Source organism: Pimephales promelas, chromosome 2, assembly GCF_988280905.1.
Source record: "Pimephales promelas chromosome 2, fPimPro1.hap1.1, whole genome shotgun sequence".
NCBI lineage: Eukaryota > Metazoa > Chordata > Actinopteri > Cypriniformes > Leuciscidae > Pimephales > Pimephales promelas.
This window is the reverse complement of record NC_142770.1, coordinates 18,332,971-18,405,059: the sequence shown is the minus strand read 5'-3', so window position 1 is coordinate 18,405,059 and position 72,089 is coordinate 18,332,971. Positions and strand designations below refer to the sequence as shown.

The window sequence follows — 72,089 nt, the reverse complement described above, 5'->3', positions numbered from 1 at the left end:
AGTAATATCACTGACATTACTTAAACACTCAGAACTGTTGAAAGCTCATGAATCGTATTTAACGGCTCTTTAACTCCTAGATAGCAATGAGAGACATCTGAGACTTGACAGCAAACACCATCAGTCAAATGTAGCTGTCCATTTCTCACAGCAGAAAGATCTTATCATGACTTCTCAAGGCTGTTGAAGTGACACATTCTTGTGGAAGTGTATTGAAATGATGAGATGATTGTCAATATAACGCTGCTGAAAGATAAGCGTCGCGTCAGCACACGACTCTCCCGCTATCAGTGGCCGGCAGCCGTTCACCGCTGTCCAAAGAAAAGCAGCTTTCCTTTATTTTTCACTCTGCCTTCTTGAAATTTCATTAACACCTGATAGTGAGAGTGCTTTATCTTTGTTGAGTTGCTGCGTTGAATGTTTGCTTTTAAAACCAAACTTGTCTGTTTTTTTAATGTGTTTTTGTAGATAAATGTTCTGTTATTCTCAATGACATAATGAAATTAACATAATGTAATTAGAAAACTTTATGGATGGATGGATAGATGGATAGATGGATAGATAGATAGATAGATAGATAGATAGATAGATAGATAGATAGATAGATAGATAGATAGATAGATAGATAGATAGATAGATAGATAGATAGATAGATAGATAGATAGATAGATAGATAGATAGATAGATAGATAGATAGATAGATAAGACAGAAGGTCTCAGACATCTGTGCTGGGTTGTCCTCCAGTCAGTGACAGTAATGCACAGGATCTGGGGAAGGAGGCTTCACAGGGTTTCATTTGTGTCGGAACAAGCCAAATGCAGATCTGGCACCAATGGATATAGAACAGGAACTCTTTTCTTTTTAGATGCCCTGCTTAATTCACCATTAAGAAAAAAAAATAATAATGCTATGATTTGTACATATTTTTGATGAAACATCAAGTAGGCTATATTGACATCAAGAGGACAACACTCCTAATTGCGCACATAATCATAATAAGGGTATAGGCTTATATTTTGACTATATCTGACTCAGTGATCTGACTTAATTTTATAGAGAGAGAAAAAATCACATTTACTGATGTTCCGCGGATTTTTGCGAGCAAAATCCAGTCATTTAAATAGAAATCAACGTGATTATAAACTTCATTCAGCGTGTTCCCATTCAGATTTTGCTCATGTTTAAATTGGTCACATGAATTTTCTGCATTGAGCAACAGAAAGCTGCATGGATTGAAAGTGACTTCTATGTGAGCTGTGCTTTATACACTCACCTAAAGGATTATTAGGAACACCATAATACTGTGTTTGACCCGCTTTTGCCTTCAGAACTGCCTTAATTCTACATGGCATTGATTCAACAAGGTGCTGAAAGCATTCTTTAGAAATGTTGGCCCATATTGATAGGATAGCGTCTTGCAGTTGATGGAGATTTGTGGGATGCACATCCAGGGCACGAAGCTCCCGTTCCACCACATCCCAAAGATGCTCTATTGGGTTGAGATCTGGTGACTGTGGGGGCCATTTTAGTACAGTGAACTCATTGACATGTTCAAGAAACCATTTTGAAATGATTCGAGTTTTGTGACATGGTGCATTATCCTGCTGGAAGTAGCCATCTGAGGATGGGGACATGGTGGCCATAAAGGGTTGGACATGGTCAGAAACAATGCTCAGGTAGGCTGTGGCATTTAAACGATGCCCAATTGGCACTAAGGGGCCTAAAGTGTGCCAAGAAAACATCCCCCACACCATTACACCACCACCAGCAGCCTGCACAGTGGTAACAAGGCATGATGGATCATGTTCTCATTCTGTTTACGCCAAATTCGACTCTACCATCTGAATGTCTTAACAGAAATCGAGACTCATCAGACCAGGCAACATTTTTCCAGTCTTCATCTGTTCAATTTTGGTAAGCTTTTGCAAATTGTAGCCTCTTTTTCCTATTTGTAGTGGAAATGAGTGGTACCCGGTGGGGTCTTCTGCTGTTGTAGCCCATCCGCCTCAAGGTTGTGTGTGTTGTGGCTTCACAAATGCTTTGCTGCGTACCTCGGTTGTAACGAGTGGTTATTTCAGTCAAAGTTGCTCTTCTATCAGCTTGAATCAGTCGGCCCATTCTCCTCTGACCTCTAGCATCAACAAGGCATTTTCGCCCACAGGACTGCCGCATACTGGATGTTTTTCCCTTCTCACACCATTCTTTGTAAACCCTAGAAATGGTTATGTGTGGAAATGCCAGTAACTGAGCAGATTGTGAAATACTCAGACTGGCCCCTCTGGCACCAACAACCATGCCACGCCAAAATTCACCTTTCTTTCCCATTCTGACATTCAGTTTGGAGTTCAGGAGATTGTCTTGACCAGGACCACACCCCTAAATTCATTGAAGCAACTGCCATGTGATTGGTTGATTAGATAATTGCATTAATGAGAAATTGAACAGGTGTTACTAATAATCCTTTATGTGAGTGTATATCACTACACTATTGACAACAGACAATGGACAGTTTTGGCCGCAAAATTTCACAAAATATCTCTCTAATGTGACTGCGCCAACAGAATATAACAGAGGCCATGCAGTAAGCAACCAATGAAAACACTCAAGCAACGCCCTAGCAACCACCCATAACATCCTAGCATTAAAGAGTTAGTTCACCCAAAAATAAAAATGATCCCATAATTTATTCACCCTCAACCCATGTGTATATGACTTTCTTCTTTCAGCCAAACAAAAGTTCTTGGCTCTTCCAAGCTTTTAAATGGGATTAAACGGTTCAAGAGATTTTGAAGCCCAAAAAAGCTCATCCATCCATCATAAAAGTGATCAATGCGACCATGCGGTTAATAAACGCCTTCTGAAGCGAAACAATGTGTTTTTTGTAATAAAATAAAAAAGAAATCCATATTTAAAACTTTGTAAACTATAATCACTGGATTCCAGCAACAGCCATAACCGAGTCTAGTTCTGGTGGAAGAGTGACCTGTTAATATAAGAAAGTCGGATACACCTAGAATGGCTTGAGGGTGAGTAAATGATGGGATCATTTTTGGGTGAACTAACACTTTTAACAACCATTAATAAAACTCTAGCATACTAGCACAGGCAATTTGCAGTTTTTGTCAGGAACAGTAAATTAATATTGTCTATAAAATGCCATATCACTGTAAAAAACAAATACTGTGTAAACAACAAATGTCAGTGCACTTGTTCACAAAAACACATTCCTTGTCCTCCCCTTTCCATAATCAACCTGACAGATCCGTCATTACTTGTTCTGCAACCTCGTAATTTACAAATGAAGCAGTGACTGGAAGAGCAGACGGATGAGGAGGCGGATCTCTGAAGGTCCGATTTAACACGCTATAGTTGTGACTGTCAGTGGCCTGAATAGTTCCCCGGCGTCAGTCATGCGTGTTTGCACAGCTGGGAGCCAGCGGGGTCGACATGGGCACCACTGGCGCCGAAGGTACCGCAGGGATGACGGAGAATAATGCCAATCAGGTCTGGTCCCAAAGGCAGGATGGTGGGAAACCTCTGCACTTACTGACCTCCTTTTATTGACTAAGCAAGCCTTGGGCTCCTTCGCTTTCGGCAGGTGTGTATCATATGTATAGCAACACTATGGAACGCACACATAAGCACCCATAAGCACTGGCATTTCTTCCATATATATATATATATATATATATATATAGCTAATCTATTTGACAGTACTAATAATAATTATCATCATTATTATTAATTAATTATAATATTTTAAATTAAAATGAAAAATATATATTAAAACATTGTTACATTGTATTATTGTATCTTTTATTTTATAAAAACAAATAAACATTAAAAACTATATGTTTTTATATGATTAATATAATACCATATTATATTTTCATACATATTTTATAAATAAATTTAGATTTTAGATTTATCATTTAAATACTTTCAAATTAATCTAAAATTATCTAAAAACATTTACAAAATACATCTAAATTGTCTAAAAATACATCTAGATATAAATTGAAATATGCAATGATATATATATATATATATATATATATATATATATATATATATATATATATATATATAAACTTTTAATCATGATACATTTATTTAACAGCACAAATATATATTGTTAGATGCTATCATACCTTTCATTTCTTTTATATTTATTATTTATATAACATGATATTATATTTAAAAAAATTATATTCAATTTATATTATAATTCATGGCAATATTTACATTTATTATTGTACTATTTACCAATAATTTATTTTTAATAGGCCAACTATGAATGCTCATTGATTTTAAATATTGCTTAATAGTGCTTTTTTTTTAGCTATAAGCAAATAATGTCATATTATAAGCCATACAATATATATATTTTTTTAAGTCCTTGTGCCAATCTACACACAGAGACAACAGTCTTACTATAGTCTATTTATTACATATAAAAAGAGCAACAACTCAAACAGCGAGAAGCAAATGCAGTGACCCACTGTGAAAAGTTTTTTGTTTACTGTTCAAGTTTATTGGTTTGTTCGTGCCGGGCTGAGGATATTGTAACTGTAGGGGTGGGAGACAAAAGCAACAAAAGGCATGAAGACCAAGTTTCACACAGCTAAGCCGTGAAGAGATAGTCAAGTAGCTTTTGTTGGCTGGGGCAAAAATAACAGACATAAAAGGAATATAATTCATGAAAGGCTCAAGTAAATCCAATCCTTTTTGTTTTGCAGTTAGACTCTATCCAAAGCGAAAATTGCTACTGGATAAAACTGTGAGGGGGACCGACGAGAGCTTTAATTGAGTATGATCGATGCCACGGTAAATATCTTCCTCAGACAGGCACTATTGATCACATAAAGAGCTGAATGATTCAAAGCAATCATCTGTCATCTTCTGTGGCTCTAATATGGCATTGCTGAGAGAAGCCAGTAACCATGGAACGTATAGAAAGGAGACTGTGTCACTATATAGTTATCACGGTTCGGTGCATGCAGTTGCACAACGAATACAGTACGATCCATTACGATCCACACTCCAGTCCTGAAGGGGGCGCACACAGCAGTGCAATGCTGTTTGTTAACAGTACCAGTTTTCTGTTTTGGATATATGTGATTATTGAATGCCTTTTTTCATATCACATATTTTAGTAATCATCATAGATAATTCGTAGGTCTCATTCGAAAGCTTTCGAACTCAAAATGAAAACCGTTTTGAAATTGGACGATTGAGAGGCGAGCAAGGTCTTTTCAACGAGCAGCTTCAGAGCTCTTTTGCTCCGCATCACACCACACAATAACGCTGGATAAAATAAATAAATAAAAACTTGCGTGCCATTGTAGTTTACACAGGACTGCCAGGACCATTATTCTGTTATGTGGTTTATTTTGATAGGCGAAACTGTCTTTGTAGAGTTAAGAAGAGAAGAGTCAAGTCAAGTCAAGTCACATTTATTTATATAGCGCTTTTCACAATACAGATTGTATCAAAGCAGCTTCACAGTGATAACATGTAAGTAGCACAACACAGATCAACAACATTGCTAAACACTAAATAAATAACCCCAACTGAGCAAGCTCAAAGCAAGCCAAAAGCAAGGCGACAGTGGCAAGGAACCAAACTCCATCAGATTGGATGGAGAAAAAACCTTGGGAGAACCCAGGCTCAGTCGGGGGCCAGTTCTCCTCTGGCTTACATTCATATTGTTTAAATATAAATATTAAATATAAATATATAAAAAAGAGCTTGCACGTCTTTTCAGCTTGCCACGATAAATCTGTATTTTTCTGCACTAATCTAGTAAATTTTCCCCAAGATGTATTCCGAGATGATAAACAACATGTTATAGAATAATAATTTATTGAAAACCCAAATTTGACAATAAACTGACATTCAATCTATTTTTAGACTTTACTGAAAATGTACAAGCGTGACATCCGACGGGTTTTCCCAGATGGCATCACATATATAAGACTGGCTGCGTCCCAATTCGCCAACTTATTAGAGCCAGACCGATATATATCGGCAGGCAGATATTATCGGCCGACATTAGGCATTTTCTAAAATATCGGTATCGGCAGTTATAATGGCCGATAAATTACTGAAAATGTACAAGCGTGACATCCGACGGGTTTTCCCAGATGGCATCACATATATAAGACTGGCTGCGTCCCAATTCGCCAACTTATTAGAGACAGACCGATATATATCGGCAGGCAGATATTATCGGCCGACATTAGGCATTTTCTAAAATATCGGTATCGGCAGTTATAATGGCCGATAAATTACTGAAAATGTACAAGCGTGACATCCGACGGGTTTTCCCAGATGGCATCACATATATAAGACTGGCTGCGTCCCAATTCGCCAACTTATTAGAGCCAGACCGATATATCGGCAGGCAGCTATAATCGGCCGACATTAGGCATTTTCTAAAATAGTATCGGCAGTTATAATGGCCGATAAATTAATATTTAAAAAGTAAAATAAAAACGGACGAATCACGCTTCAACCACGTCATGAGTGTTGTCAAAAAGTGCAGGTAAAGGGATAAGCAAGCTGACATTGTAATTATAAGGTAGCTTATAATTATAAGGCAATGTAGGGACTAATTATTATTTTATTTATCAGAACTTTAATATATTTTGATGTTCCTCCGTTCTGTTGTGACAATAGAAACAAGTTTCTTTTTAAAATGCATTATCATATTATTTTAATTAAAACTCATAAATAAATAACTAATATTAGGGAAATCTGTTAATATTTTGTTGCGCGTTTCTGAAATAAAAATAATATCGGCCAATATATCGGAATATCGGATTTTAAAACCAACAAATATTTGTATCGGTCTTCAAAATCCTTTATCGGCCTGGCTCTACTACTTATACTTCGTCCTAAAAGTCTGGACTCTTTTTGTGAAGTAAAAGTACATACTTTTGAGTGTGTAGTAAAAGAGTTGGCAAGCTTTGGGACTACTTCGTCATCTTTAACAGACAGATCTGTCGCACACATCCTGTCACTGTAAACTGACCTGTCAATCATCTCCTCACAGTTAAAATCCTCCATTCAATCTAATATAATTTCTTATGGTTTCGGAGAGAAATGTTGTCGCACGTTCATCTGCCAGTCGTGGGTCTTTCATGCCGAGACTCTCCGAATGTGTTTGCATATAATGATGCATTTAAAAGTTAATGTCTAACGTATCTTTACAAAAGTTTGCAATATAATGTTGTCAACATTGAATAAATACATTTGTCAGGTTAGATCCTGATAATTAATCACTTAAACCCCTTTATCTAAACCTCTACACAACCGCCGGACTCACGCGTCCTCCATGTCTGTAGTTTATTAACACTTTACACTCGTGTTTGTAGTTCTAACCGAATCCTCGTCCAACGCGCGATGGGTTGTGGGCAATATCACCCGCGTTAGAGTGCGCATCCGGATTCTGACCGGATATAGTAGACCATCCGGGTCTCTTTGTTACACTCATTTCAACATACTACGATTTGAGACGTACTAATTCTATTTTCGAATACTATTTAGGACGGTTTTAGGATACTATTTAGGATAGTTTGCGAATTGGGAGGCAACAACTGTTTTTGTTTCTCCACTCCTTCTTTGTGCGCATTGCACCCACATACGATTGTATACGTAATTTATCTACTGGCTGTCCAGCTGCGTTGCCTTGAGCAAAAGCCAATCTCTTAAGACCACACCTGCAGATTTCTACAACTCTAGCGTTTAACGTAGAGCCCGACCGATAAAGGATTTTGAAGGCCGATACCGATACAAATATTTTGGGGTTTTAAAATCCGATATATCGGCCGATATTTTTTTTTTTCAGAAACTCGCAAAAAAACATTAACAGATTTCCCTAACATTAGTTATTTGTAGTTATTTATGAGTTTTAACTAAAATAATATGATAATGTAAAAAGAAACTTGTTTCATTTATTGTCACAACAGAACAGACTGATGAGAGTTGCATTAGCTAGCTTTGTGGTTAGCTAGTCTATGATGAGCCATAATTTAGCAATGGATAATGTCATACTGCAAATTAATTGTACATTGTACATTTTCATAAAACACGCCAAGGAGAGATGATACGTCTCATTGCTATAACTGTCACATGCTATTAAAGAAATACTTCAGTCACACTGTCAAAAAATAAAAGGTCAGTCAGTCAACTACATTGTAACAACGTAACGTAATTATTACTAGCTAATTACGCATCACTCTCGGCTTATTTAACAGCAGCAAAACTGGACATGATAGTCACAAATTTTGTCATGCTTATTTGAGTTAAGAGAACTGAAGGGGATGATCGTTTAATTGTTATTCAAGCAATGTATGTATCGTGACCAACTCAACGAGTGTTGCCAACAGGGACTGTGTAGAGTGCCCTCTGGTGGACAAACTATACAACTCCAACTCTCATGACATGGTTCAAGCGTGTTTCGTGCGTTTTTATTTTATTTTTGACATATTCATTTATCGGCCATTATAACTGCCGATACCGATAGTTTGGATCGGCCTGCCGATATATCGGTCTGGCTCTAGTTTAACGCACTTCCCGGTTCACTCATGTTTGTTTTCATACAAACATGCACATGCCCTACTGAGTGTTAGGTTTAGGGGTGCAGGTTTGTGCTATTAATCACACACACACAAAAATATTTCTATGCAAAAATCTAAAAGAAAAACACTAATGCTAATGTTGTAACGCCCCTTGTGGTAACACTGAGAAATCGCTCAGTTGCATTGATTCAGTCTGACACAATTCGGAAAAAGCAACGGCGTACGAAAACGAGCTTGTGTGGTAAGAAGTGTCGCATTTCACAGAGTATGTTTACGTGGTACTCGCTAAAAGCTAATTTACTAGCATTTATGCATATTCATTTTGGACTGCAGCAAACAAAAATGTGCAGTCATCCTAAAAACTCATGTTTCTCTATCCCTAAATGCTCTATCATCTTTCAGAAAAGTATGTTGAAGCCTAGCGGTGCATTTCAGCTTAGATGAGAAAGCTACATCGCCAGAAAGATGCTTTTGCTGCAGTTTCTGCGGCCTCCTGCCAGTTTCACAGAACAGTGAATGGGGTTAGACGTTTGCCGTCTCAACACAAGCTTTCATCTTGGATTATATTCTTCATCTCAGGCGAGTGGAGAGTCTGCTACTCGTGCCCTAGAGCTCTCTTTAACGTCCGCCCACCATCGCTGGAAAAAAAACCCAAAAAGCTCCCCACAGACATCTCTTTTGAACATCATCACACCGATAATTCAGATTTATCATGTTCCGCTTGTGTGGCGTAAGGGCAAATCAGGAAACCGTGAGTGCTCACATGAGACAGATCTGCCAGTTTGAGTCAAAGGTTGAGAGGGAAAAGATCCTTTTGCACTCCACTGGGCCGCATGGAAGCTTTGCACCGATCATGAACTGTTACAATCACGAGTGCTGTGGTGTATTGCTGTGGTCGTCTGGGAACACACCTGCTCGGCCTCCTAATTTCATCAGAAATCACAACATGATCTCATTTACTATTGCGTACACATAACAGGTGTTTAAGAGAGTAACCACAACCAAAACGTAATACGGTATATAGCTATGTTTTTTGGACCATATTATTCAACTGTTAACAGTTTTGCTGGTTTCTTACATATGATGCCATGGTAATGCCATGATTTTGTTTGGTAGCCATGGTAATAACATGGTGTTGTGTGTCATGGTACTACTATGAGTTTTTGGGACATTGCACCATTGTACTACTACTACCGCCACAGGATTTGGGAAATTTACCATCAAGGTATTCTTGGAAGTATCATATGAAAACTATGAATTTCAATACATATAAAGTACTATAGTATCACCATCCATGGTACTTTTTTACATTTTATACCATGTTAGTATAGTGGGGTATTTTGGACAATGTGTTTCTGGACCTCTACTATGGTAGTATCATAGTCATTTAAAGGTATTTCCTAAAGTATCTTAAAATACCGTATAAATATGTTGTATATTGTGTATAAATGGTCAAATCAATTAAATAAAATGGACTGATAGCTCTGTATTATCATGCCAATAATTAAATTAGTTCACTTTAAAAAAAAAAAACTTCTGCTGATAATTTACTCACCCTCATGTCATCCAAGATGTCCATGTCTTTCTTTCTTCAGTCGAAGAGAAATTAAGGTTTTTGATGAAAACATTCCAGGATTTTTCTCCATATAATGGACTTCAATGGGAACCAAACGGTTCAAGGTCCAAATGAGAGTTTCAGTGTGGCTTTAAACGACACCAGACGATGAATAAGGGTCTTAATCTAGGACCCTTCAAGTCATGACTCGAAAAAAGATTCGTTCATTTTGATAAACGAGTTCGAACAGGAGAGTTACGAATGCTCATCACAGAACAGAGCAAGGTGAGCATTTGCGCTTATAAAACTTTTTTATTTATTTTTTTAAATGAGCGATCATTTCGCTAGATAAGACCCTTATTCGTCGTCTGGAATCGTTTAAAGCCCTTTGAAGCTGCACTGAAACTGTCATTTGGACCTTTAACCGTTTGGTTCCCATTGAAGTCCATTATATGGAGAAAAATCCTGGAATGTTTTCATCAAAAACCTTAATTTCTTTTCGACTGAAGAAAGAAAGACGTGGACATCTTGAATGACATGGGGGTGAGTAAATTATCAGCAAAAGGTTTTGTTTTGTTTTTTTTAAAGTGAACTACTCCTTTAATGCACAATTAGTTTTAAAACATTTTAGTGACTTTTCAGTTTTGCAAAATAAATACTAATCTAATTTCAATGATTTTGCATTTATATTATAAAATGTATTATATATTGTAGCATCATTGCACTTTCTGCTAGGGTATTGTTTATCTGAAGCATTAGATAACTTTGAGCAATATATATGACTGAAATATGACTATGACACACAGAACAGCCTTTGAGGGGCAGGTGGAAGACTTTGACTGTATGAAAACTGAAGAGATGGGAATAGGTTGAATGTTCCTTTAAATGTTACCCAAACCTTAAACTCAAAGCGACAGACCCCTGTAGCCAGAATGACAGAGTGCATCATGGTTCCCCTTCTTGATCTTGTATCTTGGAGCCACAAAGCAAGTCATCTAGAAAGGCAGAATTATGCTGAATAATGACCATTATGTAGGAAGTAAACAGCACAATAATGAGTGCTAAACGCAAACCACTGAATTGAAAACAGAAGTTAACCTCTCAGCCATTTAAATCAGGTTCACAGAAATATGCCTCTTAAAGGGGTCATGAACTGGCTTTTCAATTTTTTTTATATTGTTGTTTGAGGTCAACTTATGACGTTCGCTTGGTTTTTACATAAAAAACATCACAATGAATAAGTAATAGGCTATTTTCTACCCTAGTTTTGAGCGTAGCTCAAGAACGCTCGGTTTTTATGGGCGTCTCGCACTGAAGACTTGGAAGTAAACGCCCACTGCTGTGAGTGGATAACAGTTTTGCATATTATAATGAGTTTCGACTCACTCGCGTATTTGGCGACTGTCTTCTTCCACAACTAGTCACTGCACAATATTTCTGTATTGCTCGGTAGCTCGATCCGGTTTGTCATCACAAGGTAGGCATCTATGTTATTTAGCTATGCGTGTAAAGCACGAATCGATGGGCGGGGCTAAACCGGCCGTGATCATCTTCTGCGGCGGTGGTGTTTTATCCTCTTTGACGTCATAGTTCCCCACTTTGAAAAACAAGTCATTTGCTGAGGCTGGTGTCAATAAAAGCTTTTTTTGGACTTACAAGGACGTTTTCAGTTCTGAGACTTACAGGATATTCTTATATGGGTATAATATATAGGTACAGTATAATTACCGAAGTTTACGCTATTAAATCCCTTTAATTACCCAGTACTTTACAAAGTAATCTGTAATCTAATTGTAATCTCTGTAATCAATTTTTTGTTCCCACAAAGAAAACCTATAAACGGCAGCATTTCTTTTAAAATAACAACAAAAGATTAGCTTTGCCAAACTTTTCGCTTAATGCCAAAAAGGAAAAATCTTTTTACACAACAGTTGAATAAGTTAATGTGTAACTTACATTTTTAGACATAGTGTTGGCATTACGCTGTAAGTTTTGCTCCGCTGACGAAAACAGTTCCAGACGAAGCCACGACATCTTTCATCCGTTCCTGAGCGAATCATGAATGATTCAGATTCACTGACAGATTTATATGAATCAATTACTTATTCAATGATTCCAAGTCATTTGTTGTCACCTAATGGCGTAAGGATGTAACCTTGCAAATCAAATTTGCAGACCCGAAACTGTTGTATATCACACAATAAATAATGCTGTAGTGCAAATTACAGTGCAAAAAAGTTATTCGGCATAACTTTAAATCAGGAAGTCACATTAAAGCTAAAAGTGAAGTTTTCCAAAAAGAAAAAAAAAAAAGTGGAGGTTGTCGGTAATAACTAAGCTGAATAAATATAGTTCAGACCAATGCAGGATAGATAAAGAGTGGGTGGAAGATAGAGGAGATATAGCCTATCCATAAATTTAGTTTTGGAGACATTTATTGTCTGTGCCTGACATTGTTTTTGGTCATTGCAGACACTCACCCAGTTCTTTCATTTATCTCCAAAGATAAATTAACTGAGGGCAAATGTATTGAGCCATAGGAAGCGTCAAGCACTAGTATCTGTGTTGGCTATCGAACAGTTCCAAGTAATTAAAGATTATGTTATTGCAAGTCATTTGTTTGTGTGTGCGTGTGAGAGAGAGAGAGAGAGAGAGAGAGAGAGAGAGAGAGAGAGAGAGAGAGAGAGAGAGAGAAGAGAGTCCAGAAAATTGTGCTACTTGTACTTAAAGGGATAGTTCACTTTGAAATTAATTTTCGGTATGTTTTATCTTACCTCAAGGGCATCCAAGATGTAGGTGTCTTTGTTTCTGCAGTATTTTCAATTTTGATATTTTTAGGTCAAACCGTTTTTGTCTGTCAGTCATATAATGCAGGTAGGCCTATAGGGGTCCACCTCAAAGAGCATGCACAGACACGTCCAAATTAAACATGATTTAATGACTCGTAAATGTAAGTACACATTGATGGCCTAAGACATGAAACGAGCGGTTTGTGTGAGAAAACGAACAGTATTTATATCGTTTTTACTTCTTGTAATTACAGATCTGAGGGCGTGGACGCTTTGGTCTGCGCAAGCGCCGGAAAGCACCGGAATCTCTCGAGCGTGTACGTCATTCATTGTTTACACAGAGATTTCGGAAGCGTTATCTTTAACTGTGAAGATCTAAACATATTTAGATATACAGGAAATAGCAATGGAAGACGATTTCGATATATCAACAGACAAAGTAAAAAAAAATTTCGCAACCGCGCAAGAGTTCACTTCCGCCGCTTTCCGGCGCATGCGCAAACCGAAGCGCCCTTGTCCTCAAAGTACTTGGACGTGGCTGTGGTTACAAGAGGAAAAAAACGACATAAATACTGTTCGTTTTCTCACACGAACCGCTCGTTTCGTGTCTTAAATTTCAACATGACATCATGACTTTTGTGTAAACATATACGCCACTTTCGAGTCAAGTGTTATCGTGTTTCGTGTTATCTCTACGCATTTTGAGCTATCCGCGTGTATCCGCGTGTATGCGTGTATGTCTACGCCATTAACGTCCGAGTGATTCCGCGTGTCTGTACACGCCGTCAAATGTCCGTGCAAAACGAAGCAAAATGTAGATCTACATCTGGGATGGTAAGGGAACAGTCATAAATGCCATTAACCCCACTGACGGTTAGGTTTAGGGACGGGGTTGAGGTAAGTCATATATTTATATATACAGTAATAACGTTAAGTCAACGGCGTTCATAAACACGCTGAAAATCCATTATGCGTCTTGATAGCACGCCAAAAATGGAAATACGAATTGCGCTACTTCATGAGATCAGTCTGTAAATTTAATGAATTTAAGACTTTCCAAAAAGGAATTGTCTACTCTACTAATATAATGAAATACTGAAATGTTTTTTGAAGCGAATCTGCAGCAGGTGCTAATGTGGCTAATCTGGCTATGCTAACCTCGACCCTATGCTTAGGAAATGCTGTTTTTCTGCTTGGCTTTAACAAAATAAACCTTCAAATGTGCAGTGGGGTTAAGAAAGATGTTATTCTAGTTTACAATAAATGTCGAACAAAAAAAATGTCTTTGTTTCTAAAGACAATACAAGCAACAATCATCAGTCAGAACGTTTTAAAGGTTAAATGCTGCTGCAACTCATCATAAAAGGCTCCAGTTGCCACAGCTAAAGGGCACCGGCGTATGTTTGTGAACTAGCTGAACCCCGCAACTCTGACTAAGTGATGAACGACAGACTCTCTTTCTCAGGAGCTGCCCTTCCTTTGGTCGTCTGCGTTTACGGGCCACTGCCTCTCAGAGCATTCAGGCCCCAGCAGGCTTTACTGCGCACACCACGCAAGATAGTGAGTGTGTGAAGGCACTGTAGATCAGCCATCGGTGTCGCTCATCACAATGTCAAGTCCGAGCCGGGTTAGTCATGGTGAGCAACATTCACTGTCACAAAAACACTGACAGCACCAAACCAAACCACTCATGGGAAAGAAACAGGCACAATCCTGACAGGAAATTAACCAGCTTTATATGTTATACTTCACAATGGCAAAACGGATTGAAAAACGAAGCTATTTTTTTTCTGCTTGGGTGAGTCATCAAATCACATTACCCACAATTCCAATGAGTGACCTAGATGAAGATTAGCTAATGCTGCTTGCACGCATGTCACTTAACGCGGAGTCACGGCAAACCGCATTCAACACAGTGCGTTTTGAGGTTGTGGTTGTATATATCCCGCCCATCTACCCCTCCCTTCCCATTAAACTCTGAAAAGGAAATAAGAATGAACATGTGGCAAAAGCAAGCGACATTAATGGTTTTGAATCATATTTCTTTGATGATCCAGACTGTTACATGCTTGATAGACACACAAGCCTGTGGGACAATCTGGCAAAATGTCGGGCTCAGGAAAAACGAGCCAAGCTAATTAATTAAGCACTTTGCCACATGCTGAAGCACACCCATGATTAGGAAGAATCTGGCCAGCATCAATGCGAATATGGTAATTATAAAAGAGATTGAGAGAGAAAAATGTGAGGCTATTCCATCTTCATGAAAAAATGACTAATATAACATAATCATCATTCGGGATCCAAAAAAAAAAGCTTAGTTCATCCATGAATATTCAGATCTTTTACTAACCCTTATGTTGTTCCAAAACTCGTTCTTTCATGGAAGACAAAAGGTGATTCAGTGAATTGAACTCAATAATCGGATTCGTTAATGAATAATTCAGTTCTGTGAACTGCATAAACCGATTTATTAAAAGAAAAATCATTGAGTCCATTCCAGATTTTATGTGAAGCCCACGAATAAGCATGCAAGGCATGTGGATCTAAAGTTGAAGCAAAAAATAAAGGTTTTTATCCTTAATAACCCTGTATGACTTTCTCTTTTTCATGAAACACAAAACATTGTTTTACATTTATTCATTTCAATAGCTTTTTGAGAGAAATATTGCACATGTGTGACACCATGGAGCATCCTAGTTGAGGTAAAAGTCATTAAAATATCTGTTGTTTCCGATTAAATGCATGAAGCGATTTCATTATATTAGGAAATTACACCCATGAAAAGAAAAGGAACCATAAATATTCACTTTAAAGTTAATCAGTTGACCGAAACTGATTATGTGAACCACATAAAAGATTTGAATCGAGAAAAACCCAAGAGATTTATGGATGAATATTATATTTTATTTTATTATATTATATTATATTATATTATATTATATTATATTATATTATATTATATTATATTATATTATATTATATTATATTATATTATAAAAAATCCAACTTACATTTTGTTTGACAAATTCTGTTTTTAAAGTTTATTCAACTTTTTAACAATGAAAAGTTTGTACAACTAATGATTAGTACAGCTGGTTGCCTTAAACTTTTAAGTTTTCTCAACTTATTTTATTTTTTATTTTTTTTACATTATATTATATTATATTATATTATATTATATTATATTATATTATATTATATTATATTATATTATATTATATTATATTATATTATATTATATTATATTATATTATATTATATTATATTATATGGCTGGGCAATGATTAATCGCGATTAATCACATCCAAAATAAAAGTTTGTGTTTACATAATATATGTGTGCGTGGTGTGTTTAATTATTTTGTATTTAAGAATTCACACACGTGCATGCCTATATTTAAGAAAAAAAATGTTATTAATATATAAAATATTAATATTTAATATAAATTATGTATAAATATATATATATACAGTATATACATGCAAATATTTCTTAATGCATGTGTGTGTATTTATATATTCAAAATAATTATACACACTACACACACATATATTATGTAAACACAAACTTTTATATTGGATGCGATTAATCACGATTAATCGTTGCCCAGCCCTATTTATATTATATTATATTATATTATATTATATTATATTATATTATATTATATATTTTTTATTTCTGCTTGCTGTACTGTAAAACTAACCTCTTATAGCCTATTACAGATAATGAGTTTTGAGACGTTCACAACTAATCTGCACTAATATAAAAGTTATTGGGGAGTGTTTTATCATTGCATTTAGTCCTAATTTTCATTCATACGATCACACATCTCTTCATTATTGCTCTGAATATATTAATAATGTAAGATCAAGTGCTTCTGAGGATGAGAGTTGAAGAGGCGTCGTGGGCTTGTTGTGCCATGGCGTGAGGGGGCAGATTTAGGCGAATTAAGCGAGGGAAGTGTATTGCCACATTTTCAGGTTGAGCACAGACACTGATGTGATGAAGGCCTGATGTCGCTGGTGTCGTTTGTAAAATCAGTGAAATGTGAGGAACAGTATGTTAGCCAGAGGGATTTGTAAAGTGTGGCACCAAAGTAGATTATGCAAATTGGACACGCTATCGTGATCGCTTCTGAAAATAGATGGGAAACACTTGAGTGGAGTTTGGAGTTTGTAGTGTAGAGTTGACGGCCTCAGTCTTTCATACTTTAATACTTAAGTGTGTATTCGACCATCCGAATCCATAATAACACAAAGAGCAACAGTTTCGCAGATATATGCTGGTGACTGCAGACAAAGCCAGCTGAAAATGTACAACTGATTTGTTGCCAGAGCGAGCTTTGGTGAAAACTAAGTGAATATTTAATGACTACAATAGCAATTTCATAAGTGGAAAACATTGATCAAAAAATTGTCATTTACACACAAACCGATGACCAGCCGCAACTTGCAGACGCCATATTTATTTTTGTAGCTCAACTATCACAGAATGGACGCAGCCTTGATGTCTAGCGGAGGCCCCGCCCCTCTCTGGGCTTAATGGGAGGAGCTTGGAGGTTTAGGCACACCCTTAACCCTACCCAATAACCATTTGAGGCTTGCAGTGTTCAAAATAAAACATATGCATTTTGACAAACACATTTAACCTTATATGACTGCCTCCATAATAACATTTTCAAAACAAGCCATAAAAAAGTGTTGACTCCAGAAGGTCGAGACAATCCCTCTGTGGTTTGTCAAACTATGTTTGCTATGACTGGACTTCAGCAACAGGACATAGCCCTTTGGTATTTAACATACATGCGATTCAATAGCTCTCTAAAAATAGGAGGAGGAAGATGACGGCTCTATAGCGTAGGGCAAATGAGCATTCTGCCCTCTAACCTCGTCCCACTCTGAGACACAAGACAGAGCAAATATTTCTGAAGTGCCATTTCCAATCCTAGACTCATTGATGAAACACGCACACACACACAAAACCTAACCTTAAAAAGCAAAAGGACAAAACCCTGGTGCAGATCTCAGTTCAAGGTTTATAAGCAGTCATGCAGCTACGATCAATTCTGCTGGAGCGAGGCGTGGGATTCTGTCCAGAAATGCTGCCGCAGCCACTACCAGATATGATCAGGCAACGCTCTATCAGTGCAACAACTTCCTCCAAATACACACTCAGTCGATAAACTGCAAATGAATCCTCGCTATTCTAATTGAACTGGGTTCTTATGATTAATGGGATCTTGAGTCTTGGAATTCAAATTCTGATAAGAGGATTAAGCTCCTGAATGAGAGATGGAAAAACAGAATACGAATGCAATTTTCTCCTTGTTTTTGTGTTTGGTGACTAACTGTGTTTATTATCAAGTAACTTATGTCATTTACTGATTGTGATCAACTTCAATTTTAAAAGCATCTGCAATGCCATGGCTTCACACTGAACTCTCTGACATTATCAGCTCTCTTTACAGGCACAGTTCATGAGATGTTCTACACACGAGATAAAGAGAGTTGAGGCAAGTTAAGTGACAAAATCTCTCCCATGGGCAATGAACATTTAGTCGTTCAACTTCGATTAAAAAAAAAAAAAAACACCCCCAAGCTGCATTAGAATATTATTTTGAACATCGCTGATCAAGATGCCGAGGAGTGCCTCAAGGCTATGTACTGGGGCAAAACTCATTTAGCCTTGGACATGGTAGGAGCTCAAGAATAGCCCCAGGCTATGGACTATATATATATATATATATATATATTAGGGCTGGGCAACGATTAATCGAATCCAAAATACATAATATATGGGTGTGTGTACTGTGTGTGTATATATACAGTATTTACATGTAAATATTTCTTGAATATATACATGCATGTGTGTGTATTTATATATACAAAATAATTATACACACATATATTATGTAAACACAAACTTTAATTTAGGATACGATTAATCGCGATTAATCATTGCCCAGTCCTTATTTTTATATATATATATATATATATATATACACACACACACACATATACATACATATATAGTACCCTGGTGAATACAAATGTATCATAAAGTATCAATTAATTACAAAATAAAAATTATATATTTATATTTAGTTTAGCTTGAAATAATTCGATGTTGCTTTATGGACATGTCAAAATTGACAACATCCACTTAATTCAAAGTTTAATTACTTAAAAGTCACACAATGTTCATCCAGTATATTAAGGCATGAAAAAGTACGGCACAATAGGAATCACCCAACATTTATCGAGGGGAACCTCAAGGCTTTGTCCTGGGGCACTACACAATTAGATTGAAACACAATTTTAGACATCATGTAGATACAAAGCAATTGAAAACACCTGCCACTTCATTAACACGGTTCAGAGCAGCAGACAGTGAGAATTAACAGAGCTAACATTTGCGCATCTAACGTCAGAAGCGATGGTACGCACGAAACTCGATTCATAAGTGGTGACATCAGTTCACTTACCTTCGTCGTGCATTCTCTGCAGGCAAAAAGTCAGGTTTCTCCTCCAGCTTGGCATGGCAAATAACTAAGAGTAGCTAATGCGTTATGCGGAGAGAAGCAGAAACGGACACTGGTTTGTGACGATGATGGTTGGGGAATGGTGTCGGAAATCAGGTGTATCGTGGACAGATCCTGTGGTGTGCATGCAGTGGTCCATGAGCGGGCATCAGCTGTCACTCCTGAGACCGGAGCGCAAATGACTCACGGAGTGTCACCGCCTCTCCAAAGTGTGTGAAACGCGTGGACCGCCGGCACACTCTCAGATCCACGCAATATGCCACAGCGAACGGGTTAACCCTTACCTTATGACGGGCTCTGAGGAGCTGCCTATAATATTATGGATATTTAAAAGATTATAATACGAAATATTGGATTATGGAAATGTAAACTATTTTTAAAATTGCTTTAATTACTTTATGAAAACATTTTCAACTTTTTCTTAAATAATGAAACTATATTTTGCATGAAGAAAATTGCATGTGTATAGCCTATATTACCTGCTACAATGTAGTAAAAGTGAGGATTTTTAGAATAAGCATCATTAAAGCCAGTACAACAAATAGTACAATTAAATTATGCGAACAATTCTCTGTGTTTCCACTATATTTAATCCGCTATTTTTATTGTAATTTATTAAATTATTAAATATTGAATTTAATAACAAAAATGTAATATTTTTTTATTATAAATTAATTCAAATAATGATACACATGAATTGGAAGTAAATGTAAAAAAATGTACACAATGTTAAAAAACTAAAACAATTAACAAGTTATGACAACATAGATTTTTGCATTGCTTTAACTTGTTAAATGATTTTCAACTTTTTAGTTCTTTAAAATTTAAGTCGGTTTAATGTAATTTAAGTTGAAATCATTTAAACAACCAAAGTTGATTGTAAATTGGCTTTATGCACAGCTGCACTATTTCCTGAACTTAAGCCAGCTCCTTGTTTCCTGTCTACCATTATTGGGCAAACTTGATTAATTCAGGTGAGTCTGATTATTGTTGCCTTGACTACTGAGGTCAGACACACCTGGATTAATCAATTTGTCCAATAATGGCAGACAGGTAGTGCGGCTGTGCATAAAGCCAATTTAAGGTGGCAACTTTTTTTCTTTTTTTTTTTTTTTTACAATGTAGAGGGTTAAAACTTATATAATATCAGTCTACAAGTTCTGACTAGGTCACTGGAAAATAAAAATAAACACAAAAATAATTTAAAAGGAAAATGAGAACTGTGTATTGAAAAATGACAATGAATCATACTGAAGATGAGTGATTTGGGCTTTGTAATACGAGTAAGAAACATGTCAGAACTGCAAACCACAAGCGCAGTGTGTGAAAATACGCATTTCTAAAAAAAATATCAACACATTATTGTAAGTGACACTCCTCTTATTAGAGGCTGGCACACAGATGAATGTTTTTACTCATAACTCATGACTGGAGGCCGAAGGAGGGTTGGCAGCTCTGCGTTGATCTGAACCCTTGGGCAACTCCACCAAAATCTGGATAATTTCATCTGACAGTAATGGTAACAACTACGGATGTTTGGACTGCATGTTTACTTGACAAAATATGCAGGTGATGAACAGTTTTACTCATGGACTAGTTTTTTAATGGTGCTCCAGCTATTGCATTTTGATACGTGGTTCGAAGTCAACATGAAATGCTGTTAACAACCAATTTAATTCCAACACTCATATGGCAATTCATTTTATATTTTGTCAAATTGATGGCTAATTCATATGAATAAAATACGAAAAATCTTTCAGTCAGAAAATGCCAAAGAGCACCAAGTTCATTAAAATGAGGGTTAAAAGTTCATTAAAATGATTGCCATGTGGTGAGATATTTTATATGGTATTAATAACAAATTGTTATTTACATAGTAAATAAGTACATACATATACACACACACACATATGCTATATACAAATATATTTAGTGCTGTCAAACGATTAATCGCGATTAATCGCATCCAAAATAAGTTTGCTTACATTATATATGTGGGTGCACTGTGTATTATTTTATATATATACACACACATGTATATTTAAGAAAAAATATTATTTATATATAAAATATTTATTTTATTTTAATTTATATAATATTTTATATATAAATAATATTTTTTAGATAAATATAAAATACATATAGATAAATTATGTATAAATCTATGTACAGTATATACATGAAAATATTTCTTAAATATATACAAGCATGTGTGTGTATTTATATATATATATAAACAAAATAATTATACACAGTGCACCCACATATTAAATGTAAACAAATATATATATATATATATATATGCATGTGTGTGAGAGAGAGAGAGTGTGTGTGTGTGTGTATATATATATACATATATACATAATGAATATATTGTTAATAACTACACAATGTAATATAATACTAATAAGCAGGTTAGTTATAGTTTAGTGTAGAAAACTTTATTCTTCAATGTTTTGAAGCACATGTATGTCCAATGTGTCCAATAGCTTTCATTGATCATAATTTTATTCTTCTCAAAATAATTGACATGTTAAGAATCTTTACAAACAATACAAATCAGCTCAACCATCTGGCCTGTAAATGAACCGATGGAAAATATCTAAAAATCAGGGTAGAGTTGCAAAAAAAAAAAAAAAAAAAGAGAGATTTTGGTTCTGCCGCCTGAGAGTGAGATGCACTTCTAACGTCTTTGAAGGCAGAAGGGTGTCTGACTGGAGGCGAGAGGCTTCACTGCTCGTTCTGTTGGCTGTCTGTGATGGAGGTCACGGCTCCCTGGCCTTTGTTGACGTCACTGATACAGGCCCACTGTCCGTCCACTGACTCCTTCCACAGGGTCACCTATGAGCAAAAGTCAATGGGAAACTACATAAATGACGTCATTTCTTCAGTGCTTGAACGAGCTCTTTAAAAACGCTGTTAGGTAAAAGAGTCAGTTCCAGAGTCAGTGAGGCAATCTAAGGGTGTGTTCACACATGGCATGTTCGGTTGGATTAAAATGAACTCTGGTGCGATTGCTCTGTTAGAAGCATCAGATACGCGTCTCCTCGCAGCAGATCTTTGTGTGTGTGTGTGACGGAGGGATTCCTGACGCTGTTTTGACTCCTTTTATAAGCCCTTCACGAGTTCTCGGCTGGTCAAAACACTATTATTTGCAGGCTACGCACATACAGCGAGTGCATTTAGCCCAGCACACAGCAGTGTTTTGGTTGTTCGGTACGTTCAGATGCAAAATATAGGACTAAAGGTGTCAGGTTGGCATTTTTATCACCGAAACTAAAGATAGCGAAATGAATAGGGATACGTTCAGAATCTGATTGGTCGGCTTTTATTACGTATATTTTGTGCTGAACACCCAAATTAACGCTGTGTGCTGGGCTAAATGCACTCGCTGTATGTGCGCAGATATTGAGAACTTGTGAAGAGCTTATAAAATGTGTAAAGGAGTTAAAACAGCGTCAGGAATACCCCCGTCACACACACACACACAAATCTGCTCTGAGGCGATGCGGTTCTGATGCCTGTACCAAACTGTGATACACACCATTAGTTAAAAAAAATAAATAAATCTAACAACAAAACAAAAAAGTGCTTACTTTAGCTCCCGAGAAGCACCTAGAGATGACTGTATTTAACCTGTGTGTCTCTTCAAAGCCCTTTTGCATTATTAAGCTGTCTGTTTTATAAATGCATCAGATAATGGCATGTTCGTCGGCGGGTAAATGGCTTGACCCGCCGCTTGCCGCAGTGAATAATTACAAGGCAGAGCATCTCACAGAAAGCGCAACAACCCGGAGTCTTTATTTAAATAAGCGGTGACGTCAGGGACGGGTTCCCTCACGCAGGGCCGAGTGCTGGGTGATATAACCTCAGTCATTTATTTTCAATTGTGAAATGAGTAATGATGGGTAAATCGCTGTCCACATGCTCCAACGGAAGCGTCTTTACTGACGACAGCCAAAGAGTGTCAACATTAGTTTCATGGTGAAAGGGCAATGAATCACAATGTCAAAGCGCAGTCACGGCCTGTCCTTTGGTTGGTGACCGGTTGAGTCACGTTTGAGTTTGACATACGCTAAATATATATACAGCCTTAATATCACATTTTTACTTGTCATTAGACTGGTTTGATGATCCATCCTTGTCTATTGTCTATTACCACCTGCTATTTAAACTTCAATAGCAGAAAAGGTGAAAACTTCGTCAAAAATTAGTATGCAAGTAAAATATATTTGGGTAAAAACTGCTCATTATAATAATATACTGGTGGATAAAATTAAAATGATAAAATATTTTATATATAATTATTCAAAAGCTTTTTTAACTACACTATTGTTTGTTCCTACTTTAAAAAAAAATTAGTAATTTTTTTACTTACTAGTAGTTTTGGAGATTTCGGTTCAAACGATGGGGGTTAGTATAAAATTAATACATTTATTCAACAAGTTATGCATTAAATTAATCAAAAGTGACAGTAAATAAGAGTGTGAATAAGTGATGACATTCATTTCAAAATCTAGAGTCATATTTGACAGGTACGTACTTTGTTGTCCCCTCCTGACACGGCCAAGATGTTTCCTGTGATGGACCAGCTCACGTGCCACACCACGTCATTGAATTTGTGGAGAAGTTTGGCCGTCCAGGTGTTACCGGCTGGGTCGTCACACGTCCAGATAAACACACGACCATCCTATAGATTTATGAATTTGGCAAACACCATTATACAAACCATTTTAACAAATGAAACCAAACCACTTTGGCGTTGCTACTGTTGTGTTCTATTGTTTGTGCTACAGGAATAAAATAAAATAAAAATGTATTCAATCTACCTAAATTGTTTTTACCACAATTATCGTTCACATTGGTACTGGAGAAGTCCCACAGTAGAATATTTCGAGTAAAGCACTTGGTTGTGATTACCTGTGAGCAGCTGGCGATTGTGCTGGTGGGCAGACCAATGGAAGGAGCCCAACCAACATCTCTCACCCAATCACTGTGTGCCTCCAGCTTCTGGTCCTCTTTCCACTGGCCGTCCTCTTCTCTGAGAAGAAAGTATGAATGTCACTACATAATTTGACAAATAAAGTTATTGTCTCCTGAAACAAAGCATTTTTTAGACTCTTGAAACTTGACTCTCGACGTTTGATGAATGTAAATCTAAGCTCATCCATTAAGCTGAACTGAAATAGTACAAAATCACTTGATGGAGAGCGAACTCAAGTGAAAATATATCTATGCTAAACTAATGATAATGATAATTATCTAATGGCCAGCTAATGATAGACATTATTCTAGTCGCTCAAAGTGAAGATTTAGTCGCATGTGCGAGTGATTTATTTGCACTGTAGAGGGCTGAAACTATGAACATTTGAAAGAGCATTATTAGGGCACATAACATATTATTGGCTAATTTGATAATGCTATCAGAAACAGTATGAATGTAGCACTATCAGCACAATGTAGAAAATAAAACTAGCCTATATATATATATATTTTGGTCTATTTATGAGCAAGTGTAGTAGCTGACAGCAGGTGCTCGTCACTGTGCACTCTAAAATAAGGAGTAGAGCCAGACCGATATATCGGTAGACTGATATTATCGGCCGATATTAGGCATTTTCCAAACTATTGGTATCAGCAGTTATAATGGCTGATAAATGAATATTTCGAAAATAAAATAAAAACGGACGAAACACGCTTGAACCATGTCATGAGTGTTGGAGTTGTATAGTTTGTCCACCAGAGGGCACTCTACTCCTTTCCTGTTGGCAACACTCGTTGAGTTGGTCACGATACATACATTGCTTGAATAACAATTAAAGGAACATCCCCATCAGTTCTCTAAACTCAAATAAGCATGACATAAAATATCGTCCGATATATCGGAATATCGGATTTTAAAACCCAAAAATATTCGTATCGTATCAGCCTTCAAAATCCTTTATCGGTCGGGCTACAATAAGGAGTACACTCACTTCCACAGCTTGAGCAGATTGTCACAGCCTCCAGACACAAATCTCTTGATGTAGTTGGGCTTCTGTCCTGTTGGCTGCTCAATAAGACTCCCTGGGACAACAGCTGGGGCCCAACTTACAGCGTTACAGCCGATCTGCCACAAACACCAGAGAAACCATGTAAAAGAACTCAAATAACAGGAAGTACAATACATTTCGCCAGTCTTGTATGACATACTCATAACTCGACTGAAGCCTCTTTATTGCACGTCTAGAACACTGTATTGTCCGATCGGCATTCAAATAATCAAATATTTGATTTATAATTTCCTAAAGAGCCTATACAGATCAGGCATCTATAGAAATATTAAATACACATTTTCATTAATAATATTTTTGCATCTTTTCTGCAATTTTTCTTTCTTGCTGTAGTTCATGTGAAATTTCAAAGAATTCCTATTTTTAAAAAGTGTAAAAGTTGGGATGCACCGATATGAAAATTTTGGCCGATACCGATAACCGATAATTCTTTAAATTTGAAAGATAACCGATATATCAGCCGATAAACTTAAATCCAAATTTTTTATCTAATTTTGAGAGCCTGATTACAAAAACAAAAGTCTCACAATTAAATCCATGTCCGTGTTATAGTGTTGTATAACCGATATGACAGATTTGCGCTGCGCATGTTGTACCGAACCGTATTTTCATTATTTGAAGAGATTTCAATCATATTTCAAGAAATTCAAAAACATAAACAGTGCTCAACAAGTGTCTCAGCTGAAGGGAATAATACATTATTTATTGGCTTTAATATATCGGCCACATTTTCTTACCAGGCCGATAACGATAACATTAAAAATGAACATATATTGGCCGATACCGATATGCTGGCCGATACATCGTGCGTCCCTATGTAAAAGGCTATGACAAAGTAATAATATAGTAATAACATTGTAACTCTTTTATATAATTTTTTTGCTATATTTTTTGCTATATTTACTAGTTAATGAGAAGTTCAGTTGCACTTTGTCAGTGTCAATGTTACAGTGTAATTATACATTAAAGTACTGAAAAATAATTAGGATTAGTTGCATGTAATTATGCATAATTTATAATTACTACTAGTGTTGTCACGGTACCAAAATTTCAGTATTCGTTACCAATACCAGTAAAAATTCACGGTTCTCGGTACCAATTTCGGTACCAAAGCTTAGTTTAAATTTACATATATTTAAGTGTTTATCACGGTTACAAGTATGGAAACTGTACATATGTATTATAAACACTTTAGAAAAAAATTAGATAAAATGACCTAAAATAAACAATAGTATACACTAACACATTTTTAAAGTTGTTTGTAAAGTTCTAATCTGTTAACATTTATTTAATGCACAATGAATGAAGTGAACAAACATGAACAATCAAGTGTTTCTATTAAATAACATTTACAAACATTAATCAATGTTGTAAAAATATATTGTTCACTCAATGTGTTGATGTAAAGTAGCTAATGTTGATAAATGGTATCTTATTGTAGCATTACCAAACTATAGGCTACAGGAGAAAAAACATGTTTTATTTGATTTGACTGTACTTTTATTTAATCTAAAACTGCATTCATATTTAATTTTGAAAAGGCTTTTTAAAACTGCTGAGTTATAAAGGCAAGAATACGCCTAGAACTGGCACTGACATTAAATGACATAAATAGGGATGCATCGATACTAATACCAGTACTCTGGTGTCGGTTGGATACTACTGTGCTCATGTACTCGTAAAACTACCCCGAAAGCACTTTAGAGGCCGTTCACATATCGCACGTGTTTTGTTTTTTTTTATTATATTTTTGCGCGTGCTTATTCTTTCCAAAGCGCTTGCTCTCACGCGGCGTCTGTCGTTGCTATGCAACGAGTTTATATTATGAGCGCGCTTGCCTCGCGCCTATATTTGAAATTGCGAATTTGCATGTAATTGGCCTCTTATGGCAACGTGACATTACCCTAATCCAAAATATTTCCATATGTGGCTCTTTCCTCCTTTCGTTTCAACAAGTGGATTCAGAGAGAGAGAGCCATATCAGCGTTATGAAGAGGACGCAACTGTGCACCTTTCAGACAGCGCGTCTAGAACTGGATTAACCTGGTATTTGGTACCTAGAAAAGCTGGTACCGTAACATTTTTTTTTTTTAGTACCGACTTGGTACCGAAGTACCGAGTTTTTTGACAACACTAATTACTACTACAGTAACAACATGTAACGTATAACAAGGACACTAAAATTGTTACACTAAAAAGTGTTACCGAAGTGCTTGACACAAATATGGTTAAGTTATGATAAGTTATGATTTTATAAACTTTTTTTTTTTTATAAAGACCCGGGAATGCAAAGGTGTTGCCATTTATTTGAATGCATTATGACGGCTAATCATTCTTAATTAAAATAATTTAAATTAAATTAATCAAATCATAATTAGAGCCCTGTAAATGTATATTTTAAACTCACTGTGTGTGCATTGTTGATCTTCTTAATATCCCAGTGTCCATCTCCAGAACAGGTCAACACTGAAATCGCCCCATCTGAGCTGCCACAGGCCAGAATCAACCCGAAGTCATACGGTCCCCAGCACACAGAATTCACTGCAGGAGAAGCGAATGTGTGATTGTCCACAGCGGGATGCATTTCTGTCACAGTGTTTGAAATGAGAATCAAAAAGCGTGAAGTTACCGGACGAGTCATGGCCTGTGTATTCATACATCTTATCCCAGGTGCCGTTCTCCTCCTTCCAGATGATCACCTTCCTGTCGTAGGAGCAGGACGCCAGGATGTTGCCATACATGGGGTGAGCCCAGGCCACCTGCCACACAGGACCCTCGTGGCTGCCAAAACAGAGTTAGAATTAGAGTTCAAATCCACTCCACGGAAACCCTAGTTTTAGTTACGTGGTTCACACACCCCCTCAGATCAGCCACGAGGATCTGCCCTCCGTTTTTGACATCAAAGATCTTCACAGAGCGATCAGAGGAGCAGGTGGCCAGTCTGGTGCCGTAATAATCCATTTGAGCATCATGCTGAACACACAACCACAAATCACAGACATATTATAATGTTGAAAAAGTAGAAATAAAGATGGAGGCAAGATGGATGGAGATACTCACGATCATATCCTCATGTGAGGTGTCCACTGTGTTAATGACCGAAACCTGAAACACACAAGACCACAGATGTGCGGAGATGTCGGTTAAACTGATATTTGTCGAAAAAAAGCATTAATAATGTTTAACTTTAACAACTTAACTGTCACTTGCCCGTAAAAAAAATATACTATTAAATCCTAATCTAGTCTTGACAAACTATATACAGTTGGAAAGGAATAAGACTCCTTAATAGATATTTTAGCGTTGTTGTTTTTTTTCTTACAAATTATGAATGAACAGTAATATATGAATTTATGACATGAGTCCGCCTCAAAAATTGACGTATTTACACACACATTTTTTTATGAATTATTCTGGGGTATTTTTCTTAATACTGATATGAGCAATTATTTAATTCGTTTTTTTATTGGTTTGTAATAATTTTTCAAGTTATTAACTGGACACAATATTTAAATAAATTTACAGCAGTAAATATAAGAAAACAAAATAGTTGACAGCTAAAACTGACTGAGAATAATAGTGAAAAAACTGAAAATGGTAACGTACAAAACATAGCAGTAATAACATAATCAAAGATAATTGTTTTATATATTAACATGCTGTTTTTATAGAGTTGAACATCGAACTACATCTAAATAGCTAGTTCTTTAAACAGCTTTAATATCGTAATCAGACATGTAAAATGCATTTAATTTTCCATCCGGTCATTCATTTTGAAACTATAGAATCCGAGCACTTAAATATCTGAAAATATCAATAATGTAACACTCACCATATTTGCTTATATCCCTCCCAACAAACTCCTTCAACTCAAAAAACGTCTTTAGTTGCTCTTCTGCTCTTCAGATATGAAAACACTGATAGTATTTCCGACGTGGCAGAGACTGACCGCTCAGTGCCGACTGTGTTTCTCCTGCTAAAGTCTCCGGGTGGAACAGAAAAAAGGTTCCGCTCGATACTTACTTCCCCGTCCTGCAGTTCACACTGACTGCAGCAGAAGGCGGCAAAGCGAGTTAAATTAATATATCGCCCAAATCTCTATTTATAACTGTCCGAGAGTGTCATATGTCCCAGTCTGTCCAGTGTCCAGCCAGGCGCTATGATCTTCATCAACCTCAACTTTCTGTAGTAATTTTTACATCGTCATTCAGTGAAGTAACGTTAGCACACTTTAAAAAGTCAAGATGTCGAATGTCACCTTTTACATTTCCAATTTGTTGGAAAAAATGACATCAACTGACAAAGATTTTCGGTAAGACAGTGTGTGTGTGTGTTATAGACGCATGTTTCAGACTCACGACTTAAATGTTTACAAAAATAGGCCAATGACAAAGCAACTGCCTGCAGTTTATATCTCTGTGGCTTAAATTATCATTTTCAGATTTGTATTAACCCTTTGAAAAATTGTGAAATGGAGTAAACATTTGCCACTTTTGTAAATAAAAACTGCTGTGGAAATAACGGCTACTGAAAACGAACTTGTAACTTAACTTATGTTCACATACTAAATCAAATCCATCGTCATAATTTATTACACAAAACGTAAAAAAAAAAGATTTCGTCATAACTAGTGTCATGAGATGAAATAGTTCATAGTTGATGACTTTCTGTCATAATTTTGACATAACTACGGTATACAAATGACTTTGTATGTCATTTCAACTTTTTTTAACAATTTCAGCTTTTTAATGTCATAATTTCGACTTTGTATGTCATATTTAAACTCTTTACGTCGTAATTTTTAACTTTTTAATGTCATAACTATCTTGACTTTGTATGTCAAACTGTGTCATTTCAACTTTTCATCACATAATATGATTCACAAAAGCATGTTTTTTTTTCTTTATGTGGTAGAAATGGGTTTCCATACCAAACAATTTTGCTAACTAGGCTAACTACTACTTTCTTGCTAGTATTTTACATGGCAATACCGTGTGTTTTGGGCATGTGCCATGCTATTTGAGTAATGTGATGGTGAAGAACATCAAAACTGATGAGCACTTTGCTGAAACAAATGAAAGGTTTATGGCAGCCAATGACCTGATGATGGAGCTCCAGAAGGACTCGATCAAACTGGACGAGGAGAGCGAGAGGAAAGTCGTGACCATGCTCCTCAAACTCCTGGAAGACAAAAACGGAGAAGTGCAGAATCTGGCCGTCAAATGGTATCTTCTCACTCAGATTTTCTTCCGAACATGAACGTGATGAAATAATCACATTTATTTCTGGTTCGTGTAGTCTTGGTCCTCTAGTGGGAAAAGTGAAGGAGTGTCAGGTGGAGATGATGGTGGACACTCTCTGTTCCAACATGGTGTCCAACAAAGAGCAGCTGAGGGACATTTCCAGCATGGGCCTGAAGACCGTCATCGCTGAACTGCCATCTTCATCTACTGGTATCATGCTGATACTATAGAGATTTCCGACATTTTAGGATTTCTTTGGTTATAATGGTTGTATTGTATTCAAGGTTTGAGCCTCACAGTCAACGTCTGTAGGAAGATCACGTCCCAGCTGATTGGAGCATTGGGAATGCAAGACGACGTGTCCATTCAGCTGGAGGCTTTGGATATTCTCTCTGACATGTTGGGCAGGTTCGTCAAAATCCCTTTTACTTGCATGCAAAGGGTTTATGAGCATCCCCCCATCAGCCTAATGCATTATTTGACAGGTTGAGCACTGCTCTGGTGAGCTTCCATCAGTCGATTCTGACCGGTCTCCTCGCCCAGCTCACGAGTCCTCGTATGGCTGTAAGGAAGCGCTCTATTATCGCACTGGGTCACCTGGTGCCAAGCTGTAGCCCTGCTCTGTTCACTCAGCTCACCGAACACCTCATGGGCGAGCTGTCCCGCGGGCCGCCCTCCGCCAACGTGCGTACGTACATCCAGTGCTTGGCCACGGTCAGCAGACGAGGAGGACACAGAATTGGTGAGAGCTGCTTTTAAGGGAATGTAGTATTTATGCTGTGACCAGCAGAGGGAGCTGAAGAGACTAATGTTAAATGTTAAAACATTGGCTGTGTTTCGAAACTAATATTCTCCACTTGAAGGAGTGGATGAAAACAAATGAGCGAATTCGGGCACTGAGTGCTGGAAAGGCTGCTGCTTTGCATAGTTTGTGCTTGCTGTTTAATGATCATTGAAACTTAGCAAACTGGCAGCTCCAGTAGTAGGCTAAGATTAAAGAACTCTGTCATGGAAACTAGCTTGTATAAACCTTAATTAAACAATTTAATAATCAATTTAAGGAGTTATACCTGTATTATGCTGCACCCACATCGGACCAGTACAATTGATGGATGGATGATTCAGCTGCGGCGCCATCTTCTGGTCAGACGGTAGCGCACTGTGCATTATGAGTATTCTCTAGCTGTAGAGCATACATCGGTTGTACTCATTATTGCGGTGCATTATGGGATTGAATGAGTGCACTGCACTTGATAAAGTCCACCATGGTTTCGACACCACTAGAAATGGCTGTCCCTTGAAATATTGCCCTAGTTAAGGGTATATGGAGCGATATCGGACACAAACATACTAAAAATTATGATGAATATGACATGGTTGCTGTATTAATATTGAGTCTTTTATGAAATGAAGGTGAACACCTGGAAAAGTTTGTACCCATGGTGGTGAAGTTTTGTAACGTGGAAGATGATGAGCTACGCGAGTTCTGCTTTCAAGCTTTCGAAGCTTTTGTTAGCAGGTAAAACTGCTTCTACATTATTTGGTTTATTACTTTTTCATCAGCTTTTTCATCATGACATCATTCAACTTGAATATCAGACAGATATTAAGTCAGAAATTCTTTCTTGTCAGATGTCCAAAGGAAATGTCCCCTCACATCCCAACAATTATTAAGTTGAGTTTGAAGTACATAACCTACGACCCCAATTACAACTACGATGTTGACGATGACCAGGATGACAGTATGGACATTGAGGAAAGAGAGGATGAAGATCAGGGTGATTTATTTGACCATCATTGTGCAGTTTTAGGAGTTATAATTCCATTAGGCATACACCAATAAGATATTTTTGGAAAGAATTAAAAATCATTACTAATGGTACATACAAAGTTTCTCTAGCTAGTTATGAGATGAAACAGATGTCGGATGTAGTGCTGCCCACTCTGAGTGTGTTTTCCACAGTCAACACACTTGTAATCTATAGAGTCTGATGATGAGTACAGCGATGACGAGGACATGAGCTGGAAGGTGCGGCGCTCCTCTGTGAAATGTCTGGAGGCGATAATCAGCAGCCGCAGGGATCTGCTGGTGGAGCTGTATGGATCTGTAGGCCCAACGTTGGTGTCCCGCTTCAAAGAACGTGAGGAGAATGTTAAGACTGATATTTTCTCAGCCTTTGTGGCTTTGCTCAGACAGACCAGGCACCCTCACGGCCCCAGTTTGGACACAGGAGCTAAAGAGGAACCAGCGGTCTCTCTCTTGAAGAAACAGGTATGGTTGTGTGCAGGTTATTGACCCAAACTACCTGGTGCATATCTCCTAAAATAGCTCTCATCTGCTTTTACAGGTACCGACAATAGTAAAAGCCTTACACCGACAGCTAAAGGAGAAGAGCTTGAGAAGTAGGCAAGGTTGCTTCAGTCTCTTGACAGAGATGGCTAATGTGCTGCCCAGTCAACTAGGAGAGCACATACCTGCCCTCATTCCAGGTCAGATTAAAAGATATTTAGCATTAAATGCTATGCTATAACCCTGTCTACACCATGACTGGTGTGGCACACCAAAAACCATTACAACCCAATTTATTCAATGTCAATGATGGTCTTTACTTTGTTGAGTTTAATCACTTAAATATATTATTGTAATAAATGAATACCTGATCTTTTGCGTCCAATTGCACTCTTTAACCAGTTCTGTAGCATATCATTTTCAATGTATATATTCATTTCAGATTTTCTCTCTCTTTAGGTATTATTTACTCCTTGACAGACAAGTCGACCTCTTCAAATATGAAGATTGATGCCCTTACTTTCCTCAATGTTCTCTTGAGTAGCCACAACCCAGAGATCTTCCACCCACACATTAATGTCATCTTACCAGCGGTGATCCAATGTGTCGAAGACCCGTTTTATAAAATCACATCTGAAGCTCTCCAAGTCACCCAGCAGATTGTCAAGCTCATGCGGCCGCTGGACAAGCCTGTCTCTTTCGACGCCAAGCCCTACATAAAGGACGTGTTTGCTTGCACCTCAAAGAGGTTGAAGGCGGCCGACATAGACCAAGAAGTGAAAGAGCGGGCCATTTTCTGCATGGGCCACATTTTGAGTCATTTGGGTGACCAGCTTGGTGCTGACCTGCAGCCCACCTTGCAGATATTTCTGGAAAGGCTTAAAAATGAAATCACCAGGCTTATCGCAGTGAAGACTTTAACTCTTGTCGCTTCCTCGCCACTTAAAATTGACCTAAGACCCATTTTAACAGAGGGGATTCCAATGCTTGGATCCTTCTTGCGGAAAAACCAGCGAGCCCTTAAGTTGAACACGATAACAGCCTTGAATGTGATGGTCACAAACTACAGCGACAGCTTCAAGCCCCTTATGATAGAGTCCATACTGAGTGAGGTACCGGCTTTGATTCAGGAGAGTGATATGCATATCTCACAGGTAGCCATAACGCTGATCACGTGTATGGCCAAAGTCTGTCCGTCCTCTTTGAGCAAAATTGGGGGGACGATCTTACCTGAAGTGATTAACTTAGTCCACTCTCCACTGCTACAAGGAGGTGCTCTTAACTCAATACTTGAGTTCTTCCAGGTCCTTGTAGCAACAAAGTCCAACAACATGAGTTACAGTGACCTCCTGAAAGCCTTGAGAGGGCCTTACTACGATTCAAAGTCGACTGACTCCATGTCTGTGCATAAACAGTCTTACTACTCTGTGGCAAAATGTGTAGCAGCGTTGTCGACGGTCTGTCCCAAAGAAGCTTCTGGAGTGGTTACCAACCTTATTCAGGAGGTAAAGAACCCCAAATCATCCGAGTCGGTCAGGATTCTCTCGTTGTTGTGTCTTGGGGAAATTGGACGGTTTGTGAACTTCGAAGGGCACAAGGAGCTGAAGGGAGTCATGATGGAAGCCTTCAGTTCACCAAACGAGGAAGTTAAATCTGCCGCATCTTTCGCCCTGGGAAACATTTGTGTTGGAAACTTAGGGGAGTATCTGCCATTCATGCTCAAGGAGATCGGCAGCCAGCCAAAGAGACAGTACCTGCTTCTGCACTCCCTCAAGGAAATGATCAGTGCTCTGTCAGCCGAAAGTCTCAAGCCTCATGTGGAGAACATCTGGGCTCTGCTGTTCAAGCACTGTGAATGCGCAGAGGAGGGCACTCGCAATATTGTAGCTGAATGTTTGGGGAAACTTACATTGGTCAGTCCATCTGAACTTCTACCAAGGCTAAAGAAACAACTGTCCTCAGGTAACATGAGATGAGACACTAGCTTGACTTTCAAACGTATACGTTTTTTAAAAATGGGTGAAGAGTGAAGTTAAGTATACATGACTGAGGTGCACAAACATAAACAATAAGCAAGCATTTATTGTTCCTCCAGGGTCTCCTCTTTCCCGTAGTACGGTTGTAACTGCAGTGAAGTTCACAATCGTAGACCACCCTATGCCCATAGACTCACTCCTCAAAGGATGCATTGGTAAACTGCGTATACTTTGTGCTTTTCTGTGGATAATAAATGGAAATGATATACATTTTTGGTGAATGTATGATAGAGACTGTCTTAAACCCTTGCACCAATTCTGCTGTTAGGTGACTTCCTGAAAACGCTCCAAGACCCTGACCTTAATGTTCGGCGAGTGGCTTTAGTCATGTTCAATTCAGCTGCCCACAACAAACCTTCTCTCATCCGTGGACTTCTGACATCACTTCTCCCACATCTATACAACGAGACCCAGATCAGAAAAGACCTTGTTCGAGAGGTACCAATTATTAACAGTGAAGGCACATGAAACCTGCCATAGGTTTTAAGAATTTTTTTTTTCGAAAATGTAATTGTAGGTCTTACCAATTTATGGCATTTTAAATCTCAGGTTGAGATGGGCCCCTTCAAGCACACGGTAGATGATGGGTTGGATGTCCGTAAGGCGGCGTTTGAATGCATGTACACTCTGCTGGACAGTTGCCTGGAGTGTTTGGATATCTTTGAGTTTCTGAATCACGTTGAGGAAGGCCTAAAAGACCACTATGATATTAAAGTAAGTTATATTTTCGGTGAGGTAGGGATCTAATAAGATTGCATTATGATTTAACTTTGTCCAACGCATTACATAGGATTAAAACAAGCATTTTTTTTCACCATTCATTCCACTCACGTTTCTTGTTTTTCAGATGCTGACCTTCATTATGCTCACCAGAGTTTCTAAATTGTGTCCAGCTGCTGTGGTCCAAAGGCTGGACAGATTAGTAGAACCACTGAAAGCTACTTGCACTACAAAGGTAAGACCTAACATGATAGTGTCATTTTTAACAAAACATGGGATGTTGTCTTCTAAGCAGTGCTGGGTATATTGCTTACAAATTGTAGTGCACATTACACATTTAAGGTAACATTATTACATTGATTTGAATAGGATAATCTTGTACCATATTGATATAAAAATGAAAAAAAAAAAAATTAGAAAATATACCCCAATCTTTATTATAAACAATATGAAGTACATTAAAGAAGCAATAAGGGATTTCTGAGAAACACTGTTGACAGTGGATCAGACCAGAGCATGTGAGATTTCCTCCAGAGATTTCCTCCGCTCGCTTTACCCAGAATGCACTTTGGTGATTAGCTAGTTCAAAACAATCTGTAAAATAGCTAGGCAAGATTGGAGCAATAGGTCATCAAAAGCAAAATATCATCATAAAATTAATTATTTTACAACATTTTAGACTTAATTTTAATATTGACCTAACTTATTAACTTAAAATCTCAGGGCTTACTTCAATTCAATTACATAGTTTCAGCTGACCCAAAAGTTTGAGAATCCATGCATTGCATGTAAATATGAAATGATGTGAATTTATACATTTTATTGTGTCTAAAAGACAAAAGCCTTCCAGAGACATTAATACATTGAGTGATAATTCAAATAATAAATGTGTTTGTGAAGAGTTGTTTAGATATGCAATTCTGAGAAAACACTTCTTAAAAGTGATAATTTCTGTAAATGCAGTTATCAAATGCTGTGTTTTGCTCAGTTTTCAGTGATAGTCACATGAAGAGTGACTGCTCGGTTTATTTATTTGTGTTCTGCATCTACACAAACCTGGAAGTCCTTCTGAACATATATAAGCAGTAAACATATCTTTAAAGGATATGAAGAAAGTAGTTGGTAGAATCAATGCATTATGTATAATTCACTGCCATTGTGAGAATAGCAATTATTAACTGCAGCCTGCAGTATTTTAAATTGTAATATAACCCAATTTCAAGTACTTTGGGACCTGATTACATAATCCAGGTCATATGTAACCAGTCACTACTTCTCTGTAAACAATTGTATATATATATATGAAGAGTTCAGATGCAAAAGCCTCTAAGTGCCATTTGAATTTTTGTTCTAGAATGACCATTTTTATCAAGCTTGTGTATTTAAGTTCAATAATTTCACTTAAATGACAATTAATAGGTAATCTTCATTGCCATTTAAGTGAAATTACTGAACTTAAATATACAAGCTTGATAAAAATGATCATTTTAAAAGAAAATTTCAAATGGCACTTAGAGGCTTTTGCATCTGAACTCTTCATATATATATATATTGGTATATGAAGGTGAAAGCTGGTTCAGTGAAGCAGGAGTTTGAGAAGCAGGAGGAGCTGAGGCGCTCTGCCATGCGTGCCGTCGCTGCCCTGCTGTCCATCAGCGAGGTGGAGAAGAGCCCTGCTATGGCTGACTTCGCCAACCAGATCAGAAGCAATGCCGAGATGGCCAGCATCTTCGAGAGCCTTCAAGGAGACCCCTTAACAGGGGCTGTGGAGTCAATGGACACTAGCTAGGACTCGGTTTATTTTTTTGTGGTTACAGTTCCTGAAATGGACAACAGTTTTGATGTGAAAATAAATACTTTAAGCTTGAAACTTAATTTCTAAAAAACTGCATCCCCATTTTGCAGACTGTCCATCCTAAATAGTATTGGAAGCTAAAATTATTATTTCCCAGTTATACGCAACACAAACAGCTAATGCTGCCCATAACCCATTGCAAGTTGGACAACAAATCAATTAGAACTACAAACAATTGTTAGGAAACTACAAACATGGTGGATGTGAGAGTACAACTGTCAAGTACATCAGATAAGAAATAGGGATTTGAGTGGATAATCTAACCCAACAAAAAGTAATTTATTTAATGTTATCCACATATTTCAACAGCATTTTGAACTTTTGTAAAGAGAAGTTTGACAATTAACTTTTAAATGCATCTTTATGCAAATACATGCGGAGTCTCCACATGAAAGACCAACGCACAACATTTCTCTCTGAGACAGTAGGAAATTGAAATTAATGTTGAGGATTAACATTGCCAAGATGATTGACAGGGCAGTTTAAACGAATCAACAAGTGGCAGCTGTCCGTTAAAGATACAGTTATCCCAAAGCTTGCCCACAGTTCTGCTACACTCATCGTCTTCACAAAACACACCCCCTTAGGACATAGTTTTAAATACGAGTAACAATTCTAAACAAAAAGAAATGACAATACTAGAAAATATGATTTTATATTTTCACTTTATTGAAAAGACAACAAGATGAACAGACTATTCGTTCTCCTCGCTGCGGAGTCTGGCGTTGGGGTTTGTGACCTTAATGGCCAACTGTGCGGCCCTCTCCACGATCAGCTTCCTGTTCTTTGAGGACACATTGTGGGCGATCTCAGCACAATGGGTCCTGGAGGGAAAGAGAAACCTTGTGTTAAGGTTACACAAATTCACATAAATTTTTTTTTAATGAGAAAGCAACATTGCTGACTCGTTTAAGCTACACTTGTTGTACTCTAGTATAGGACCTAGTTATACTTCGAAGAGCCTAAAATACAAGCACTAGTCACTTGTAGCAGATTATCTTCCACCTGCTGGCTATAGCAAGAGCTAGAGGTAGAATGGGTATCTCCTCCGCAATTATATTTCTCTGACTTCAACACCTGGGATGAATACGGGCAATTCAGCAGGTATGATCACAGAGAAAGACCGTTCTAACATTAGCTACATATTCAACCACAAAGAACCATTATATTAAAACTAAGGAGTTACATGGAATAATCATCCAAGCAAATTCGCATTGGGTATAAAAGAAGCAAAATACTTCTGCTCTTACTTGTTGCTCATCATGAGGACTTCAAGTTCTTTGATATTGTGTACCAGGAACTTCTTGAATCCAGAGGGCAGCATGTGTTTGGTCTTTTTGTTACTTCCATAACCGATGTTGGGCATCAACATCTGACCCTTGAAGCGTCTGCGCACTCTGTTGTCAATACCTCTGGGCTTCCTCCAGTTTTTCTACAAACACACATTTATATTAGACCAGGAATGATTTAAAAGACTAAATTAACATTACATTTTAAAAAAAAAAACACTATTAAAAAAACGCTACTGCTCAAAGATGATCTGTGATATGCCAGGTTTCCTACCCTGATCTTGACATATCGGTCCGACTGATGTCTGATGAACTTCTTTGTCCTTTTCTTGACAATATTAGGTTTGGTGAGGGGTCTGAGGGCTGCCATGATGCCTACAAAAATGAACAAGCAACAATGAATTAGACATTCAACAACAACAAAAAAAAAAACACATAAACATTAACGAATCATTCATGATGCACAATGACTCATATTTTTGACTAAAGCAAGATCTACGTTGACATGTAGCATGTACGTTAGCAATGTTAGCAAACAGTATTGACATGTCAACAACAACGAAAAAAGTTTAACTAAAACCACGTAATAAGATACACGTTTAATGCAAAACTTATCGTTTCAAACTACGGCAGAAATATTAAATATACGCTAAACAACATGCACAGCACATGCAACTAGCACGTTACTAAACATAACATGCGTGATATTGGATTGATTGGACGCTCATATTCCGCATGAATATGAACACATTTTTTTCAATTTGTAATTATATGGGACACTGCTGTAATGTTAACGCTAGCAGAGCAGTATTCATTATATTCTGTGACTTTTCATGCAGATCACACCAATGGCCGCCATGTACAAACCCCGTGTGATCATTCATATTATACCGAACTTAATATCACTCTCTGAGCCGCAATATCAGCACATTTGAGTGCAGTGAACAGTACCACAGCGATATGGACTACGAAACGTTTATTTACATCAGAATGTTAAAGGATGAATTGAGATTTTATTCTGCTCACCGTTCGGCCTGCCTCTACCGAAGACAGTCCTGAAGAAGAGAAGGAAGTGACGCAGTGACGGCCGGCAAATAACATCACGCGCCGGAAGTGGCTCCTGCTCTGAAATGTGGCCGTGCACAACATTGCCGCTGATGTGGTGTTGTCAAACTGCTGCATTGGAAATGTGTTATCTAATCTAGCAGGGGAAACTGTTCCAAATTATTTCTTAAATTTGACCAAATAAAACATATTTTTAAGATTTAAACTTTTTTTTATTATAGACGCGAACTTTTTCCGTTTTTTGTACAATTGGTTATTTTCATCTCAGGTTATGAATTAAGTAAGTTACACATTTGCAATTGTGTTTAGTGTATTTTTAAGTGATACCTCAGCAATAAAAAAGACTGTTTTTAAAAGTCCAATTTTTGAAGTTTTTCGGCTTTCTATATATTAAAGCGATGCTGGACTCAAGCTAGTGTGCTCCAAAACAATGACAAAATTCACATTTTTATGATATAAGCATTCAAAACGTACAGTCTCTAACTTTTTATTTTATTTTATTATTAATGCCATGAACAGAACAATACAATGAGACATAATCCTTCAAAGTGAAACAAAAAAACAAAGTAAATAAAATAAAAAAAGGAACAGTGCCAGAGGTACAGTCTCTAACGTCTGCCATTGCGTGGCACAGGTATGACATCACTTGTAGGCAAAAACGCAAAAGTGCATTTTAGTTCTATTTAAATTGTTTGTTTGTTTGTTTGTTTGTTTGTTTGTTTGTTTTTATTGGAAATGGGCTTAAATGGGCTCTTGGCCAGACGGACTTGTAGAGCAAATCTGAAATTTGCTAGAAGTTCGTCAGGTTTCCCCAGGCTAACGTCATACCTGCTAGGGCTGTCAAACGATTAACCGCAATCCTAGGCTACCAGGTACGCAAAACACTGTTACATGTGCCAACACTGTTGTCGACGTTCAATTATTGATGCTAGCTTACAGACTACTAAAAAAAAACCTAAATAAACTCATCATTAAACATTTTTTTCTACACAAAGTTATAGCCTAGGGAGTTAAAATGTTGATGGTTGCCATGTCAAATGTCCTATAAAAGTCTCAACTTGATATTGCTTCGTCGTGATGAACAAATCTCAGGTTACAGTGCAGCTCTTCCGCTTTCTTCCGTTTACTCTCGCTTCTCACTAAACGAAAGTTACAGTTGTGGATCACGCAGAGGGAGGATGGACAGGACGCATCTTCTGAGGTATGGTCGACAAACTTAACGAAATTATGAAGAGAAGTCCGTTAGAAAGACAAAAATGCTGGTTTTATCAGATAATAGACAGGAATGTTGTGAAATAACTTAAACGCAACCTCGTGCAAAAAGTCTTATCTCGTGAATCTAGAGATGAATGACGAACTAAACTTTCTTTCTTTCTTTCTTTCTTTCTTTCTTTCTTTCTTTCTTTCTTTCTTTCTTTCTTTCTTTCTTTCTTTCTTTCTTTCTTTCTTGCTGTCTATATTTGGTAGTGTGCTTATAAAAACATATTGTTTTGCTTTTACAACAGTGACCAGGATGAAGTCCACACTGGCCCATCATGCCCTGGCCAATCTTGTGCAGGTAATCAAAATCATTTCCAAAAGTTGTGGCCGTGTCCTTGTTAAACATTAAATTATGCATATTTACATGCCTAAACTAACCCTAAACCAAACATCAATCCTAATTCTAACCCTATTTATTAAGTGGCTGCTTTAGTTACTCATTACTTAATTACACTCTATCAAGATTAACCAAAATAAAGTGTAACCCACATAACCACATTACATAATAAAAACCTTATAGGCCTAGTTCACCCGTTTTCACTTCAACAAAGCTTCTTTTAGCATAAAATTTGAGAAGTATGTTTCCTGTTTACATTTCTACCGTTTCCTCGTTGTAGGAAAACCACAGTTACAGCTTTAAAGCATGTTTCACGGGTAAATTAAATTTGTGATGTACATTAAACAGATCCGAACACCATGCCAGACGACGGGGCGACGGCTCCTCCTGCAGATTTAATGCCTGTTATTCCTGGATATGAAAGTTTTGGGCCTAATGGTGAGAACAATTTCAGTGACCTTCATTTGCAACGGAGAACAAAATGTTAGTAATGTTGGATTTGTTATTACATCCACAGTCATCCCACCGTCAGATTTTGGATCGCCGCAGCCTCAAGCCCCATCCAGACCTCCAGATAGACACTTTGAGTAAGAACCGCTGCACTTACACAATAAAATCATTAGTTCAAATCACTTGGATGATAAAATACACATTATTATAAATCTAGAGCACATTCTTCACTCTCTTAATTGGTGGCTTAAAATGCCTCATTAAGTGGAAAATAGAATTAAATATTACCAAATGGGTCTATTTTGATTAGTTAAAAATAACTTTAATGCGCATCACTTTTCAATTATGATTTCCGAGCTTTAGGAGTTTGATTTTAGTTGTCTCCTGTATTTCCTCCTGCCTTGCCTGACTGGTTTTCTTGTCATGGCATGAACTGATGAACTGATTTATTTATTTAACTCCACCTTGTTTCTTTGTCATTGTCAGAACATTAGACCAGTGGTCGGTCATGTGTCCTGCAGCATAGACTCACAATTAGTTGTGCAACATATCTAAATGCATATCTAAATCGGCTCTGCATATCTAAATAACTAGGCTCAGAAAGATATTTTATGATCGATTGATCATATTGGAATAGGAAATAAACTGTATACATAAATACATTTATCATAAATTATTTATGTATACAATTTATTTCCTATTCCAATATGATCAATCGATATTTGGAAGAAAGTTTTAAACAGATCTCATTCCCCATTGACTACCATAGTATGTATTTTTTCCTACTATGGTAGTCAATGGGGAATGAGATCTGTTTGTTTAAAACATTCTTCCAAATATCTTCCTTTGTGTTCAGCAGAACAAATAAACACATAGAGGGTTGGAACAACATGAGGGTGAGTAAATACTGACAGAATTTTCATTTTTGGGTGAACTAACCCTTTAAGTATAGATTTTTGTATTTATTTTTATTTATTTTAGATAAACATTGCCTTGGAAACTACTTAAATAAAAATAAGTTTAATTTTTTTACATTTTATTTTATTTCAGTTAAAGTTACGGACCCCCGCACATGATGTCATGCAGGGGAAGAAAGTAAATCGTGCGACTTCCCCCTGATAATTCAATCCCCTCAATAATTGTATTTCTTAAAACTTATCTTTGATCACCAAACTGACATATTTGATTTTTTTTTCCTTGAAAAAAAATCTCCATTCCTTAAAATAGTTTGAATGCGTCTTTACACCCTTACCTCAATTAGTTCACGGTTCAATGAATATGTAAACGAGTACCGGTATATTCACTCACACCTGGGCTGCGTTCCAGTCCACTTTTAGATACACACTTGCGAACTTCCCAGCCGCCATTTTGAAGAGCGTTCCACTTCGTGAAGTGGACGAGAGAGGTTTATATGGACAGACCCTCGCTTCCTCAATTTTGACCGAGTCTGCTTCATTTGTAAATTTCAGGCAGCTCCATATCCCACAATGCAATGCGATTTCGACGTCAACACATATTGCATTTAATTTACCCCATAATAATTTAAATAAATGAACCCCATTGTGGATTCTAAGTGATCAGGGCTTAGCACGGTCCAATGCAGCCTAAGCAATGAAGAAGTTAGTCTAATTTGTAAAAGTGAAAATTCTGTCATCATTTACTCACCCTCAAGTTGTTAAACCTGGCTTGAAATTCCTGAAGTCAAATGCCTGATAAACGATTGGTCAAAAGTTCACGTGCTAAATTTCCCATGTCATGTCCTCAGCATTCCTGCGATCAGTGAAGAACTTGCACAGGAGGCCTTCACCAATTATGTCTCCAGCAAATGCTGTTACGGCTCGAAACCAGCCAGAGAGATGGTGTTCACAGACCTGCAGTCCCTCAACACATATCGGGTCAGCTTCAACAGTCACTCGCAAGCATCATGTCAAACTATATATACATGCACATCACATGCTGAATGTCGGTTTGTCCTTATAGTACCGACTGGAGACTTTTACAGAGTCTAGAACCACAGAGTGGGACAGTGAACCATACAATGGTGAGCAGAGTCACATTTTCATTCTCAACTACTAAAATATACACACACACACTTTTCCGGAAAGTTTGGCAAGCAGAAATAAATGGCCTAAACACCAGTTCATTCTTTGATTTCACTTAAAGTATATTGGGATCTTAACAGCACTAGTTTGTCTATGTATAGACTGTATATTATATATATTGAATGTGACTGATCAGGTCAGGTGGTGGATGGATTCGGAGTGGCCCCCGCTCCGTGGAGTATTCCTGTGCCCATCCCGTCCCTCTTTAAAGACTGCGAGAAAGCCGTCCGCGTTCCTCACACATCTACTGTTAAAGTAACTCATTTCAGTCTTCCATTTAACACATTCAATCAACAACTCATCAATGAACAATTCATTTTTATTGTTAAATTCAAAATTTAGGGTTGCCATTCATGCCTGAATCTTGGAAGATCTGCATGCGGAAGATGCGTAAATTCTGGCAGGGTAAGTATATGACGACATGACGTTTTTTAATATTTCGTACTCTATTATTTCATTATAATATTTCTATTGTTGCAGACTCGATGTGGAGCCTGTAGTGGCACGGGTTGGACTCAGTCCAGTGAACGGCGACACTGTACGATGTGTCGGGGCTCTGGCATGATTAAGTATGGAGTCAACCTCTGGTTTTGAATTTTACATCCATGGAATCTTTCCATGATTACACAAAATGGAAACATTTTCTTCACATTTTAAAAATGCTATTATAAAGTGTTATAAAGTCAGAATTGCGAAATATAAATATAATATAATATAAACAGGTAATTCTGTGAAAAATGCCTGAATATCAAGTTTTTATCTCACAATTCTGACTTTATATCTCACAATTGCGTGTTAAAAAGTCAGAATTGTGCAATATAAACATGCAATTGTGTGAAAAATGCCTGAATATCAAGTTTAATTCTCAAAATTGCGAGTTTTTATCTAACAATTCTGACTTTATATCTCACAATTGCGTGTTAAAAAGTCAGAATTGCGCAATATAAACATGCAATTCTGTGAAAAAAGTCTTAATATCAAGTTTATTTCTCAAAATTGCGAGTTTTTATCACACAATTCTGACTTGATATCTCACAATTGCATGTTAAAAAGTCAGAATTGTGCAATATAAACACGTAATTCTGTGAAAAATGCCTGAATATCAAGTTTATTTCTCAAAATTGCAAGTTTTTATCTCACAGTTCTGACTTGATATCTTACAAATGCATGTTAAAAAGTCAGAATTGCGCAATATAAACATGCAATTCTGTGAAAAAAGTCTGAATTTTAAGTTTATTTCTCAAAATTGCAAGTTTTTATCTCACAATTCTGACTTTATATCTCACAATTGGGTGTTAAAAAGTCAGAATTGCGCAATATAAACACGTAATTCTGTGAAAAATGCCTGAATATCAAGTTTATTTCTCAAAATTGCAAGTTTTTATCTCACAATTCTGAATTTATATCTCACAATTGCGTGTTAAAAAGTCAGAATTGCGCAATATAAACATGCAATTCTGTGAAAAAGTCTGAATATCAAGTTTATTTCTCAAAATTGCGAGTTTTTATCACACAATTATGACTTTCTATCTCACAATTGCGTGTTAAAAAGTCAGAATTGCGGAATATAAACACGTAATTCTGTGAAAAATGCCTGAATATCAAGTTTATTTCTCAAAATTGCAAGTTTTTATCTCACAATTCTGACTTTATATCTTACAATTGCGTGTTAAAAAGTCAGAATTGCGCAATATAAACATGCAATTCTGTGAAAAAAGTCTGAATATCAAGTTTATTTCTCAAAATTGCAAGTTTTTATCTCACAATTCTGACTTGATATCTTACAAATGCATGTTAAAAAGTCAGAATTGCGCAATATAAACATGCAATTCTGTGAAAAAAGTCTGAATTTTAAGTTTATTTCTCAAAATTGCAAGTTTTTATCTCACAATTCTGACTTTATATCTCACAATTGGGTGTTAAAAAGTCAGAATTGCGCAATATAAACACGTAATTCTGTGAAAAATGCCTGAATATCAAGTTTATTTCTCAAAATTGCAAGTTTTTATCTCACAATTCTGAATTTATATCTCACAATTGCGTGTTAAAAAGTCAGAATTGCGCAATATAAACATGCAATTCTGTGAAAAAGTCTGAATATCAAGTTTATTTCTCAAAATTGCGAGTTTTTATCACACAATTATGACTTTCTATCTCACAATTGCGTGTTAAAAAGTCAGAATTGTGGAATATAAACACGTAATTCTGTGAAAAATGCCTGAATATCAAGTTTATTTCTCAAAATTGCAAGTTTTTATCTCACAATTCTGATTTTATATCTTACAATTGCGTGTTAAAAAGTCAGAATTGCGCAATATAAACATGCAATTCTGTGAAAAAAGTCTGAATATCAAGTTTATTTCTCAAAATTACAAGTTTTTATCACACAATTCTGACTTTCTATCTCACAATTGCAACTAAATATCACGCAATTCTAAGAATTGTGGGAAGTAAACTTGAAAAAATGGCAGAATTGTGAGATAAAAGTCGCAATTACCTCTTTATTTTTCATTCTGTGGCGGAAACAAGCTTCCATAGGGAATAGTACAGAGGTTTTTTGAAGTGATGATAATAGTGACGTGAATCCGTTGCAAATACTTAACATTTGGATTTAAATGTAAGATATCTTGCTTTGTGAATTTGGCATTTACCCATCACACAAGACATTGCTCCTTATTGCCAGAAACATCACAATGAAAAAATAACCTTAATGACTGGAATGTTAACGGTGTGTTAAATGATCTGTATTCCAGGTGTCATTCCTGTGGAGGAGTCGGTTCGATTACCTGCAAAACATGCGAAGGGCAAGGAAAGCTCCTCTGCTTCATCAAACTTAAAATTACATGGTGAGAAGACATACAGTTAGCACCACTAATCAGTACTAACAAGCTTATGTACTTTTTTATTCATGTGTTTTATTAATCTTTTCAGGAAGAACAACATTCATGTTGCTGTGATTGACAAGCGTTCTGGGTTCCCCGTTGAATATCTCGATCAAATTCCTGGAGAGAAGCTTCTAACTGATATGGCTCCAATGGTGAGCAAAAAACATCATGGTGCTCATGATGATGAAAATTTGAAGGGTTTTTTTCTGAATTTTAGGTTATTATTTTAGGTTATTTGAGATTCTAGATATATTCATATGTATATATGAGATACGAGATTGACTGCTGTGTAAACTATTAAAAACATTAAATTAAATTAAATTCAATTAATTTGATATTATAATATATAATTATTAACAGGACGTATAAAAACTAAAACTGAAATAAATAAATGTAACCTTAAATGGCAATATTTAAGAAAAAAATTAATAAAATGACAAACATGTATAACAACATGAACTAAAATTAAACCAAATATCTATACCAAAATTTATTTGAAACACATTTATTTCATACTAAGTAAACAACAAATCCATTACTGACATATTGCTTGAGACTTACTGAAATACATATTATAATTAGACTTTATTTGGAGCACTTTTTTATTGCACAATGCACATTTCTTAATATTAAGCCTAAACATGTGTTTTAATGTCACTATTATTTCACATGCCAAAAGGTCATGGCAAACTGAAATAAGCAGTGATGGTGGTAACGCATTACAAATAATGTGCATTATGTAATCGTATTACTTTTTTGATGTAACGAGTAAAGTAACTTTTTTTTTTTATAAATGTACACATTAATATTTGAGTTAGCCTACTTTAAAAAAAACAAGGCACATTACTTTTCTGTTTAATTTATTTGCGTAAAAGTTTTTCTAATCTACCGAATAATGAATTCGCTCTGTTCTCCATTAAATAGTCACTTGTCTGCATGAGAACTGACAAAGTACAAAAATAACAAAACATATTAGTCTCAATTTTCAATAAAAAGAGGTGTACAGTCGGTAATATAAGACGCAATGTTAAGAGATTGCTTGAATGGAATACATAGCTCTTGGGTTCAGGAAATATTCTAAGCACTTAGACTATAATAATATTTTAAATTTATTTTTAAAAGAAAATCAATGTGTTTCTTATATAGACTATGTTGTTAAATACATGCAAAAAAATCTCTCAGTAAAAAAAAAAACATCTGCAAAACCTGGAAGAGAACGAGCTCGACCAGGCGAGAAAAGTAACTTGACACATTACGACTCATAAAAAGTAACTTAGTAATGTAATTAGTTACTTTTTTTGGGAGTAATGCAATATCTTAATGGATCACTTTTAAAAGTAACTTTACGCAGAACTGAAAATAAGTATAATATAAAATATAATATTTAAAAATTTTTGTAAAAGAAAAAAAATGTATTGAAAACATTAAATGTGGAAAAAATGCAAAAAAAAATACATGATTTGACCCATTTAAAACATTTAAAACCACTTCAAATAGACTTTATTCACATCGGCGCCATCTTTGATTTTTAACAGAAATGAAAGTGAGGCTGTGAGGGATAGACGTATCTCTCTTCGTTGGGATGTTGTATACTGTTATTTAATCTGTGTGTTAGAATTGTTCTGTTGACGAAACACTGCAAAAATATCTTTACTATTTTTAATATCTAACACTGCAAAAAAACTCCCGACAGTATGAGCAGTGGAAAAGTTTAAGTGATCTAAGAGCTTTATACAGCTTTTTACACCGGATGCCTTTGAAAACGCCTCGTATATCCTCGCCTCGCTTTCATACCCGTCATGGCGCTGCTCTGATAAGGTCTATTGAATCATATACGATAGTTACTTTGTAACATTACCTTGTTTGGCTTTGCCACTGAAGTTTGTACCCATCGCTGCAGGTCTATCCAGTGGTGGGTTTCCCGGACAGCTCTGTGAATGTAGCTTCTGAAAGTGCTGTGAGGGAACACCAGGCTCAGTTCTCCACCACCTGCCATATTCTGCAACAGGTTGAGTAGAATTCATCTGATAAAACAAATCATAATGCTTCTGTCTCTTTAAAGGGATATTCCACTTTTTGAGGGAAACTCAGAGTTAAACAGTTGAGTTTTACTATTTTCGAATCCATTCAGCCGATTTTCTGATATTTAGAAGAATATCAGTAAACCAGACAGTTTCTGGTCCCATTGACTTCCATTGTAGGAACCAGACAGTTTCTGGTCCCATTGACTTCCATTGTAGGAACCAGACAGTTTCTGGTCCCATTGAGTTGAACAGTTGAGTTTTAACATTTTGCTGTCCGGGACCAGACAGTTTCTGGTCCCATTGACTTTCATAGTAGGAACCAGACCATTTCTGGTCCCATTGACTTCCATAGTAGGAACCAGACCGTTTCTGGTCCCATTGACTTCCATAGTAGGAACCAGACCATTTCTGGTCCCATTGACTTCCATAGTAGGAACCAGATTGTTTCTGGTCCATTGACTTCCATAGTAGGAACCAGACCATTTCTGGTCCCATTGACTTCCATAGTAGGAACCAGACAGTTTCTGGTCCCATTGACTTCCATACTAGGAACCAGACTGTTTCTGGTCCCATTGACTTCCATAGTAGGAACCAGACCGTTTCTGGTCCATTGACTTCCATAGTAGGAACCAGACAGTTTCTGGTCCCATTGACTTCCATAGTAGGAACCAGACCATTTCTGGTCCCATTGACTTCCATAGTAGGAACCAGACAGTTTCTGGTCCCATTGACTTCCATAGTAGGAACCAGACCGTTTCTGGTCCCATTGACTTCCATTGTAGGAACCAGACAGTTTCTGGTCCCATTGACTTTCATAGTAGGAACCAGACCATTTCTGGTCCCATTGACTTCCATAGTAGGAACCAGACCGTTTCTGGTCCATTGACTTCCATAGTAGGAACCAGACCGTTTCTGGTCCCATTGACTTCCATAGTAGGAACCAGACCATTTCTGGTCCCATTGACTTCCATAGTAGGAACCAGACAGTTTCTGGTCCCATTGACTTCCATAGTAGGAACCAGACCGTTTCTGGTCCCATTGACTTCCATTGTAGGAACCAGACAGTTTCTGGTCCCATTGAGTTGAACAGTTGAGTTTTACCATTTTGCTGTCCGGGACCAGACAGTTTCTGGTCCCATTGACTTTCATAGTAGGAACCAGACCATTTCTGGTCCCATTGACTTCCATAGTAGGAACCAGACCGTTTCTGGTCCCATTGACTTCCATTGTAGGAACCAGACAGTTTCTGGTCCCATTGAGTTGAACAGTTGAGTTTTACCATTTTGCTGTCTAGGACCAGACAGTTTCTGGTCCCATTGACTTTCATAGTAGGAACCAGACCGTTTCTGGTCCCATTGACTTTCATAGTAGGAACCAGACCGTTTCTGGTCCCATTGACTTTCATAGTAGGAACCAGACCGTTTCTGGTCCTATTGACTTTCATAGTAGGAACCAGACCGTTTCTGGTCCCATTGACTTCCATAGTAGGAACCAGACCGTTTCTGGTCCCATTGACTTCCATTGTAGGGACCAGACAGTTTCAATAGTATATATTTTTCCTAATATGGAAGTCAATGGGACCAGAAACTGTCTGGTTTACTGATATTCTTCTAAATTCTAAAATGGTAAAACCGAACTGTTTAACTCTGAGGGAGATGTAAAATGAGCCTATTTCCAAAAAAAGAGGAGTATCCCTTTGAGGCCACATCTTAGACTCCGCTCTTCTGGGAATTAATGAAACCTCTTCCTGTTGGCTCTTTTAAGAAACCAGATTAGAGCTTGCCAAGTTAATACCAAGTTGTTTGTCATATTGTCAAGCAGTCTGAATATTCCCATATTTAAACAAAATAAACACGAATATTGAAAAGAAACGTAGAAAACCATTCCATGCTCTTCTCTAGAGAACTGGACAATAAAATGCATTTATAGAGTAAGTTAGAGACGAAGCATAAGCTCTAACCTTGTGTGTGTGTTTTATTTTTGTTTTCCAGAGGCAGACCATTGAGCTAATTCCCATCACACGAGTGCATTACACCTGGAATGAAAAAACATACATTTATTTTGTGTATGGTACTGAACACAAAGTTTACACCAAGGACTATCCTGCTAAATGCTGCTGTTGCTCCATCCTTTAAACATGCAGTATAGGCCACTGTCAGATGATAAAAGAGCTGTAATATCATTTTCATACATATTTAAAATAATTACAAAGAAACGGTAGGTAAATTAACAAAAAGACCATGCTTTGATATGAGTTTTTATCTTAAATTTGGGACTTTTTTCCTCAAAAAGGAGTTTATTACTCACAATTCTTACTTGTCCCCTCAGAATTGTGAGAAAAAAAGTGTTTTAAAGTCCGAATTGTATTCTGAAAAACGATTTTTGTAAGATTACTTGCAATTCTGAGGGGAAAAAGACAATTGTGAGCTATAACTGTAAACTCGCAATTGAGAGAACAAAAGTAATATTGTGAGATAAAAAAAAAAAAATCAGTTTCACCGTTTTATTTTTTGTATTCCTTGGCAGAAAGAAGCTTCCATTTATTAATCATTTTTAATGCACAATAATGAAAATTATCTGACATTATCAGTCAAAATTATCTTTATTTTATTTGTACCTTTTTATTTTGGTGTAAACTACTTTATGCTACTCTATATTGTTGCCTATCATATCTTTACTTTTGCTATTTTGAAAAACTTTTTTTGATAGTTGTTGCACATAGACCTTTATGAAAATGTCCTGTTACAACATTTTCACATGTAGTTATTCATATTTTTCTTTGTGGCTTAATTTTATGTTATGCAATAATGTATATATGCAAACACATCGTTTGTATACACTACAAGCTGATCCTACTGTCCTAATGGGATAATATACCAAAAAAGCCATTTTAAACTGTCTCCAAAATTTTGTTCCAGATCCGTACGATTTATTTCTTATGCAAAAAAATAAAAATAAATAAATGAGATGTTAGTCAGAATGGCAGCGTGAGTCTCCATCCACTTTCATTGCATCCTTTTTTTCTGAAGTCTTCCTTAATGTAGTTTTTAATAAAAGATGTGTATTTCTAACCCGACTAAAAACATGTTTTTGTTCAGTTCGAATTAATTGTCATTAATCGAGAGTTACAATCAAGAAGCCAACATTTCCAGGTATTTTTTTAATCTTATGCCATTGACCTTATAAAAGTCACTAACATGCACCACACATTCATTTATTTTTTAGTAAACTGTACCTTTAAGGATGTAAATGTTGTGTTGTGTAAATGATGTAAGTTGTAGCGCCAGCACACATCGGAAAACTGCGTCTGAAAACATATTTATATGAACACCCGTGTGAAAAAGAAATGCGCTTACTTCTATATGTGCACTTGTAGTCTACTATTAAGTTGCATATAATATAATAATAGTGAAAGACCACTTACTAAAATAGAGTACACTTTCATGACTGTTTCACACTTTTAAAATGTACATAACTAAATCACATGTAAAGTACTTGATTTGATTTTAACTGTATGTGTGTTATTAAGTATTACATTTACAGTATTTTACTTCCTTATTTACAAATATATTTAAATGAAGTTTCAATAGAAATGACATAAAATAGTTTACCATAAATGCTATCATGCTATCAAGATGTACTTGAGTCTTACTACAAAATATTTGTTGCAGTTAAAGGAATAGATCAGCCAAAAATCATCTACTTACCTTCAAGTTGTTCCAAAGCTGTATGCATTTCTTTTTTTCGGTTGAACACAAAGAAGATATTTTGAAGAATCATGGTAACCAAACAGTTGATTGGCCCCATACTTCCATTAGTATTCAAGTCAATGGGGCCCCATCAACTGTTAAATATCTTCTTTTGTGTTCAGCTCAATATAGAAATTCATACAGGTTTGGAACAGATGGATAGTTCCCATATTGGAGGTGTCAAAGACAGATCAGACGTCTTTTCTGTTTCTGTGTTGTGTCTCTTGCGGGACATGACAGGGCTGCTCCGGGGTAGATGGTACTGTTCCTCAGGGACGTGCAGGTCTGAATCCCATTCATTGCACATCTTCAGTCCACTTTCATCGATATCATCCTCATCAGTGTTGTCAGAGGGATTCTCATTTAAATCAGAATTCACTAACCATTTAACAAAATGCAGCTCTCTGATGGTACTGCTATACTGCTACCAGCATTTGCCTGGAGGAAGAGAGAGGACATGGCACTACATATATATAAACATAAACATATGAAGAGTTCAGATGCAAAAGCCTCTAAATGCCATTTGAAATTTTCTTCTTTAATGATGATTTTTATCAAACTTGTATATTTAAGTTCAGTAATTTCACTTAAATAACAATTAATAGGTAATTATCATTGCCATTTAAGTGAAATCACTGAACTTAAATATACAAGCTTGATAAAAATGATCATTCTAGAAGAAAATTTCAAATGGCACTTAGAGGCTTTTGCATCTAAACTCTTCAATATATATATATATAAAATATCTTCTTCAGAAGAAAGAAAGTCATACAGGTTTGGAATGACATGAATGTTGGTAAATTACAGTCAATTAAAATTTTGGCTGAACTGTCAAAACTGCACCAGTTTGCCTTTAAGCTGTATTCGAGCAAGCATGTTTCTCAATAATTCTGACCGACTAGCAAAGAGATAAAATCCAGTAAAACTCACCATATTTTGTTCGTGAAAATGGGAGAAAAGTTGTTTCCTTTCGTTTAAGATATGATCTGATTCGTCTCAAGCAGTTTCACTTCTTCAAATACATTATAAGCCAGTTCTCTAATTTTCTTAGAGAAGCAGAACAGCTTGATTGGATGACTAATCTTATAAGGAAAAAAAGTATAATATGATTGTTTAATAAAGATACATATAATTTCTGAGTGCAAATAATATTATATCTTTCACAAAAATTCTCAAAACTAAGGAAATTCCCTTCCCCATCCATAATGTGTACAATGGACCAGACACCTTTATCCATCCAGCCCTGAAAAAAGACTGATTTCCTATTAATAAGGATAAACTTATTATTCCACAAAGAACAACTATGTGGGGAAAAATTGTGTTTGTATATCATTTTCCAATATAATAATACCTGACTTTGAAAAGAGGACAATTTACACTTTCAAAATCACACCTCAAAAGAAAATCAATGCCCCCCAAAAAATCAAAGATTTTTGAAGAAAAACTAGACCAAACAGATTGTTTATTCCTAAGGAAAGCTTGGAGCCATCTCAATTTAAGAGTGCCATTCATTACATCAAAATCAATAAAATTCAAACCTCCCTCACTGAATGGCTTCACTACATCTGTTTTTCTTATGTAATGGTGTTTGTTTTTCCAAAGAAATTTATGCTGAATTTGATTAAGATCCTTTATCCACCTGTCGGAGATTGCCAAAGAATATGCAGGATAAATCAGCCTAGAAAGTACCTCAGTTTTCTGTAATAAGATTCTACCAAAAATGGAAATATCTCTTTGTAACCACACATTTAACATATTTGACATTTTGTTATATTGTCAGCCAAATTAGTTTTTCCTCTTGTTTTAGCGTCTTTAGTAATAACAATACCTAAATATTTGACCTCATTTTTTAATGGAATATTAAATAAATGAGATTCAGTCCGATTATGCACCGCCATCAACTCGCACTTTTTTAAATTTAACTTCAGACCAGAAGCTTTGGAAAAATGTGACACTAAATTAATGGCAGCTGGGATCTGCTCTGCATCTCTAAGAAACAGAGTATACTCTAAGAAGAAAAGGTTCAAAAATGAAACTTTTGAGGTTCCTGGAAATTGCAACTGTGGGGGAACCTTAAGGTACATTTTTGAACCTTTTTGAAAAGGTTCTATTTGGAACCTTCCTGTCACGGGGTATGGTGCAGGAGAACAGGAGTGCAGGCGGAAGGAATAGAAGGAGTCCAGATTCACACGGAAGGTAACATTTAATTCAGAATACAGGCAAGGAGACAGGGTAACACGGGGTAACATTCGACATCGACCGACAAACACTGACTAAAACAGAGGGAACTAAATACACAGAATAATCAAACATAATGGGGTGAGAACAGGTGAAACAGATGATGATGACGAGGAACAGGTGGCTGATGAGGGAGTGAACACGGGATAGGGTGACGAGAGGATCCTGGGAAGTGTAGTGCTGCTGACGGGACAAACAGGTGAAGACGCAGACTGTGACAGAACTCCCCCCTCCCGGGAGGCGTGACCTCACGCCGCAGAACAGAGGAAGGAGGGGGGACGAACTGGGGGCTGAGAGGGGCGTGGCCAGGGCGGAGCAGGCTGAGGGCGTGGCCAGGGCGGAGCATGCTGAGGGCGTGGCCAGGGCGGAGCAGGCTGAGGGCGTGGCCAGGGCGGAGCAGGCTGAGGGCGTGGCCAGGGCGAAGCAGGCTGAGGGCGTGGCCAGGGCGGAGCAGGCTGAGGGCGTGGCCAGGGCGGAGCAGGCTGAGGGCGAGACCAGGGCGGAGCAGGCTGAGGGCGAGACCAGGACGAAGCAGGCTGAGGGCGAGACCGGGGCGAAGCAGGCTGAGGGCGTGGCCAGGGCGGAGCAGGCTGAGGGCGTGGCCAGGACGGAGCAGGCTGAGGGCGAGACCAGGGCGAAGCAGGCTGAGGGCGAGACCGGGGCGAAGCAGGCTGAGGGCGTGGCCAGGGCGGAGCAGGCTGAGGGCGTGGCCAGGGCAGAGCAGGCTGAGGGCGAGACCAGGGCGAAGCAGGCTGAGGGCGAGACCGGGGCGAAGCAGGCTGAGGGCGTGGCCAGGGCGGAGCAGGCTGAGGGCGTGGCCAGGACGGAGCAGGCTGAGGGCGAGACCAGGGCGAAGCAGGCTGAGGGCGAGACCGGGGCGAAGCAGGCTGAGGGCGTGGCCAGGGCGGAGCAGGCTGAGGGCGTGGCCAGGGCAGAGCAGGCTGAGGGCGTGGCCAGGGCGGAGCAGGCTGAGGGCGAGACCAGGGCGGAGCAGGCTGGACGGTCTCTGGCTCTGGCTGGACGGTCTGTGGCGCTGGCTGGACGGTCTCTGGGGCTGGGCTGGTCGGGCCCAGCGAAGAAGAGAGCTCGGGCTCGGAGAGACTGGACGGAACCAGCAGTGAAGAGCATACAGTCTCTGGAGAGCTGGGCGGAACCAGCAGTGAAGAGCATTCAGTCTCTGGAGAGCTGGACGGAACCAGCAGTGAAGAGCATTCAGTCTCTGGAGAGCTGGACGGAACCAGTGGTGAAGAGCATTCAGTCTCTGGAGAGCTGGGCGGAACCAGCAGTGAAGAGCATTCAGTCTCTGGAGAGCTGTCATGCTCTCCAGAGAATGCCAAAAGTTCAATAAGATTAAATCTAATATGGATATGTCTAGATATAGAATAACATTTTGCTAAAGAAAACCTCAAAAAGGTTCATTATAGATACAGTAAGATACAGTAAACACCTGTTCACTGGTCATTTTCCACAGCTGTATGCAAAGGCAAGTGGGCTTCTCCTGGGAGACTAAATTAATCACTTAGTTTAGCGCTGTCTACTGTTTTAGAAGAGGAAGTTGCTCAACTGCATTTGTGAGAAAATTGAGCCGAGATCTCTCATATAAAGCCAAGTGTCAGGGACGCACGATGACATCAGCACGACATCGGTATCAGCCGATAAAAGCTTAATGGTCATCGGTATCGGCCGATAGTAATATCTCTGCCGATGAGCCTTGCCAATATGTGGTGGATATACTATGCGCACGTGACGACCGTGAACGTAGCATGAGCGCCAGCAACTTAAATGTCCAGCTGTGTGGAGGAAAAGGCGCGCTTCAGTATCGAGTTCTTTTTCAGGCTTGAATAAACCATAACACACAAACAATATGTGCCAAAATGTCCGTTTTGTCGAGTGTCCTCATTAGAGCAATTTTAAAGGTCCCCTGACATTTTTTTTTATTATTATTATTTTATAATGTTTCCTGGGTTGCCCTTATGTTAGTATGTTTTTTAGATCAAAAATAGTCGTAATTTAAAAAATAAAAGGCAATTTTCCTAGCCTGATTTAATTTTAGCCTCTGCTTTGAACGGTCTGTTTGAAGGGGCGTGTCTGCTGTGGGATTCAATGTAACCGCCCACTGCTGTGATTGGCTGACATGCTTGCATATGAAATAGCTAAATATTACATGTGAAACTCTCTTGAATACTTTTACTATTATACGTTTTTACTATTACAGATATCGAGATTACTGAATCGTGAGAAGTTTAAGTATTTAGATTCTTAGAAAATGTTGCTGTGATGAGCAATGAGAAGCAGATGACAGTCTGTCGATTGCGAGAATGAAGATCTTATTGTATAACGCAGTTTCTGCTCTCTCTGCTTTCACCAATGCAGACTCGATGATGTACATACAGTAAGAGCTTCGTTGTGCAGTGTAACACAGTTTCTGTTCTCTCTAAAGCCCGGAACTCGTCCGCTCTCGTCGAGGTAAAAAGCTGCACTTGAACTCACCGAGAGAACTACAGCCGACTGACTGCTATAATGTGCGTTCTGCGCCTGCATTTAATGAGCCAACTGTCTATTTCATGCAGATATATTAGTCTATATTCGTCATTCAAAAAGGAAAACCGACGCTGCCGGCTGCAGATACACAACGTAAACAAAGCAGCGCGTGCTTAACGTTTAGAATATCAATCCTGCTAATCACTTTCTTTAAATAAGATTATGTTCATCCTAATTAAAGAAACGACGTGAAGTTGATATTTTAGTCACTGGCTTGTACTGATGCATAAACAGTATTAAAACAGTAAATAAACAGTAAAAACAGATTTTGAGAGAAAGATTAACTTGAGTCGGCGCATTTCCAGAGAAAATAAAATTAACCCATTGTTTCTTCAGAGGCGCGGATGAAGGAACTAAAAAATACTTTTGTGTTCATTTGTACATCCGGACCCTGAGCAACTGCCATGCTTCGCTCGTTTGCAAGCCATGATATCTCTCGAGGAAAAACTCAAATCTCCTATTTCTCTAGGAAAAAATAAAATCACGCCTGCGCGGGTTCGTACTTCTTGTTCCTAGCTCGTTTTTTCATTGTCGGGCCAAATTCTCTGGGAAGGCAAAGCAGAGAAAGGGGAGTAACCTTTCCCCTATATGACGTTATATAGGGGGAGCTTCAAGATCAGCGCGTCTGAGAAGAAAAAAATAGCCAAAGCTCGGTTTACACTGATTGAAAATTCTAGACACGAGGGGACCAAATACAGTCTAGGGGAACGCATATTAATGTTAAAAAAAGTCAGAAAATGAAAATTTCATGTCAGGGGACCTTTAAGGGATTTAAATAATCTTAAATTAACGTGGAGATTTGTGAGAAAATCGGGACACGTGTCGGATTGCATCTCTGTCAGCAGCGGCTGATCTTAAAGTGCCATTAATGTTAATCAAAGAACAAAGGTAAGAGTGAATGACTCACTCAGACCTGGAGCCAGGAGGGTTATTATACCGCTAGCCTAATAATCATCAATGCACTCCTATATTTTAACACATCTCCGGCAAACGGCTTCTTCACGCAAAAGAAAAACTCTTGAAAACTCTCATAAAGCACAGTGAAATTCAGCGACATATGGCTTTTCCTGATGGATCGTATTTGTTCCTTAACTTCATTTTATATGTGCAACTCGCGTAGCCTACAGTATAAGGTGTGAATGTCTGTCTACATTTGTAAAAATTATATTTATGATAGAATCAAATGTTGTTTGTCTTTTGTATTGCCTTATCTACCAACACATGAGGGTAGTAAGGTAACGGTAGTACAGGAGAGAGACTTTATTTGATTTCTCTTCAGTAATCAAAATGTGTGTGTGCGTGGTCCGTGTACTTTTTCGTCCATTCATTATTCTATTTCAGAATGAAAGATGACATTTAAGAAAGAGTGTAACTTGGTTTTTTGTTTTTTAGAAATGGCTGTATTTTGTTTTCCTAATGTATTGTTGTCATCAAATAATAGTATTAGAAAATTGGACGACATTTCCTATCGTTTTTTAATCTGTAATATTTATTTGTACGTTTATTGTATTTCAAATGACTCACTCTTCAAAAAACAGTGGCGTGTTCCTGCATTAACTTGCAGATTAATTTTAAGCATAATATATGCCTGTGGTGAAGAGTAACTGAAAAGATTGTCTCTGATTCTTTTTGTTTGTTTATTACAGACTACTTCCAAAATCGTGTTTCCACATCTGAGATGAAGGCAGTGAAAAGAACGAAGTGGAATAAGAATAAGCTCTTCAAAAAACACAACTTCTCTGAATAATGTGGGGGAAGATGTATGCATGATTTGTAAATAAACACTTTAAATACATTGTCTAACTCTCAGCCTGTTATTTGAAATAAAATAAAAAGAAAAATCACGTTATTTGTTGCATTGCAGTTTGAGACATTCACTGTTTTGTACCTTAATTCATTATTGCAGATGTGTGAACTTATTTGGGATATTCTGGTTGTATTTCAATGGTATTGTACAGCATTTTATTTGTATCGCATTTCAGTAGTATTGTACTTTAGTCGAATTATGTATTGCAGTGCTACCGCAGCTATATTGCAGTATTATTGCAGTACTACCGCAGTTATATTGTAGTACTACTGCACTTATATTGCAGATCTACCGCAGTTATATTGTAGTACTACTGCACTTATATTGCAGTACTACTGCACTTATATTGCAGAACTACCGCAGTTATATTGCAGTACTACCGCAGTTATATTGCAGTACTACCGCAGTTATATTGCAGTATTATTGTGGTACTACTGCGGTTATATTGCAGTATTACCGCAGTTATATTGCAATATTATTGGAGTACTACTGCAGTTATATTGCAGTATTATTGTAGTACTACCCGCAGATATTGCAGTACTACCGCAGTTATATTGCAGTATTATTGTAGTACTACCGCAGTTATATTGCAGTACTACTGCAGTTATATTGCAGTATTATTGTAGTACTACTGCACTTATATTGTAGTACTACTGCGCTTATATTGCAGTATTATTGTAGTACTACTGCGCTTATATTGCAGTACTACTGCAGTTATATTGCAGTACTACCGCAGTTATATTGCAGTATTATTGTAGTACTACTGCAGTTATATTGCAATATTATTGGAGTTCTACTGCAGTTATATTGCAGTAGCACAGTTATATTGCAGTATTATTGTAATACTACCGCAGTTATATTGCAGTATTATTGTAATACTACTGCAGTTATTTTGCAGTATTATTGTAATACTACTGCAGTTATGTTGCAGTTCTACTCCAACTACTGTATACTGCAATAATGCAGTTTTTTCGTGTCCAAAAAACTGCATTTTCTACATGGGGGCAGTCTGCCGTGTAACGTTAGGCATTTATTTTTATTATCGGTGCGCGCCACAATCGACCGAATGATTACGTGGTCTAATTCCTGTCTTTTTACACTATTGTAAATCAGAGTTCCAGACTGCGACCATTTTTTGAGAATGTGCGAGTTAAAATTTTATGTGGATGCATATGCGAGTGGACGCTCGCACCAGAACGCCGTTGTATCGCTGCTGCAGTCCGTAACTTATGTTCAACGTGAACCCTCAAGTCATCCTTGGTGTATAAACATGAATTCATTTTCCAAAACATGTTTTTGACTTATCCCGAATCACTACGGTACGCATAATAAGTGTTTATATTCGCACTATTTTACCGACTCAGATGCGGAGTTGCCCAGTGCCTGCGTGACTCGCCATTGACATTAATGGAGAGAAGTTAGCTCCGGCTACAGTGTTCTTCCGCAAGACACGTGCAGAGTCTGCAGACGTCACGCGCATTGCACACGAGGGTTACACATTGCACACGCGGTGCTTCTCAATTCACGAATTAAGGCATTTAAAAATGAAAATTTCTCACGAAACAGCTTTCCTACGTCTTTTCAGCGGTTAGATGAGAGTAATCGCTCGACTGGGGAAAAGGAAATTATTATAAAAAACGGTAAGGAGGGTTTTCTGATTTTTGTTACAACTATAAACTTTGATAACGAAAAATCTGTATTAGCTTTTATTATAATCCTCTAATCTTTTCAAATTTAATGCATACATTTGAATGTTTAATGATGTTTAAAAGATGATGCTGATAGATAGATAGATAGATTATAGAGTCGATTATGATTCAAATGTAAGATAGATTTCAAATGTATCCATCAATTATGTGCGTTTCCCGAAAGCATCGTTAGCCAACTATGGTCGCAAGTTCCGTCGTTACCAATAGAGTTCAATGGAAATTGCGACCAACTTGCGACCATAGTTGGCTAACGATGCTTTCGGGAAACGCACCCCTGGGCATTTATAGCCAAGTTACTTCAACTTCCTGTTTCATGGCGAATCATCAACGCCACGGACACGCACATCGACGAAAACGTGCAGATAGCACAACTTTACATCGTCAATGCCTTTAGAAGGCACAGCAGAAATTTGAAGTCGATCCGACTAAATCCCTAGGAGGAGTTTGTTAAAGTACGGAGTGTGTAAATCTTCGTAATCGTGATAATGGCGCTTACTTTGCAGAAAAAAATAAAAATAATAACCCTAACAGTTTCAATAGGGTCCTCGCACTGTTGGTGCTCGGGCCCTAAAAATAACCCTAACAGTTTCAATAGGGTCCTCGCACTGTTAGTGCTCGGGCCCTAAAAAATAAAAAAATAATCCTAACAGTTTCAATAGGGCCTCGCACACTTAGTGCTCGGGTCCTAAAAAATAAAAAAATAATCCTAACAGTTTCAATAGGGCCTCGCACAGTTAGTGCTCGGGCCCTAATTACTGTCCAAAATCCATGAAAATTCTGAAATTTGGCAATGATAATTAATATATTACAGGTATTTATGCAGCAACCCAGAAAGCCTTTGCTACCAGTGGAAAAGTTAGTCTGGAGCCCTGTAAATAAGAGTTTTAAAAAATTACAAAAGTCAAAATGCGTTGTATTATGCATCTGACCTGCCGGCTGATTATATTTAATATATCGAGAAAACACAACAATGTGTGTTTTCTCGATATATTACAACAACCCCTACAACAATGTAATTGGAGCTTAACCTCAGACAAATAGGGATGGGTCAAAATGTTGTCCAAAAACTATTTTATCTAGGGGTAGATCAAATGAATTACAATATTTATATTATTTTAAAAAATAAATGTATAATATAAATGCATATTTTTGTATATTAATATTATAAAAAAATATTTTAAATGTATATATTAAAGCTAGGGTATATGAATTCAAAGATTGTTCATTATTAATATCCTCATTTATATGCTGGTTATGGTTATATAGTACAATCCTAACAATATGAATAGAAAAGAAAAAGAATGAAAAAAAATTCATTCAGTCTATTGGCTGTACAGCTGCAGAGAACTTGACAGGTTACATTGGTCAAGTTCTCTGCAGCTGTACAGCCAATAGACTGAATGAAATTGTTTCATTCTTTTTTCTATTCATATTGTTAGGATTGTACTATATAACCACAACCAGCATATAAATCAACTCCTCTCATCAACTGCTCTCATCCAATCACCAGGTCCACTTGAAACTTCGCCTGGCGCTTGCATCTCCAACCGCACCTGACTCGCCGCGCGCAGCACCAGCAGCAGCAGCCCCAGCAGCAGCAGCCCCAGCAGCAACAGCAGCAGCAGCAGCCCCAGCGTCAGCAGCCCCAGCAGCAGCAGAATCAGCAGCACCAGCAGCAGCAGCAATGCAGCAGCAGCAGCAATGCAGCAGCAATGCAGCAGCAAAGCAGCCCTTTTCAGAGACACCCCTCGCTGCAGCCTGTAGCATGATGACGTAGCTGGATGGTCCAATACATAGTGGAGACTGTAACGTAATATATTCACTTTTAACAACTTAGATTGTTTCAAAGCAACTTTACATAGATAGGCTACGCATAATTGCATATAATTTAATGTAACAAAGATTGTTTTGGCTTTATAGCGGTTCGTGAATAATCTTAGGCTATTTCCAGCTAAAGTTTTGATTGATTCACTTCTGTCGAAATGATAATTTGTTATTAAATTAGGGGACGACACCCCTAATTTCTCTCTAAACAGACTTTAAACGCGATCCTGTGATAAACGCTGATGGCACATGCACATTAAGAATAGCTTGTTTTCACGTGACGTCATGCCACTGCGCTGCCATGGCGCGAAATGCAGATGGAGGGCAGGAAGTGAATTTCTATATTTAGGAAGCACTATAACACACTCAAAATGCCTATGTTTTGCTTCATTTATGGTTGCTCAAATCGATCAAACCACGAGGAGTTTTTATCGTGTGCCAAAAGTTGTTGTTCATAAGAGGGGAAAATACAAGAAATTGACAGAAAAACACGGGGGAAAAAATGCCTTGCAAACCTACGTCTGCGGTTGGGAGGAGCCGATTGGGAAATGCCTGTGTGTGTGTACAGTGATCACTTCGTCAAATGTGAGTTAATACATTATTATTTATGTGGCTTATAATTACATTATTCAGGTGTTTAAATACACTTATGTGGCTGTTTGTCAAACCTACGTCTGCGGTTGGGAGGAGCCGAATGGGAAATGCCTGTGTGTGTGTACAGTGATCACTTCGTCAAATGTGAGTTAATACATTATTATTTATGTGGCTTATAATTACATTATTCAGGTGTTCAAATACACTTATGTGGCTGTTTGTGTAATGTACCAGTTTCCGAACTTTGTAAAGTTAAAGTATGTCTGTAAGACGAGTTAGTTGCTAATGTCTACCGCCTCGATGGCAGGCAAATCTCTCAATTCAGTTGAAAATCGGTCCTCTTCATAACATAAGGATCACGTCCAACATATGTTTCGATTTTCTGTTGATATATTTCTCTTGTAATAGCATCTAAAGTAGTACATTACGGATTTTCCTCCATCTCGTCCATTGCGCTCTTCACTCCTTGCCCTCCATCTGCATTCCGCGCGTCAACACAATCACGTAACTGCAAACCACCTATTGATTGTTATTGTAGAGAGTTGGTGAGCAATCGCACATTTATCTTCCAAGAATAGCTACATTTAAATATAAATGGTCACTAGTATGGAAGCTATTTTCAGAGCTTTCAGAGTAAAACATAAAAAAAAAAATAATTGAAGAGTTCAGATGCAAAAGCCTCTAAGTGCCATTTGATATTTTCTTCTAGAATGATCATTTTTATCAAGCTTGTATATTCAAGTCCAGTAATTTCACTTAAATTGCAATGAGGATTACCTATTAATTGTCATTTAAGTGAAATTACTGGACTTGAATATATAAGCTTGATAAAAATGATCATTTTAGAAGAAAATTTCAAATGGCACTTAGAGGCTTTTGCATCTGAACTCTTCAATTGTGACTTTTTCCTTACAATTGCGTGTATAGACCATTTCAAAAGATGTAAACAACACTGGTCCAGAAGCACTTCCTGTTTCAGTTTTTTAACACTACATAAAAGCTGGGATAAAATACAACCAACAGAACATTTAAAATTGAATCAAAAAGTTAAAAAAGGATCTTTAAGATGTTTTCTTTACATGCGAAATAAAGAAAACAGTTACAAACTGAAACAGGAAGTGTTTCTGGACCAGTGTTGTTTACATCTTTTGAAATGGTCTATACATTTCGCATACTGACTTTCTTAGAATTGTGAGATATAAAGTCAGAATTGCCTGAAATAAAGCCTCAGTCGCATGTTATAAAGACAGAATTGTGTGAAATAAAGTCGCAATTGTGTGCTATAAAATCATAATTCTGACTTTTTTTCCTTGCAATTCTGAATGTATAACATAATAGCGAGTTTATATCTCCCATTGTGAGTTATAAAGTCAAATTTTAAGGGTAAAAAAATCTGGCTACTTATTTCTTACCTCAGAATAGTTCAATATCTCACAATTCTAACTTTATAACACGCAATTGCGACTTTATATCTCCAAATTTGCGTATTATAAAGTCAGAATTTCAAGTAGCCTTGCAATTGCTAGTTTTTATCTCATAATTCTGACTTAATAACACGCAATTGCGACTTTATATGACGCAAATCTGACTTAACACACGTTTGCGACTTTATATCACTAAAGTCTGACTTTATAACCTACAATTGCGACTTTATATAAATTTTGAGATGCAAAGTCCGACTAGTAGTGAGATAAATGTCGCAATTACCTTTTTTATTTCTCACTCTGGCGAAAACAAGCTTCCAGACATGTCTCACTGAACAGCAAATTAAGAGGAACATATAGGCTTTTATTTAGTTTTTTTTTCCCTACATCTGACAAGATTTATTTTCCTGATGCTGTTATTATTTTAGCATTTTCCTTTGAATGTTTACTGGTATTTTAAGATGTTTACAGTTGTACCTTTAAAATTACAGAGACAATTAGACTACTTTGACATTTTTTGCTTCCAATCAACAGCAAATATGAATAAAATAAAATTGCTTTATTTTAAAATGTTCTATATACACGCATTAAAAAAAATACTTGCGGTGCACATGCTATTAATCTATCAAATGTTGGTTTAAAATCATGTGATTTAAAATTTTAAATAACTTTGCATGTAGCCTATGTAGAGTGAATCTCGGATAAGCATCCCATTTATGTAAATAATTACTTATTGATCAATAATTATTATTATTTAACAGTACTATACTACACAGGTTTGAACATCATCTCAGTACAATATTGAGCTTGCATATCACTTAAGATCAATTCATGTGAATTATAATCCTGAGATTGGCACTGCGCATGCGTATGATTCAGCTCATCAGAATCAGGTGTGTTTGATTAGGGAGACAAAGAATACGCGCAGTGTTGGTGTGCTGCCAGGAACAGGTTTGGGAAACACTGCACTACGTATTGGACCATCCAGCTACGTCATCGTGCTACAGCGAGGACCTCTTGGCAGCAGCAGCAGCAGCAAGGCTGGCTGGTCTGTCTGTCTGGCTCGCTCGTCTGTCTGGCTCGTCTGTCTGGCTCGTCTGTTTGTCTGACTCGCTCGTCTGTCTGGCTCGTCTGGCTCGCTCGTCTGTCTGGCTCGCTCGTCTGGCTTGCTCGTCTGTCTGTCTGGCTCGCTCGTCTGTCTGTCTGTCTGTGTGTCTGTCTGGCTCGCTCGTCTGTCTGTCTGGCTCGCTCGTCTGTCTGTCTGGCTCGCTCGTCTGTCTGTCTATCTCGCTCGTCTGTCTCGCTCGTCTAGCTCGTGTAGCATCAGATCAGCAATGGATAAAATATAAACGACAGCAGCAAGTGGCCCCTGCTTTCCCCTACTGTAAAGTTTGGACGAAAGAGAAAGTCTATAGAGGAAAGAGCAGAGATAAAAAAAAAAATGTAACGCCGGACTCTAAGTAGGATAAATAGAGGGTACACCATTAACCGTTGGAGGAAGCTTCAGGGAGGTCTGGGACTGAAAACCGACGCTGACTTTTATGTTGTGACGTGTGTTACATGAATAGATTTTTATCAGTTTGACAACCTGCTCATGCTGCCGGTCGGCATTGGCAATGTTAGCCGTTTAGCATCACCTATCACGGGTCAAAGTAATTATATTTCTTGAAGTGCTTGAATATTTTTCAGTATGCCTAGCGGGTTTCTGTTCGAGCCGATCAGAATTTGAACAAGATGCGCTGTGTGCTGCTATAACAATTAGTCAAAACCTTAGCAAAACATTTCATGTGTTGCTAATCTTGCGTTGACGTGAACTCAAACGTGACATAGCTCAGGGATCAGGTAGCACAGAGGGGAGGGGTGTGTGTGGGGGGGGGCGGGATGAGTTTTTTTAAAAACTTCCCTACACTCTCAGGCTTTCTGGAATGATTTTTAACATCGTATACCATAACTTTAAACAGTTATAAATATATATATATATATATTTTTAACAATATAACAGATTTTTTTAAATAAATATATATTATATAACGCATTCTTTCCATTCTGACATTCAGTTTGGAGTTCATGAGAAATTGAACAGGTGTTTCGAATTCTGATTTGGTTACTTTTATTCAACTAGCAAGTTTTTTCTTGATTCAAAATGACACAGGCATCTCCTAAAATATAATAAGATGATGTACAAGAGGCATCATTGTGGAAAAAATCTTTTATTTACATTTGAACAAAAAGTGACAACGCTTGCTATAATTGCTGACCAGCTTTTTGCATGTTTCCACTGGTATTTTTCCCCATTCATCTTTAGCGATGAGCTCCAACTCTTTCAGGTTGGAGGGTCTCCTTGTCATTATCCATATATACACATACATTAAGACAACTTAAGGACTTGATTATGACGCCAAGTGTAACGTCCCTGGGTGAGGCTGACTCTACACCTGGTCAATATGTGCTTGAGACAACCTGGCCTGGAACAGTGGGCACATCCTGGATCTTCACCCAACCACTGATGGAGACTGCTAGGTGTTGGAAGGACATCATATGTAGCCCCGATGATAAAGCTGATTCGTTTTGCTTCCATGCTGCACAATTCCTTCCAGCTGATCCCCCCATCCCCAACGAGTCCACTGTCCCTGTTTACCAAGAGAAACTGCCTTGGTCCACTGCCTTGGTCCACCTTGCTACTTCTTCCTGTCAGTGTATTTCCTCCACCACCAATTTCTTCCTTTCTGATGCCGTGGCTCTATTCCAGGCTGGTGGCCTAGTTGTTAACCCAAAGTCTCCCCTTCCCTGCTGGACATGCCCCACTATGTCCGCAAGTCTGAGAGTGGCTGCTGCCTCTTCCACCGCACTGGTTGGTCTCCATTTGTGGCCTGCCACCAAGGTTGGTGCATTGTTACTCACCATTGCGTCACAAGAATCCATCAGTGTCATCTGGAGTCACAGATTTAGCACATTTGAATATTTCTGTGAGACTGGTGAAGGGCAGTTTGAGGGCGCAATCTCCGTAGAGGCCTATGGAGGCACTCCAAGCCATTTCTTGATGCAGCCTGTGATTCCTCTTTCCAACTTCTCCACTGTTGAGATTGGGACCTCAAAAATGGTAAGTGGCCACAGCACTCGGGGAAGAAGGCCAAACTGTGAACACCAGGCCTTCAGTCTTCCAGGGAGCTGAGTGTTGTTGATGGCCTGGAGCCCACTTCTGATTTCTTTCCGCAGCTGCTGTACCTGATCTTTATCCTTCAGGCTGGCGTCATACCACCTTCCAAGGCTCTTAACAGGCTGGTCAGACACTGTTGGGATGGGCTCCTCTCCAATGAAGAATCTGTAGTCAGAGAGCACTCCCTTGACAATGGAGATGCAACGTGACTTTGATGGCTTTATCTTCATTCGAGCCCAGCTGATGTTCTCTTCCAGTTTTCTGAGCAGTTTCCTGGTACATGGAGCAGTGGTGGTCAGTGTAGTGATGTAATATAATTCGTTACATTTATATAGCGCTTTTCTGGACACTCAAAGCGCTTCACATAGAAGGGGGGATCTCCTCAGCCACCACCAATGTGCAGCATCCACCTGGATGATGCGACGGCAGCCATATTGCGCCAGAACGCTCACCACACACCAGCTTACTGGTGGAGAGGAGACAGTGATGAAGCCAATTGGTGTATATATGGGGATGATTAGGAGGCCATGATGGACAGAGGCTACTGGGCAAATTTGGCCAGGATGCCGGGGTTACACCCCTACTCTTTCGAAAGACATCCTGGGATTTTTTATGACCACAGAGAGTCAAGACCTCGGTTTAACGTCTCATCCGAAGGACGGTGCTCTTTGACAGCATAGTGTCCCCATCACTTTACTGGGACGTTAGGACCCACACAGACCACAGGGTGAGCACCCCCTGCTGGCCTCACTAACACCTCTACCAGCAGCAACCTGGCTTTCTCAGAAGGTCTCCCATCCAGGTACTAACCAGGCTCAGCCCTGCTTAGCTTTAATGGGCAACCAGTCTTGGGCTACAGGGTGATATGGCTGCTGGCAAGTCATCCATAAAGGCTCTGAGGGGAGGAAGACGTGTGCCCAAGTTAAGCTGCTGCCCACCAACTACCCATTTTGATGCCCGGATGATGACCTTCATTGCCATTGTAAAGGCCAAGGGTGACATGGTACGTCCTGCCATGATGCCAACCTCCAATGATTGCCAAGATGTGGTAAAATCAGCAGTGGTAAAGCAGAACTGCAGGTCTTGGAAGTAGGATTTAACCAGGGTTATAATGGTGTCTGGAATGTGAAAGAAGGTGAAGGCAGCCCACAGGAGTTCATGGGGCACTGACCCAAAAGCGAGGTCCAAAAAGATGACCTGGAGGTCCTTTTTCCTCAACTTTTGAGGTCTGGATCTGGTGCCAGATCATGCTAGAGTGTTCCAAGCATCCAGAACAGCCTGAGATTCCTGCTTTCTGTACTGATGTATCAATGTTCTTATTCCTTTGAATGTATTCAGACATCCTTTTAGCAATGATGCTCAAGAACCAAAACCACCAAAACCAATCAACGCCTCGGTGCCCCAGGGATCGATTCTCGGCCCGCTATTATTCTCCATCTTCATTGACGATGTTGTAGAACAATGCAATAACAGCATTTTTCTGTATGCGGATGATTCCACCATTTATGCCCCAGTAACAGCACTTAATGGTCCCAATGTGGCAGCATTCTTAAATGAAGATCTGGAGAATATTCGCAGGTGGGCAGATACTTGGAAGGTCACGTTCGAACCCAGCAAATGCAAGGCTATGGTTATGTCGAGAAAGAGGCCTCCATCCCGTCCGAACCTGTTCTTTGGGACAACCAGAATAGACCTCTTTGAGCAGTTGAATATTCTGGGACTATGTTTCGATAATAAGTTGATATGGAATAATCACCTGTCAAACATCTGTAAGCGTGCTGGACAGTGTCTTGGAGCTCTGCACAGAATGGCCAACAAGCTTGATGTCAAAGGTAGGGCCAATGTCTATGAGGCACAAGTCAGGAGTACCTTGGAGTACTCTTGCCTTGCCTGGATGAACGCATCACAGACCACCCTCAGGCAGATTGACAACATCCAGAAAAAGGCACTGAAAATCATTGGGGTGGATGAGGACACTGCCCTAAGGAAATATGCAATCAGTCAGCTCAACCATCGGAGAACTGTTGCAGCAACAACTGTGCTTTTCAAAATGCACACTAAGAACTGTCCAGAGGATCTCAAAGCTCTGCTACCCCCACCAGATCTCGTCTGCCGAACCACTCGAAGAGCACGAGCAAGTCACGCACTAAAATTACCCAAGTCTAACACAAAATGCTTGGGAAGGAGCTTTCTTCATTCAGCTGTAACAACTTGGAACTGCCTCCCCTCTACCGTAGTAGGTGAAATCACCTCAAAGAATATTCAGGCCTTCAAGAAGAGACTAAACAAACATCTCCTTAGCAAAAAACTGATATCTTGATGCTTATTGCCACTTATTACACATTCTTAGTTCTGAGTAGCTGCAGATCACGATAGGCTCTCAGGCCACAAACTGTTAAAGCCTGTATCTGCCAAAGCACAAATAAAAAAAAAAAATAAAAAAAGAAGATTTTACCCTCTACATTTAGCAAGGATATTGGCCGAAACTGGCTAATGTTCTCCGCCTTCTTCTCCTTTGGGATCAGGACCCCTCCTGCCCTACGCCATACTTTGGGCACAATCTTCCTCTGCCACACAGTTCTCATGAGCTTCCAAAGAACCCTTAGGACACGCGGTGCATTCTTGTACACCTTGTATGGGACTCCATTAGTTCCTGGGGCTGATGCCGCCCTTGCCCGTTGTACTACCTTTTCCACTTCTCTCCAGGTCGGAGGACCAGTCACCATGTAATGTTCTGGTGAGTTGATTGGTGGGATGTCTGGTGGAATGGTCATCCGTTCATGCCGTCTTGGATCAGAGTGTGTCGCTTTCAGGTGATCTTCCAGGTCTTTCCTTGCTGCCTTCAGAAATCCACTTTTCTCTCTAGTGAAGAGGCTTTTCAATCCAGCTGATCCTCCTTTTTCGCCACAGCCCCCAGTGGTGGTCAGTGTAGTGATGTCATCCATAAAGACTCTGAGGGGAGGAAGACATGTGCCCGAATTAAGCTGCTGCCCACCAACTACCCATTTTGATGCCCGGATGATGACCTCCATTGCCATTGTAAAGGCCAAGGGTGAGATGGTACGTCCTGCCATGATGCCAACCTCCAATGATTGCCAAGATGTGGTAAAATCAGCTGTGGTAAAGCAGAACTGCAGGTCTTGGAAGTAGGATTTAACCAGGCTTATAATGGTGTCCGGAATGTGAAAGAAGGTGAAGGCAGCCCACAGGAGTTCATGGGGCACTGACCCAAAAGTGAGGTCCAAAAAGACAACATGGAGGTCCTTTTTCCTCACCTTTAAGGTCTGGATCTGGTGCCAGATCATGCTAGAGTGTTCCAAGCATTCAGAACAGCCTGAGATTCCTGCTTTCTGTACTGATGTATCAATGTACTTATTCCTTTGAATGTATTCAGACATCCTTTTAGCAATGATGCTGAAGAAGATTTTACCCTCTACATTTAGAAAGGATATTGGCCGAAAATGGCTAATGTTCTCCGCCTTCTTCTCCTTTGGGATCAGGACCCCTCCTGCCCTACGCCATACTTTGGGCACAATCTTCCTCTGCCACACCGTTCTCATGAGCTTCCAAAGAACCCTTAGGACACGCGGTGCATTCTTGTACACCTTGTATGGGACTCCATTAGGACCTGGGCCTGATGCCGCCCTTGCCTGTTGTACTACCTTTTCCACTTCTCTCCAGGTCAGAGGACCAGTCTCCATCTGATGTTTTGGTGAGTTGATTGGTGGGATGTCTGTTGGAATGGTCATCCGTTCATGCCGTCTTGGATCAGAGTATGTCGCTTTCAGGTGATCTTCCAGGTGTTTCCTTGCTGCCTTCAGAAATCCACTTTTCTCTCTAGTGAAGAGGCTTTTCAATCCAGCTGATCCTCCTTTTCGCCACAGCCCCCCCCCCCCCTTCCAACATGTCGACTGTCCCTGTTTACCAAGAGAAACTGCCTTGGTCCACCTTGCTACTTCTTCC

General features: G+C 38.1%; 4 protein-coding genes across 4 annotated transcripts; 2 read left to right on the top strand and 2 right to left on the bottom strand.

Moving 5' to 3' along the window:
* Positions 1–21,893: 21,893 nt before the first annotated feature.
* sec13 (SEC13 homolog, nuclear pore and COPII coat complex component) lies at positions 21,894–29,542 on the bottom strand. The gene is made up of 9 exons (XM_039694957.2): positions 29,360–29,542; positions 28,588–28,632; positions 28,385–28,500; positions 28,157–28,308; positions 27,935–28,068; positions 25,450–25,583; positions 24,395–24,515; positions 24,018–24,164; positions 21,894–22,315 (listed from the first exon to the last, which is right to left on the bottom strand). The coding sequence occupies exons 1-9, from the start codon at positions 29,360–29,362 to the stop codon at positions 22,205–22,207; spliced, it is 963 nt and encodes a 320-aa protein (XP_039550891.1). The 5' UTR covers positions 29,363–29,542; the 3' UTR covers positions 21,894–22,204.
* Positions 29,543–29,699: 157 nt separating this feature from the next.
* On the top strand, positions 29,700–37,691 carry cand2 (cullin associated and neddylation dissociated 2 (putative)). The gene is made up of 15 exons (XM_039694950.2): positions 29,700–29,839; positions 30,609–30,752; positions 30,826–30,980; positions 31,055–31,178; positions 31,256–31,512; positions 32,184–32,289; positions 32,403–32,548; positions 32,756–33,042; positions 33,119–33,260; positions 33,520–35,022; positions 35,156–35,251; positions 35,365–35,534; positions 35,646–35,810; positions 35,944–36,051; positions 37,381–37,691. The coding sequence occupies exons 1-15, from the start codon at positions 29,772–29,774 to the stop codon at positions 37,603–37,605; spliced, it is 3,696 nt and encodes a 1,231-aa protein (XP_039550884.1). The 5' UTR covers positions 29,700–29,771; the 3' UTR covers positions 37,606–37,691.
* A 638-nt stretch (positions 37,692–38,329) lies between these two features.
* rpl32 (ribosomal protein L32) lies at positions 38,330–40,007 on the bottom strand. The gene is made up of 4 exons (XM_039691353.2): positions 39,987–40,007; positions 39,235–39,335; positions 38,922–39,103; positions 38,330–38,495 (listed from the first exon to the last, which is right to left on the bottom strand). Exons 2-4 carry the CDS (start codon positions 39,328–39,330, stop codon positions 38,366–38,368), a joined length of 408 nt encoding a protein of 135 aa, XP_039547287.1. The 5' UTR covers positions 39,331–39,335; positions 39,987–40,007; the 3' UTR covers positions 38,330–38,365.
* Positions 40,008–40,939: 932 nt separating this feature from the next.
* ssuh2.2 (ssu-2 homolog, tandem duplicate 2) lies at positions 40,940–52,063 on the top strand. Its single transcript, XM_039691352.2, has 13 exons — positions 40,940–41,226; positions 41,531–41,583; positions 41,971–42,060; positions 42,140–42,209; positions 43,838–43,967; positions 44,053–44,113; positions 44,311–44,429; positions 44,517–44,579; positions 44,655–44,743; positions 46,928–47,020; positions 47,106–47,211; positions 48,960–49,067; positions 51,075–52,063. The coding sequence occupies exons 1-13, from the start codon at positions 41,063–41,065 to the stop codon at positions 51,216–51,218; spliced, it is 1,290 nt and encodes a 429-aa protein (XP_039547286.2). The 5' UTR covers positions 40,940–41,062; the 3' UTR covers positions 51,219–52,063.
* Positions 52,064–72,089: the final 20,026 nt, after the last annotated feature.

Bases quoted from the DNA above. Each gene is read 5' to 3' on its own strand.
- ssuh2.2 (XM_039691352.2), top strand. From the start codon at position 41,063: ATGTCCTATAAAAGTCTCAACTTGATATTGCTTCGTCGTGATGAACAA. The intron at 41,227-41,530 runs GTATGGTCGACA...CTTTTACAACAG, and splicing joins GACAGGACGCATCTTCTGAG to TGACCAGGATGAAGTCCACA. The intron at 47,212-48,959 runs GTGAGCAAAAAA...CCATCGCTGCAG, and splicing joins TAACTGATATGGCTCCAATG to GTCTATCCAGTGGTGGGTTT.
- sec13 (XM_039694957.2), bottom strand. The intron at 28,501-28,587 runs GTGAGTATCTCC...TTGTGTGTTCAG, and splicing joins CCTCACATGAGGATATGATC to CATGATGCTCAAATGGATTA. The intron at 28,309-28,384 runs GTGTGTGAACCA...CTGTTTTGGCAG, and splicing joins CTCGTGGCTGATCTGAGGGG to CCACGAGGGTCCTGTGTGGC.
- cand2 (XM_039694950.2), top strand. From the start codon at position 29,772: ATGTCGAATGTCACCTTTTACATTTCCAATTTGTTGGAAAAAATGACA. The intron at 31,179-31,255 runs GTTCGTCAAAAT...ATTATTTGACAG, and splicing joins CTCTCTGACATGTTGGGCAG to GTTGAGCACTGCTCTGGTGA. The intron at 32,290-32,402 runs GTAAAACTGCTT...CTTTCTTGTCAG, and splicing joins TTCGAAGCTTTTGTTAGCAG to ATGTCCAAAGGAAATGTCCC.
- rpl32 (XM_039691353.2), bottom strand. From the start codon at position 39,330: ATGGCAGCCCTCAGACCCCTCACCAAACCTAATATTGTCAAGAAAAGG. The intron at 39,104-39,234 runs GTAGGAAACCTG...GTGTGTTTGTAG, and splicing joins ACCGATATGTCAAGATCAGG to AAAAACTGGAGGAAGCCCAG. The intron at 38,496-38,921 runs GTAAGAGCAGAA...CTTTCCCTCCAG, and splicing joins GTCCTCATGATGAGCAACAA to GACCCATTGTGCTGAGATCG.